Source organism: Chiloscyllium punctatum, chromosome 11 (assembly GCF_047496795.1).
Source record: "Chiloscyllium punctatum isolate Juve2018m chromosome 11, sChiPun1.3, whole genome shotgun sequence".
Lineage (NCBI taxonomy): Eukaryota > Metazoa > Chordata > Chondrichthyes > Orectolobiformes > Hemiscylliidae > Chiloscyllium > Chiloscyllium punctatum.
In genome coordinates, this window is record NC_092749.1 from 5,041,571 (window position 1) to 5,113,659 (window position 72,089).

At 41.6% G+C, this 72,089-nt stretch overlaps 1 protein-coding gene across 1 annotated transcript; it reads left to right on the top strand.

Annotated features, from left to right (window-relative positions):
• Positions 1-35,688: 35,688 nt before the first annotated feature.
• Positions 35,689-55,797, top strand: LOC140482639 (uncharacterized). Its single transcript, XM_072580147.1, has 5 exons — positions 35,689-35,737; positions 40,233-40,613; positions 47,131-47,475; positions 55,560-55,711; positions 55,783-55,797. The coding sequence occupies exons 1-5, from the start codon at positions 35,689-35,691 to the stop codon at positions 55,795-55,797; spliced, it is 942 nt and encodes a 313-aa protein (XP_072436248.1).
• Positions 55,798-72,089: the final 16,292 nt, after the last annotated feature.

The following is a 72,089-nucleotide window of genomic DNA, read 5'->3' on the forward strand; positions in this document are numbered from 1 at the left end:
TGAGCAGTTTAGTTCAGTCTTGAACTAGTGAGTTGTTCAACATGGAGCTGTGTGGAAACTCTCTCTCTCTCTTTCTGCCCTTCAACTTCTACCTGGGAGCATACGTTCCATTTATACTGGTTTTTAAAGGGATCTTACTTATTGGGACTGTTGTGCATATTCATAACAGCAAACCTAAGTCTAGTTTGGATAGACTGAGTTCAGTAGGGGTTCTTTATTCTGTTTTTTGTGTTTCATTGTGTAATTTTGTGAATAAATTTTTGTCTGTTTTAAAATCCAGTAGTCAGCTTAGCTAACTTAATCTGGGTAATTTTCACTGTACACTTACCGAAAAAAATTGTAAAGTTATGGTCTGAGCTGCCTCCTTAAGAATATTTTGAGCGACCAGGCTTAGTTCACAACAGCTTCCTGAATCAATTTCAATCCCTGATGGATGAAAGTTGGGGAAAAGAGAAATCCTCATGTGGAAAGGGTAAGGCAGATCTCAGTGAAGATCATAAGGAGAACTCACCACAGGGTAAAAATGAAACACTTGAGGGGGACAAAGAAGGTAAAAAGCTCTAGTATTTTCATTGCAATAACGTAGGACACATGAAATCACAGTGATGGTGGGCTAGGAAAAGCATAGGAAATACAGACGTGGGAAAACAGGACAAATCCAGAAGTTTCATTGGCATGGTAACAGAAAGCACAGTGGAAGCAAGATAGCTACAGATACACAAGCCGATCACAGGTTGGTTAAAGAGGAAGTGCCAGATCTGCTTAAAAATATGCCTACAAAGGTAAAGTTTATATATATAGGGCAGAGAAGCAGGTAAAGATCGTCTGTTCTTTGTTCTGGAGGACTATTGCCAGAAAAGGTACTGGTATCAGGAATTCAGTTGAAACAAAAAACACTCAGTTATGTAAAGTGAGGTTAGTGTGTACAGAAAAGAGTGGAGAATTTGTGGTAGGAGTAGTGGATAAACATTCAACTCCAGGAGTACATTTGTCCTTACAAATGTTATAGCTGATTCACTGATAGGCAAGCTGCCTACTCTAGTTTAAAAGCCAGTGGAGGTCCAGGCAACTGAAGCAATGCAGGATGCCTATCCAGGAATCTTCCCTGATTAGAGTCATAGAGTCATAGAGATGTACAGCATGGAAACAGATCCTTCAGTCCAACCTGTCCACGCCGACCAGATATCCCAACCCAATCTGCCAGCACCGGGCCCATATCCCTCCAAACCCTTCCTATTCATATACCCATCTAAATGCCTCTTCAATTTTGCAATTGTTCCAGCCTCTACCACATCCTCTGGCAGCTCATTCCATACATGTACCACCTTCTGCGTGAAAAAGTTGTCCCTTAGGTCTCTTTTATATCTTTCCCCTCTCATCCTAAACCAATGCCCTCTAGTTCTGCACTCCCCAATTCCAGGGAAAAGACTTTGTCTTTTTATCCTATCTATGCCCCTCATAATTTTGTAAACCTTTATAAGTTCACCCCTCAGCCTCTGACGCTCCAGGGAAAACAGCCCCAGCCTGTTCAGCCTCTCCCTATAGCTCAAATCCTCCAACCCTGGCAACATCCTTGTAAGTCTTTTCTGAACCCTTTCAAGTTTCACAACATCTTTCCAATAGGAAGGAGACCAGAATTGCACGCAATAATCCAACAGTGGCCTAACCAATGTCCTGTACAGCTGCAACATGACCTCCCAACTCCTGTACTCAATACTCTGACCAATAAAAGAAAGCATACCAAACGCCTTCTTCACTGTCCTATCAACTTGCGACTCCACTTTCAAGGAGCTATGAGCCTGAAATCCAAGGTCTCTTTGTTCTGCATCACTCCCAAGGACCTTACCATTAAGTGTATAAGTCTTGCTAAGATTTGCTTTCCCAAAATGCAGCATCTCGCATTTATCGGAATTAAACTCCATCTGCCACTTCTCAGCCCATTGGCCCATCTGGTCCAGATCCTATTGTAATCTGAGGTAACCCTCTTCGTTGTCCACTACACCTCCAATTTTGGTGTCATCTGCAAACTTACTAACTGTACCTCTTATGCTCGCATCCAAATCATTTATATAAATGACAGAAAGCAGAAGACCCAGCACCGACCCTTGTGGCACTCCACTGGTCACAGGCTTCCAGTCTGAAAAACAACCCTCCACCACCACCCTCTGTCTTCTACCTTTGAGCCAGTTCTGTATCCAAATGGCTAGTTCTCCCTGTATTCCATGAGATAGAACCTTGCTAATCAGTCTCCTATGGGGAACCTTGTCAAACACCCTTACTGAAGTCCAAGATCACAGAGCCACAAGCTGAAGCTAGAAAGATCAAAGAGTACAGAAATAGCATTAGCAGAGACTGTGTTCAGTTATGCAAGTGGGACAGAACAGGAGCAAATACCTAAACATGCAAGTACCTTTAGCTCTGCTGAGCTCATTGAGTTATAGCAGAAAGATGAAAATTTAAAGCAGTTGTATCAAAAGGCATACACAGTAATGAGTCTGAATTCATCACTGTGTGTTATTACCTGAAAATGTTAAAAAAACACACAACACCAGGTTATGGTCCAACAGGTTTAATTGTAAGCACACTAGCTTTCGGAGCGACGCTCCTTCATCAGGTGATTGTCACCTGATGAAGGGAGCGTTGCTCCGGAAGCTAGTGTGCTTCCAACTAAACCTGTTGGACTATAACCTGGTGTTGTGTGATTTTTAACTTTGTACACCCCAGTTCAACACTGGCATCTCCAAATCATGACTACCTGAAAAATGTTGTCTTAATGAGGAAATAGAGACCATTACATAGTTAGGCAGATGAGAAATGGCCAGAAATTTGTCAAATTGGATTGCCAATGGGGTTTAGAAAGGAGGTGTTGTGAGTGGTGCATGAGCTACCACTTAAGGTCATTTAGGAGTGAGGAAAACACAGGCTAAAGTACAAAAACATTTTTACTGGCCTGGAATGCACGAGGATGTAATTGAATTTTGCCAGACGTGTCATATATGTCAGGTAGTTGGGAAACCACAGGCACTAATAAAACCTGCACCTTTAATACCTATTCCAGCATTTGAGGAATCTTTCCCAAGAGTCTTGATTGATTGCATGGGTCCCCTACCTCAAACAAAATGTGGAAATCAGAATTTGTTAATAATAATGGATGTATTGATCAGATTTCCAGAAGCCGTTCTATGATGCAATACCACAGCTGAAACGATTGTGGAGGAATTACGCAAATGTTTAATGCAATACAGACTACCAATAGAGATACTGTCAGATCAAGTATTAAACTTCACATCTAAACTATTAAAGGAAGTTATGGACAGCTTAGGCATAAAACGATTCAAATCTACTGTGTCTCATCCAGAGTCGCAGGGAGCACTAAAAAGATGACAGCAAACACTAACGGCCATGTTGAGGGCTTATAGTCAGGATTATCCAGATGATTGAGATAATGGTATTCAGTTTGTACTTTTTGTGATATAGATGCACCAAATGAATCTGCCAAATTTGATCCATTTTAATTAGTTTTTAGACGTGAAGTGAGATGCTTTTCAGAGGGTCATAAAGCAACCAGGCTCTGAGTTGGTGCAGAAATGAAAGGTTTATTGGGGCCTTTGCTGTTTGCCCCTAACAGATGGTTCTTCTGACCAAAAGCTTAAAAGGTCTTTTGAAAAACTGGTACAGCCAAGGGGGCATGGTCATCTCTCTAGCTGTGCAGGTCAGTTCAGAACTGTAGTCAGATCAGTTGCAGCAGTGGATGTATGAGACAGGCTGCTGAATTCTTTCTTCTTCTAACTGTAAGCCTCTCTTTGATTTTACTTTTTGTGCTAAGGGACATAAGTATTGGGACTGTTTCACATATTTTTGGGACAATATCATTAAGTTGGGTTTGGATAGGATAAGTTAGGCAGTATTCTGTTTTCTGTTTTTGGTGTTTCATTCTGTAATTTTGTCAATGAATCGTGTTTGTTTAAAACCTGGCAGATGACCAAGAATTTACACCGGGAATATCCACAATACATCTCGCTAAGCAACTAACAAAGTTAAGGTCTGGGCTACTTGCTTAAAAATGTTTTGAGGGGTCTTGTCTAGTCCATAAAAGGTGGGCTACCCAGAGAGATTCAATCAGACCAAAACTCTAATTTTAATGATAGGCTCCTTAAGGATGTCATGGATAGCTTAGGCACATAGCACTTTAAATCAAGTGCATATCATCCTGAATCCCATGGACCTTCAGAAAGGTGGCATCAAACCCTGAAGACTATGTTAAACATTTGTTTTGTTTGCCATTAGTGATGCCCCAAACAAATCGACTCTGTTTATTCCCTTCGAGTTAATATTCGGCCATGAAGTGAGAGGCCCTTTGAATTTAATTAAAGAGAAATTGACAGGACCAAAGTCAGAGATCCGACATTTGGATGATGTATTGGAGGTGAAGGTAGATTAAATCGGATAGGTGAGTGCACCTGAAGTGGGCACAGCATAGAATGAAGCAGGTTTCAGATAAAAACTCTGAAATTTGGATATTTTACCCTGCTGATGAGATTAGTATTGTTGGCAGTGATAGAAGATCCCTTTAAAGCCAGATTTAGGGGTCCCTATCAAATTGAGAAAACATTGTGTCAAATAAACTATCTGGTAAAGATTCTGGATAGTTAAAAACTCTATTGTCATGTGAAGATTTTGAAACCTTGTTATAATAGAGAGAAGGAACTGGAGAAACAGATGTAAGTTACTGCCCCGCAGAGTAAGGAATCAAATCCAGATGTCATGGAGTTTGATGTGCCTCAAAATGTGCTAAACAAGGAGGACATCTTTGAGGAGCGGGGATAGGTTAGTAAGTTGTCTCAGGAGCTAAGAAAGCTGTTGAAAGGTTTCTTGCAGTAAAATGAGGGCGTATGTAAGACTCAGATGGGGAGGACTAATGCTATTGTGCAAGAGGTAGAAGTAGGAAATGCTGTTCTGATAAAACAACACCCCTACAGACTTGATCCTTTCAATGCCAGACAGGTCCAGAAAGAAGTCGATGTGATCCTCAACTATGATATCATTGAACTGAATCAGAATGAGTGGAGTTTGCTGATTGTGTTAGTTCCCAAAACTGATGGGACTCCCATGATTTTGTGTGGATTATCAGGAGGTCAACACTATACAAAAATCTGAGTCATACCCAATACCAAGATTGCAGGACTGTACAGAGAAAGTTGGATGAGCCAGATACATCACACAGTTGAATTTACTGTGTGGTTATTGACAGGGTACCTTTGTCAGAGGAACATAGAACATAGAACAACAGAGCGCAGAACAGGTCCTTCAGCCCTCGATGTTGCGCCAACCTATGATCTATTCTCAGCTTGTCCCACTTACACTATCCCAAAATCATCCATGTGCTTATCTAAGGATTGTCTAAATCTCCCTAATGTGGCTGAGTTAACTACATTGGCAGGTAGGGCATTCCACGCCCTTACCACTCTCTGCGTAAATAACCTGCCTCTGACATAGTTCTTAAATCTATGACCCCTCAATTTGTAGTTATGTACTCTCGTACAAGCTGACATCATCGTCCTAGGAAAATGTCTTTCACTGTCTACCCTATCTAATCCTCTAATCATCTTGTATGTCTCTATTAAATCACCCCTTAGCCTTCTTCTTTCCAATCAGAACAGACCCAAGTCTCTCAGCCTTTCCTCATAACACCCTCCCTCCAGACCAGGCAACATCCTGGTAAATCTCCTCTGCACCTTTTCCAATGCTTCCACATCCTTCCTGTAGTGGGGTGACCAGAACTGTACACAATATTCCAAGTGTGGCCACACCAGTGTTTTGTATAGTTGCAGCATGATATTGCGGTTCCAGAACTCAATCCTTCTTGCAATGAAACCTCACACACCGTATGCCTTCTTAACAGCACTATCCGCCTGGCTGGCAACTTTCAGAGATCTGTGCACATGGACTCCAAGGTCCCTCTGCACATCCACACTATCAAGAATCTTTCCATTGACCCAGTACTCTGCCTTCCTTTTATTCTTCCCAAAGTGCATCACTAAACTTAGATGAATGTTCTATGTATTTCATGGTAATATGGTTAAGAATTAGAAAAAAAATGAAGGCATCTTTTCATTATGATGGTTCATTTTTTTCTTAAGGGTGAAGATGTTATGAAGTTGAAGGTGTGTACTGTACCTTTAAGAGATAGTGAAAGCTGAAAGCTGGCAAGCACCTGTCTTGTGACTGACTAACAGTCACGGAATGTGTTGGAAAAAGGAAAGATGTAACATTTGAATTTAACTTAGATACTTCAGCTGTTTTTACATCAGTTTGAATTTAACCAATCAATTTAAATTATGCCCCAAGATATTAAAACTCAATCAAATTTGAATTTTAATGCTTTGACATCACCAAACTAATGAGACTTTAACGTTGAATCGGAGATCAGAAAAGAAATAAATTTGCTGTATTGTTGATTCATTACACATTTAGTATGACTCATTGTTAATTGGGGCTTGATTGCTAATACACTCCCCTCTTTTGAGTCTAAGCACTGTGATATAGGTGTGTGGTTTCTATATGTCTTTAATATCATTTAGTTTGGAATTTGGAGTTTGAATGAGTGACATGTCAGTTTTGGTCTCTCTGTGTGTGAAGGGATTCAAAGATTAAAATGTGAATTTTTCTGGAGCTGTAGTGTTCTAGAGTCTTTGAATCCTTCAGCATGGAAACAGACCCTTTAGTTAGTCCAGATCAGACATCCTAAATTGACAGTTCTTGAAGTGCAAATGGGAATTTGTTTGCATTGGGAGAGATTTTATGAGTGGACAAAATAAACATTGATCTCATTAGGATGCTTTTATGTTGTTGGAATTATTTTTTTTGTTTGGGAGAAATGCATATTGCCTGGAAACCCTAATTGTTCAGTTCAGAGGGTCCTGGTTGGAAATAGATGTGTAAAACACTTTCTCCTGATGGAAGATGATAATTTTGGACCACTAATAAACAGGAGACTTCAGTATAAACAGTTGAAGTTTTGTAATTCCAGACCAAAAGTGACTGTTCAGTCACTCAAATGGTTTATTTGAAGCTGAGAATTTCTGTATTTTTGTTGAATGCAAATCTTCAGCTTTGTGTGTTTGCTTCTCAATGAAAGACCAGCATGTTTTATGCAAAAACATCCAAACCAAGTTTCAGTGTGGAGTCAGACATGTCCAATGCTAAAATCAACTGAGAACATAATGACATGTCTTGCAGTGAGAGTCAGATCCCATTATTGGAGCTGATCACACAGTCCTGTAGTACTCTATGGAAATAGAAGCTCACAGGCAAAGAAATGGACATGCATTATCTGTGTCCCTGGACACCAATGGATGGCCATAACCACACACTAGGCATAGCTTAGATAACCTCCACTGGCCACTTTCTGCAACTGTCATTGGCTGCCTTGTCCAAGCCCAACAACCGGTGGACTGGGAGATTCTCTGTTCATGCCATCATTCTGAGATGAGAGCCAATATATCCTGGAATAGAGGGGGCTGGTGGTACTGCATGGGACAGGATCTTTGGGAGCTGATGCAAGATGCTTGTATCTAAGAAGCTGGATTCTGGCTCTCCAAGCAGCTTCAGGGCACAGGGCAACATGGGATCAATGAGTAATTAGGAGATCTCCAATGCCAGGGATACCCAGTCTCAGTGAATACTTGGAGGCACTGTGTACATGGCAGTGGGACGGTTGTGAGGAATCAGACTCAGGGAAAAGTGATCATTCCAAGGAAAGCAGTGAGCAGAATAGGCAGGGAATGAGAGAGCTTCCCACAAGATGCTGCAGTATCTGAGCAATGAGTGGGTCACCAGAGATCATCAAACATAGAACATGGAACAGTACAGAACAGGAACAGGCCATTTGGCCCACTATGATATGCCAAACATGACACTACAATGAAACTAATTCCTTCTGCCTGTACTTGATCCATATCTCTCTATTCCTTGCATGTTCATTTGCTTATCCAAAGGTCCTTCAAATGGCCCTTTATGACCTACCTCAGCTACCCTCTGGCAGTGCATTGCAGACTTCTACCACTCTTTGTGTAAAAAGCTTTCCCTTCACATCTTCTTTGAACTTTCTCCCTCTCACCTTATATACATGCACCTTGGTATTATGCATTTCAATTCTGGGAAAAGTTTCTGACTGTTAAGGCTATCTATGGATCTCATCATTTTATATTATCAAGATTTCTATCAAGGTTCCCCTCAGCCTCCCCCAGAAAAAAAACATTGTGTTTTTCTAGCCTCTCCTTATAGTTCATACCCGAAAATCCAGGCAGCATCCTGGTAAACCTCTTCTGCACCCTTGCCAAAGCGTACATGACCTTTTTGTAATGTAGCAACCAGATATGAATGCAATACTTTAAATGTGGCCTAATCAAAATTTTATAAAGTTGCAACATGACATCCTGACCCCTGTACTCAATTCTCCAACTGATAAAGGCAAGCATGTTATATGCCTTCTTCAGAAACAAAAAAAAACTGCGGATGCTGGAATCTAAAGTAAACAAGCAGGAGGCTGGAAGAACACGGAAGGCCAGGCAACACCAGGAGATAGAGAAGTCAATGTTTTGGGTGTAATCCTTCTTCAAGACCTTCCTTACTCCTTCTTTAGTGCCCTATCTACTCATGTGGCCACATTTTAGGTAGCGATGGACTTGAACCCCAAGATCCTTCTGTACATCAATGTTGTTCAGAGTCCTGCCATCAACTGTATACTTTTCCTTAACCTTTGATTTCCCAAAGTGCAGCACCTCAAACATGCCAGATTAAACTGGCCATTTCTCCACCCATATCTGCATTGCATCCTTTGAAATATTCAACACTATCCACAACTCCAACAATTTTTATATCTGCTGCAAAGTTACTAACCCACCCATCTACATTTTCATTTAAGTCATTTATTCATATCATAAACAGCAGAGTCCCAGTATGGATCCCTGTGGAACACCAATAGTTATGGAAATCCAGCCTGAAGAACACCATTCCACCACTACCCTCTGCTTTCTATGGGCAAGCCAATTCTGAATCTACGTGGCCAAGTCACCATAGTTCCCATGCGTATTAATCTGCTGGATGAGCCTAACTTGAGGGACCTTGTAAAAAGCCTTACTAAAATCCATGTGGACAATATCAACCACTCTGTCCTCATCGATCACCTTCATCATCTCCTCATAAAATTCAATCAAGTTAGCACAAAGCCATGTTGACTGCCCCTAATTAGGCCAAGCTCTTCCAAATGTGTGTAAATCCAATCCCTAAGAATTCTCTCCATAGCTTCCCAACTGCCAATGTGAGACTCATGAGTCTATAGTTTCGCAGATTATTCCTGTTTCCCTTCTTAAACAGAGGAACAATGTTAGTTATTCACCAATCATCCAGAATGTCTCCAGTTGCTAGTTAAGATACAAAGGCCTTGGTCAAGGCCCCAGCAATCTCCTCTCTTTCCTTGCTCCATATCTTGGGTTATGTACCATTGGGTGTGAGGGACTTATCGGGAAGAAAGTGAGGACTGCAGGTGCTGGAGATCAGAGCTGAGAATGTGTTGCTGGAAAAGCACAGCAGGTCAGGCAGCATCCAAGGAGCAGGAGAATTGATGTTTCCGGCATGAGCCCTTCTTCAGGAAATGAGGAACTTGTGAGGGACTTATCCACATGAATGCTCTTCAAGAGATCCAACGCCACTTCTATCTTGATCTTAAAATGTCCTAGCATATTAGCATGCCCCACACAAATCTCACTAATCCTCATATCCTTTTCCTGGGTGAATACCGATGCAAAGTACTCATTTAGGATCTCACCCACATCCTCTGCCTCTAAGCACACATTCCCTCCTTTATCCTTGAGTGGTCCAATCTTCTCCCAAGTTATTCTCCTGCTATTAATGTATCTATAGAATGCACTGGGATTCACTTTAACCTTACTTTCCAAGATTATTTCATGACCCCGTTCTTACTCTCCTCATTCCTTGCTTGATTAATTTACTGCTTTCCTCATATTCCACACAGACCTTCACAATGTCCCTTGTTATCCCTTACCTTGCTACCCTTGTCCTTCCGCCTTATTGAAACATGCTCATCCTGAACTCTCATCAGCAAGTTGTTAAACAATTCCTACATGTCAAATGTGAACTTGCCTGATAACAGTTCCTCCCAATTAACACTCCCTGGCTCCTATCTAATACTGACATAGTTTGTCTTTCCTCAATTTAGTACCTTCTACAAGGCCCTAACTTATTCTTATTCAAAGCTATCTTAAAACTCTAGGAGTTGTGATCACTGTTTCCAAAATGCTCTCCTACTGAAAGATCAGTCACCTATCCAGGCTCATGAGCCAGGATAAGGTTTGCTATGGCCCATCCTCTAGTTGGACAATCCACATACTTTTTCAAGAAACCCTCCTGGATGCACTTAAACTCTGGGCAAAAGTGAGGACTGCAGATGCTGGAGATCAGAGTCAAGATTATAGTGGTGCTGGAAATGCACAGCAGGTCAGGCTGCATCTGTGGAGCAGGAAAATTGACGTTTCGGGCAAAAGCCCTTCATTTCTGAAGCACCCTCTAATCTTGACTCTAAGCTTCTTGCTCTAAGGGAGTCCCAGTCAATTTTGGGAAGTTAACATTATCCATTATGATTATTCTGTTTTTTTTGTATCTTTCCATAAGCTGTCTACAGATTCATTCCTCAATGACTCAGTGGCTGTTGGGGGTCTTATAGTATAATCTTATCAAGCACACATACACACACACTCTTATATATTCACACACTCATGCAGGCCCTGTCTCATACACAGACTCTCTCTTAAAGACACATACACGCACCCCACACTCACCCATGTGCATACCCTCACAGGCATATACTCCAGCACACTCACACACACACTTGTGGGTAGTAACCCCATGTGTAATGGCGGTATCCATTTTGATACTCTGACACATCTTGCAATGGTTGCCATGACAGGGTCGCATGGCCAGCATTGTTTATCTCATATGCTGTAGGCAAGGATGCCCCGAGGCATGGTATATTGGCCAAACACACACACACACACACACACACACACACGCACACAAACACACACACACACAATTATATTCTCACACACTCACGCAGACCCTCTCTCATACACCCCCACAGTCACACACGCACACACACATCCTCTCACAGGCTTATACTACATCACGCTCATGCACACAAGCACACACTCTCTCTCACTTGCACTCACACTCACGCACTCACTCGCACATGCTCACATGCACACATACTCTCTGTCTCTCCCTCACATGCACAGACACAAGCACGCATGCTCACGAGCACACATACATACTCACACACATCAATCCATATAACATTTTATAAATTCCTACTTTGGAAATAGAACCAGTCTGACTCAAGATTGGGATAAGACAATCTCTAACCTCACACCTTTAAAACATTGTCTGAGCTGAGGTGTTACCTTTTTTTTATAAAACCTTAAATTATCTCAAGAATGTGACTAAGAAGAATGTCTGGGATTTATGTATTAAAGAACCAAAACCTGCAACCCATTCAAAAAGGTGAATGATTTAATAACAATCCAGGGTTGTTCAATATATCATTTTAATTGCATGACAGTGTAATCTTTTGCTATAAATTCTGTGTTTTATGTGTTATGACACAGTGGTGAACCCTTCTGTTAATTAAACCAAACACCCAGAAAAGCTCATCTCTCCTCATAAACTGTTAAAGAATGAGTGACAGAGAACTCCCAACTTCCACTATTTAAAGAAAAAAATCAATTTCTTCTTTAACTCAAAAAGGGAACATTAAACAACAACAGTTTCCAATTCCAAGTGTCCTTTCTCCGAACTGCTTGTTATCTGCCTCCAACTCTATAATAATATACTGTTCCAATAAACATCGCTATTAAAATTACAACAAATTAATTTTGAAAACCTTACTGTGGCTGTTATCATTGGTGTCTGCCTTCCTCTGGCTGAAGATCTCCCTGGGTCATCTTCGGTTTTTTGCTGCAAAGATATTTCATATGAAAAGGTATCTTTGATAGAGAGTGTTTTGCTAGCAGTTACTCTGATGATGGCATCTGGTTGCTCTCTCTCTCTCTCTCTCTCTCTCTCTCCCAAACTCTCAAAATGTCAGCTTCTTTAAACCACAAACATCAGATTGTCTCATTGGTTCGATGTTGTCAAAACAGAATATTCAAATTCAGTTGGGTTTTTGTCTGTTAGGGCATAATTTAAACAGATTTGTTAAATTCAATCTTGTGAAAACAGCACAATGCTACATATTTTCAATTTTCCAGTCCACTCTGAGACTGCTGGTTAGTCATATGACAGGTGCTTGTAAGCTCTCAGTGCAAGACAGTATTCACTCTCTCTTAATGGTTCAGTAAAATGCCTTCAACGTCATAACAACTGTAAAGTGTGGGGAGATATCAGTGGGAATATAATACAGTTGTAACGAGTAACTCCTGTTTACCTTACAATAATCTGGAACAGTAACCACTGCCAAATAGATTTACTGAAGAGGAGAATGTGTTAAATTCCTCTGGTGAAAAGAAAGCAGAGAGCTCAATATGATAATAGAACAGTTACCATCTTTTGTTTTATTCACAGATAGAATAAACTATTTCTCCTCATAGACCAGTTCCTCAATCTCAAACTCTTAATCATCTCTCTGTCTTATTGTTTCTCCATCAGGTTTGTTCTCGCTGTTATAATTAATATTCTCCTGTTTCTATCTGGTTTTGATTCATTCATTCTTGGGCCTTGGCCATCACTGAAGCTGCTTCCTGCATTCACACAGTGCTGAATGAACCCTTCAGCAAAAATCTCCAAAAGAACAGCTTCAGTATAATTCTTCTCTGACCTGCAATTAGATTTGACTGCACTACAAGTCCCATGTTGATTGTAAAACTATCTGTATTAAGTATTAAACAATTAACAAAACTTTTTTTTTATTGTGACCTGTTTATAACATGAGAAATATTGAAAAATATGCTGAAGAATGACAATTTCTACAACAGCCTGTAAGGTCTCTCAGAAGGTTTCTGCAGTATCTGTCAATGTGTTACAATCTCTCACAACCTCCTGGATTATACTCAAGATTTATATAATTGGTTGAGGGAGTACAGAATCCATTTGCATGGGTTGTTAGACAAGGGGAAGAGGAAGCAAGATTCCTTACAATTTTCCCTCACTTAGTTCCAGTTCATTAAAGAGACCTCTATTCTAAGTGTGTGTCTGTTTTACTTTCCTGTAAATAACCTCAGTAACCGCTGACTATGTCTTAGGGTTTTATGATCATCAGTGAGATTCACATGATTTTGATTGAGCCCTCGGTAACATTCAGGATTCCTTTTAAAAATGTGTTTCTGCTATGCTGTGGTCACAAATGGCCTTGATATGTACTTTGGTGTTTAACTGATTTCATACACCATCAAACGTAACCATTAAGAGGTGAATATTGAACAAACTCTCTCTGACCGATGTTATAGATTAGGCCACATACCTCAAAACATTTTTAAGCAGTAGCCTAGACCTTAATTTTGCTATTAGTTTAGCTAGGTGTTGAGTATATACTCCTGGTGTAAACTAGCTGGGTCGTCTGCCTGGTTTTAAACAAGCAAGATTTATTTACAAAATTACGGAATGAAACACAACAGAAAACATAATACAGCTGAACTTATCCAATCCAAACCTGACTTAATTATGCTGTTCTGAAAATATGTGCAACAGTCTCAATAAACAAACCCCTTAAACACAGAGTAAAAATGAAACAGAGACCTACAGGTCGAAGTTAGAAGGGCAGAAGGAGAGGGTGAAATTCTAGTCTCAACTGTGACTGAATCAGCCGCCTTTCTTCACTTGCACAAAGGCGGAACTGAACCAAAAACCTCAACTGCCAGAATTGGCCACTCCCTTTTCAGTATACAAGCTATTTCTAAAACATGGGAGCCTTTGGCCTGAGGTGTCATTTGTTTGGGGATAAACAACAAGGGCCATCTCTGCACCAACTCAGCTGTTTTGGAGCCTGTGTTATGACTCCTCTGAAAAACATCAAGGGCATAGTAATCTTGTAACAGACCCAGTATTGTGACATCTCCTCCCTTAAAATAATGAGCCTTCAATATCGAAAGGAGGCTTCACTTTCAAAACCACTTGAAAAAAATTGGTTAGTATTCTAAAACACACATATACATTACACTGACTATACTCTTGCAAACATGCACAATTACATTTGGATTAAGTCTGTGGTACTCCCACCATTGAAAGTCTCTGTATATCATTCAAGTCTTGACAATGCATCGGCAATCTTGTTTTCTTGAATTGCCACATGCACAATTGTCAAATTGAATGGATGCAATAACAAGATCCATCTAAACAGTGTGGCATTTTTGCCCTTAAATTTTCACACAAATTTCAATGGATTATGATCAGTGTATATGAAATATAAACACTGAAATGTTGTAGTAGCAACCACAAGCTTAAAGTCTTTGCTGAACCATTGAATAAATCTCCTGATAAACATTCAGTTTCTTATGTCTTTCAGTCTTCTCATTGTCTTCCTGCAGGAGCACAGCACCAACACCCATATTGCTGTGCTATGAAGATGTGGGTGTACCTTTAAGAGAGTGAAGGACTTGGCAAGTACATGGAGTGCTGGAGAATTTACAAAGCAACATTGTGATTAAGAAGAAATAGCACTCACTGAGTTGCTATGAGACAAAACAAAAATTCGAATTTGGCCAATCAGTTTAAATTATACCCTGAAAATTATCGAATGCCAATCCAATTTGAATTGAGTACATTGGCAATCTTAAAAGCCAATGACACAATCCGATGCTCTGGCGTATAAGACCAGGGGAAATTGAACAGTTGAGAGGAGAACTGCCAAATCTTAGCATGTAACTGACTGATTGAAAAAAAAATCTCTATCAGCTTAATCCTCTCAAAGCCAGGCAGGCTCAGATGGTGGTGGAGGCCATGCTCAACAAGAACATCATCAAACCAAGCCAGAGTGAGTGGAGTTCGCTGATTATCTTAGTTCCCAAACCGGACAGGACTCAAAGATTCTGCATGGATTATCGGAAGGTCAAAATCAGATTCATATGTAATTCATAGATTGGAGGACTGTATCGAGAAAGTCAGACAAGCCAATTACACCATCAAGTTAGACTTAATGTGTGGCTACTGGCAGGTACCTTTATTAGAGATGGTGAAAGAAATTTCTCTGTTTTAGCCCCATTTGGGCTATATCAGTTTAAAGTGATGCCCTTTGGAATGAAGAACATGCCTGCCACAGCTCAAAGACTCATGAACAGAGTCATGGCTGGGTTAACAAACTGTGCAGATTATTTGTAGATGTAGTGATTAGATTAGATTAAATTCCCTACAGCGTGGAAACAGTCCCTTCGGTCCAACTAGTCCACACCGACCCTCCGAAGAGTAATCCACCCAGACCCATTTCCCCTCTGAATAATGTAGCTAGTACCTCACACTATGGGCAATTTAGCATGACCAATTCACCTGACCTGCACATCATTGGACTGTGGGAGGAGACCAGAGCACCTGGAGGAAACCCATGCAGACATGGGGAGAATGTGCAAACTCCACACAGACAGTCACTTGAGGCTGGAATCAAAGCTGGGACCCTGGTGCTGTGAGGCAGCAGTCATAATCACTGAGCCACCGTGCCGCCCGTGATCTTTAGTAAGTCCTGGAAAGATCATATGGTACTGTTGTCAGAGCTCTTTGAACGATATGAGAAGCAAAACTTGTGATAAATGGAAATAAAACAGAATTCACGAAAGCAGAGGTGACGTTCTTGAGAAATAACATCGGTCATGGAAGGTAGGCCCCACAGAATGAAAAAAAAAGGCTATCGAGGAATTTCCATGACCAACCTTGAAGAAAGAGTTGCTTCAATTCTATCGGAATTTTGTTCTAAACTTGAGCAGTGTAGTGGCACCGTTAACCAATTTGCTGAAGAAGAACAAAAGGTTTTGGTGGACAATCCCAGGAGGCTTTCGACCATTTGGAAGCAATAATAACCACTGAACCAGCTTTAGCTACATCAAACTTTTCAAAGCCTTTTAAAGTTGCCATTGATGATAGTAACAGTGGAGTTGGAGCTGTACTCCTCCAGGAAAATGAGGATGGGGTTAGACTGCCAGTTAATTATTTTTTGAGGAAGATCAACATCGACCAGAGGAAATGCTTCTCAATTGAAAAGGAACTATTGAGTTTGGTACTGGCCTTACAATATTTTAATGTGTATGTCATGAATAATGTGTCAGAGATGATTGTGTCCACTGACCACAATCCGCTTACATTCTTAGAATGTTTTAAAGATAAGAATATGATACTATTTGTTGGAGTCTTATGTTATAAATTTTAATTTAAAAATCATACATGTTGAATGTCGGAAGAATGTAATTGCAGATGCGTTGTTGCAGATTTACCTGACAGCGTTTAGATGAGATTTGTACTTAGTTAATGTTATACATATACAGGCATATGGGAGAAAGTCAAGGTGCACTTGTATGTTTGGGTAATGTGTTTTAAAAAGTAGAAAAAAAATGAAGCCACCTTTTCATTATGATGGTTCATTCTTTCTTAAGGGGGAGGTGCTATGAAGCTGTTTTGTGTACCTTTAATAGAGTGAAGGAGTTGACAAGTACACCGAGTGCTGGAGAATTTACAAAAACAAACAGCAATCGTCAAGTTGTTATGAGACAAAAACACACAAAAATCATCTCACTTCCTAACTTTCTGTTCCTCTACGTGAATTCTTACCATCTCGGGAAGTGAGTTTTTAAACTCCTCCAGTTGAATAATCTCTCTGAGAGCCCCAAAAGTGCTACTTATTTTCCAAGCATGTACACATCGATCTAAATGACTATGTTTAATTCTTTTGAACTCAACGTAAGTCTGACCTGGTTCCTTCTTTGTGTTTCTAAACTGCTGTCTATATGCTTCTGGTATCAATTCATAAGCAGTTAAAATAGCCTGTTTGACCTCTTCATAATCTCTTGACCCCTCATTTGACAGTGCGGCAAATATCTCACTAGCTCTGCCTACCAGTTTAGCCTAACTAGCATTACCCATGAATCCTTGGACCACTCCATCTGCCTAGCCAGTTTTTCAAATGAAATCAACGAAGGCTTCAACATCTTTCTCAATCAAAATGTGTCAGAGCTTTGACATATTTATATATATCATTATCTTTTATTTTAATCTCCATCCTGTTAACTTGACTTTGCTGACTAAGTTACCACTTCTCAAGTTCAAATTCTTTCTTACTAGATTACTTACAGTATGGAAACAGGCCCTTCGGCCCAACAAGTCCACACCAACCCACACAGACCCATCACCCTATATTTATCCCTTCACATAATACTATAGGCAATTTAGTATGGCCAATTTACCTAACCTGCACATTTTTGGATTGTGGGAGGAAAACGGAGCACGCAGAGACACGGGGAGAATTTGCAAACTCCACACAGAGAGTTGCCTGAGGTGGGAACTGAACCCAGGTCTCTGGCACTGTGAGGCAGCAATGCTATCCACTGTGCCACCGTGCCACCCACACGCACCCTTTCTTCTCTCTTTCTTTGCTCAGCCAAGAACCTTCTCTTTCTCTCTTTTTCCTCTCTCACTCTTAACTCTCTCTTTCTCTTTCTCTATCCCTTTGTTTATCTTCTAACTCCATTTTCCGCAATTGTAATTTAAGTTTATCTACCTCGACTGCACTCGTCTGTTTCTCTGACACACCGAAGTGTTTGAGCAACTCCCTTACAATTTCAGCTTTACCTTTATCCTTGGTTAATCCCAAATCTAACTTCATTGCTAATTCTAAAAATATGGCCCTTTTCTTTTCTTCTAAACTTTCTTAGCAAATTTGAGAATCATCTTCAAATCCCAGAACCTCTTCAACAATTTTAAGAGCCATTTCTCTCACTTTTAATTTAGTCAACCGCAAGTCACCAAAATTAAACAAATTGTCTCACCTGTATTTTGTTTAAAGGCCTAGGACACTAACCTGCAAATGTTTAAATCTGCTGGGAGTTTACGTACCGCAAATCTATTCAAATCTATCTAAACCAGTTCAAATCATGGACGCAAGCCCCCAAACTGTTACGACATTGGGTTACCTTTCCTGCTTAATTTAAAACCAGCAACACAGAAAGGATTTATCCCATCCAGTAATCTGTTTAAAAAAATCGAGTGGCCAAGAACTATGCTAAGTAAAAATAAACAACTTTATTTCTTAAAGTATAACAGAATAATTTACAAACACGATTTACAATTTCTTTCTCTAACCTATCTTTTGCTTTCCCTTCTATAATAGTAGTCTGATAAGACTCCCAATTAAGAGTACAAAACAATTTTTCTTATCTCAAAACCAGGCAGCTGTAGGTTTTGTCTTCAGATCTTCCTGCGTCTTCTTTTCTCCTTGTTATGAATTTCTGTGTTACAGGTTACTGATTGAAAAGGGACTTGTAAAAGAGATTTTTTTTCAAGAAGTCTGTTACAAGCTAGGAATGGGCAATTCTCCTCTGAACTGTTCAATTCTGCCCCCCCCCCCCACCCTGTTTTTATACCCTAGAGCATCAGATTGTGTCATTGGCTTTTAAGATTGTCAATATACTCAATTCAAATTTGATTGCAGTTTGATATTTTTCAGGGTATAATTTAAATTGATTTGTGGAATTTGAATCTGTGTTTTTGTCTCATCACAACTCAGAGAGTGCTGTTTGTTCCTAATCAAAATGTTACTTTGTAAATTCTCCACATTTTGTGTACCGACCAAGTCCTTCACTCTCTTAAAGGTACACCCACAGCTTTATGAGACCTGGCATCAATTACCACTTTGAAAGGCATTTTGTACCCAGGTATGGCTAATACTAGGGCAGTAGTTAACACAGTCTTCAGATGTCAAACGCCTTGTGACTGCCCGCTGCCAACTAAAACTTCTTGTCTTTCTTTAGCAATTCAGTTGTTGGAGCAGGCACGCTGCTAAAATTGGGCACAAACGTTCAATAAAATCCACCCAATCCAAGGTACAGCTCTTTTTGTCGATGGTATGGAACACTCCCCAATTACATCCGTCTTTGCATCCCGTGGGGCCATGTGCCCACACCCAATACCATGGCCCAGGAAGGTGACTTGGGCTTTGGCAAATTAACTTTTAGCTAGATTTACCACCAAGCCTGCCTTTCATAGTCGATAGATGTTGTAAATATTCCTTCCATGAGTGATTAAAAATCATCAGGTCATCAATGTACATCACACATTTGGGTAATCTGGCAACAACCTTATTGGTTAGTCTCTGAAATGCCAGGGCATTTTTCATTTCGAATGACATGACTTTAAACTAATGCAGTCCACTTAGCATTATGAAAGCCGAAATTGCCTTTGCTCTCTCTGACAGAGGTACCTGCCTGTATCCTCTGAGCAAGTCCAACTTAGAAATGTAAGTTGCTTGTCCCACCTTTTCAACACAGTCTTCCAAACGCGGACCCAGATATGCATCAATCTTTGTAACAGCATTGAGTTTGCGACAGTCCACAGGTTGAGCACTATCTGTCTTTGGCACCATGACAATGGGTGAGTTCCAGTCACTGTAATTCATTTTGACTCTGCCATCTTGGAGCATGTGTTCTCTCTCTTTCTGATCCTGTGCCAACCTTAGAGGGTTATGCCCATAAGGATGTTGCTTAACCAGAAGAGCATTTCCTCTATTGATGTCATGCACAATTAGGTTAGTACTTCCCTGTTTATTTCTGCATATCTTCTCATGTGATAGCGTTAACTCTTTCAGGTCATTTCAATTTTTCTCAGGAAGGTAACCCAATAATTTATCCCAATTTTTGACAACTTCCTTATTGTCAAATTTGATTTGAGGAATGTCCAGTTCAGAATCCTCTGAACTTGGTTCTTCTTTCTGTGCTGTAATCATTAACACCTTCTCCTCTTGCTATCATTCTCTATCAAAATACCTTTTGAGCATATTCAAGTGAAACACTCTGTGCGATTTCTTCCTGTCTGGAGTCCATATTAAGTAGTTCACCTCACTCAATTTCCTTTCAATTTGATAAGATCCACTAAACCTTGCTTTTCAAGTCTCACCTGTTCCTGGAAGTAACACTAATACCTTACCCAAACAGCAAAATTATGAATTTGTGGTTTCTTATCTGCTTTTGTTTCATTGCATTCTGCAATGCTTTTAAATGCTGTCCAGCCAACTCTCCAGCTTGATTTAATCACTCCCTAAAAATTGACACAATCCAAATGTGTGGTCTCTGAATCCTCTGTCACTAATTTCTCTTTAATCAATTTTAATGGTCCTCTCACTTCATGCCCAAAAACTAATTCAAATGGACAGAATTCGGTCGAGTCATTTGGTGCATCACTGATCTTAAAAAGCACAAATGGAACTCCGTTATCCCAATCATCTGGACAATCCTGACTATAACCCTTCAATATGGCCTTACATGTGTGATGCCATCTTTCTAATGCTCCCTGCAATTCTGGATAGTACGCAGTAGAGTTGAATTTTCTTACACCTAAACTGTCCATAACTTCCTTGAATAGCCTGGATGTGAAGTTTGACCCTTGCTCTGACTGGATCTCTATTGGTAGTCTGTATCACATTAAAAATTGCATAATTCCTCTACATTCTTTTTAGCTGTGATGTCATGAAATGGAACAGCCTCTGGAAATCTCATTGATACATCCATTATTGTTAACAAATACTGATTCCCACTTTTTGTTTGAGGTAGGGGACCTACGTAATCAATTAAGACTCTTGTAAAAGGCTCCTCAAATGCAGAAATAGGTATTAAAGGTGCAGGTTTTTTATTGCCTGTGGTTTTCCAATTACCTGACATGTATGACACGGTTGGCAAAATTCACCTACATTCTTGTGCACTCCAGGCCAGTAAATATGTTTTTTTTATTTTACCCTGTGTTTTCCTCACTCCTAAATGACCTCCAAATGGTAGCTCATGAGCCACTCGTAACACCTCCTTTCAATGCATCACTGGCAATACAAAGTGATGAATTTCTGGCCATTTCTCATCTGCTTGAATATGTGATGGTCTCCATTTCCTCATTATGACAGCATTGTTCAGGTAGTAGCACACAGGGATGCATTCGGACTCTTTCTCTGTATATGCCTTTTGATATAACTGCTTTAAATTCTCATCTTCCTGTTGCATGTTTGCACGTTTACCTATTTGCTTCTGTTCTGTCCCACTTAACTGATCAAACACAGTCTCTGCTAATGCTACTTCAGCTTCCTTATCTGTAACCTTTGATCTCTTCTCCTTCAAGTTGAGTCTGTGATGTTGTTATTCCACAGTCAGCGAAGATTCCTGGATAAGCATCCTGCATTACTTCAGTTGCTTGAGTCTCCACTGGCTTTTCAACAGAGTAGGCAGCATATCTATCAGTGAATCAACTATATCATTCTCAAGGACAAATTGTATTGCTGGAGCTGAGAGTTTGTCCAGTATTCCTACCACAAATTCTCCACTCGTCACTGGACTCTCTTGCTTCACTTTACATAATTGAGCCCTTTTTGTCTCACCATAAATTCCTGTTACTAGTACCTTTTCTGGCAATAGTCCTCCAAGAGTACATAGCTCCACATCCTTCAGCATTACAGACTGAGAGGATCCTGTATCCTTAATATTGTAACATCATTACCTGCTACTCCTGACCTATTTGAATAAACTTTACCATTGCATGTCTTTTTTTTAGCAGATCTGGCCCTTCCTCCTGTGAGAAACAAAGCTCACTGTTCAATAATTTCAGTCTGAGTCAAATTCTGAAGCAGTCTTTATTCATATGGCCTTGCAAGCCATGTGACCACAAAGTAGGCACCCCAATCAGGCGGTTACATTACAATTTATACAGTTCAGTTGAGTCTCTCGGTACTCCCCTTTTACTTCATATCTGATAGTTGTATTGCTCTGTGCAGCTGCTAATCCAATCAGCTTACTACATCTGTGTGTGGTCTGTTGTTGGCGTGCAACCCCCACCCCCCCTGCCCCCCCCCCCCCCCACCTTTGATAGCTGGGTCTTATTACTTTTGCTGACACAACACTGGGTCTTATTTGGTTATCTTGTTCACACTAATTCCTTATATACGTGACAATTGCAACTGTCATGTCAATATATTTGTTTCTACCAGTTGACCACCTCCCTTTTTGGTTAGTCATTTCTTGGTATATACCCTCATGATTCCGCCTTGCGATTTTTGCAGAAGTAAGATACAGCTACTTGTAACTGTTTGTGCAAACATTTCTAGCTTAACATACACCACCCAACCCCCCCATGACTCAGCCTTGTGATTTTTGCAGAAACAACAACCTTCACAAGGGCCTCTCACAATCCCCCTTTCCTTTTTTCAATAATTGTTGTTTTCTGCATTTCTCTCATATGTTGCCCCCAAATTTGCAAGCATCATCCCCGAGACTTCATTCATCTTGGCCTCAAGGTCACCCATCCCCTCATTGTTTAAGAGGTAGTGTTCCTCTGCCTGATTACTTGGGTTAGTCTCCGTACATAAGGTGTGATACAACAGCCAATTGCTACCAGTACTCCTGCTACCACTATCAGGGAGGTCAGGATGGAGACTACCACACCCTTCCATTTCCCAAACCATGATTCCAGCCATCCCATGAGTGATGTGTCCACACCTGAATTCTCGGCCAGTTCTTCAGCCGAGGTGGTCATTCCTCACAAGGCACGAGTGATTGACCCGTCAGGTGCTGTATTATTTGCAATAAAAGTACAACTGCTCCCTCCTATCATCATGCACACACCCCCTTTTTCAGCTAAGATCATATCTAAGGCCACTCTATTTTCTCAGGCCATTCTACTGGTAGCATCACGCTGTTCTGTTATGCATTTGACTGCATCCCTCGTGTAATTGATGAATCTTTAATGATTATAGAAAATATAGTTTATCCAGTTCGCATTCTTGGTGACCGTTACCCACCAGAATAGAGCCAATTCAAAACCTGCTGCAATCTGGTTATGAGCCTTGTACTCATCTGGTAACCCTTTAGGAACTCCTATAGAGTCTAGATAAATCCTATCATCAAAAGAGGTGTCTAAAGATGATTTTTTACTCCTCCCCCTTTTTGTTGCTATCTTCTCCTTTTCAAATGCCAAGGTGAATGGGATTGCCAATTGTACAATTGCACATTTCCCTCTCCAATCTGGAGGTAGGGTGGGTCTCAATAATTTACCTCCACAGTACCACCACTGATCCACTCGGGGAACCTTCAGTGCTGAGTAGTTCCCTCCCTTGTCTGTTTCGGTGACATTCTCAATTTCTATACACAATTTCAGCTCCCCCAAGTCTCTGGACTGATTTGTACTTTGTCTACGTACACACGATGTGTGATTTCCGACTGCGGCTGAAAATGTAGGGGGGCCTTTTAAGTCTTTCTTCTCCAAGGGAGGGAACATTAGAGATAGGGAGGTACAGTTCCTATCATTCCATGCAGGAATGATACAGGGCTATCCTGATACAGGGCTATCATACATTTCATGTCCTTTGTGCCTCACTTCCACCCGAGCGGAAAGGGAACCACCTGGGCCACTGGTCTATCGGAGGCACATGCATAGCAATTGCTCTTGTTCAGACTTTTTACAGTATACTTTACCTATTCAATGCAGGGATTTGCATCCCTGTATCCAGTTTCTATTTTGATGGTCTGTTTCAAGTCCTTCACCTCCATAGTTTTTACCACTTGGGCCATCGGGAGGGGTGAAAGGTTATATCTTATCATCCAGTTGTTCTGCCCATTTTCCCCTTCCTACACTAATTCGGAAACAACAGCCCGAGAAATCATTCCCGCTGGTTTTCATATCTATCCCAAATGTTTCATTTAATTGTACCTGATAGGTGCTCCCCCCTAGAATCGCTTTCTGCCATGTGGTTTTCATTGGGTTACATTGGGTTACACTTTTTATCAGGATAATCAAGAGCTGGTGGAAGTGGGCTCGGTATACTGTGACAAGACCATTATACCAAGTACCATCCCAAAGGTCATCCCCGTAGGACTTAAGATGTATCGTTGAGCTGCATTATCTACATCCCCACAATTTACTAAGCTGCGTGCATCGGCGTCTATTACTTGTAGATTATCAGACTCAGGGACTGTTAATAACAAGTATGAAGATGATGTTTGACAAAATCCCAATGCGAAGAGAGCTAATATTATAACCCTAAGCATCTTCAGCATTCTCCAATAGTATTGAAGCACCGAGAGACTTTACATGTAATCTATAAAAAACTTTCCAGCGCTCGCGTCGCCACGCTATAATCAATCACTCAAAGTCTTTTTAGCCTGAGTTTCAGTGGTTCTTGCTGTCCAGACTTTTTTCTCAACTGGGGATTCCACTGGTCCCTTAATCCTGGTGTAGTGAGTCCAGCCTTTCTCCGGCATTCTTATTGCCATTTCAGTAGTTGAAAGAGCCTGGTATAGTCCCTCCCAATCCGGTTGCAATTTAGTTTCTGTCCATGACTTAACTAGGACCCAATCTCCCGGCTAGATGGGATGAATGGTGAATTCAAGGGGCAGAGTCTGTGCCAATAAACCCTATTTCCTGAGGAAAGACAAAGAGGAGGACAAGCCCAGTATATGCTTCTTTAAGAACATATCTCTAGTTTCTGGGATTGGCAGTTCCCTTTTGTTCCCAAGTCGGGCAGGCCAAACAATATCTCATAAGGAGACAGCCCCAAATTTTTCCTTCAGGCTGTCTGCACTCACAAGAGAGCTATAGGTGAACAATGAGTCCAAGGGAATCTGGTTTCTATTATTAATTTAGATAACTGCCTCTTGAGTGTCTGGTTCATTATCTCAACTTTTCCTGATGACGGTGGGTGCCAAGGGGTGTGGAACTCCCAGGAGATTCCTAACCCCTTCATCCTTTCCTGGAGTACCTTGGAAGTAAAGTGAGTTCCCTGATTTGAATCTATGCACTCCACTATCCCGTATCTGCGAACTATGTGTTCAAGTATTATCTTGGACACCTCACTTGCGGTGGCAGTGGCCAGAGGATACGCCTCCACCCATCCAGATAAATGATCAACTATTACCAACACATAGCTCAGTCTTCCCACTTGGGGTGATTCAGTATGATCTACCTGGATGCTCTGGAATGGTCTTAGCCCAGGTTCTCTCCCTCCTGGGACTTGTTTCCTTAGCCTCCTCTTAATAACCTTCCTGCATGTTATACATCCCTCACATTTATGTTTGGCTATCATACATATCCCTTTGCATCCATATTTCCTTAAGACTAAATCACACGTTGCTTGCACTCCCCAATGTAGGAGAGACATAATGTCTCGCATCATTTTATTTAACATCTCCCTCCCATTGGGTAACATCCAGCGCCCATCCGCTGTCTTTGCAGCCCCTAAGTCTTTTAGTTTCTTCTCCTCCTTTGCAGTAAATAACGGGGTACCCTGAGGATCCGGAATTACAGGTATTAGGAAGTATATTGTGGCTCCTTGTGGATTCAGGGCCACGTCTTTAGCTACCTCATCGGCCAGTCTATTTCCCTTTCTTCCAGATCATTCCCATTTTGATGTCCATTTATAGGAACTATCGCTGTTTTCCTCGGGAGTAACAGGGATTCTAGCACTCGTTCTATCAATTCCACATGTGCCACTTCTTTTCCTCAACTATTTATTAGTCCTCTTATTAGTATACTGTTTTTCCTTGTTATGGGGGATTTTAACATGCAGGTAGACTGGGAGAATCAGGATGGCATTGGACCTCAAGAAAGAGACTTTGTGGAGTGCCTCCAAGATGGATTCTTAGAACAACTGGTGCTGGAGCCTACCAGGGAGAAGGTAATTCTGGATCTGGTATTGTGCAACAAACCAGAATTGATCAGGAACCTCGAAGTGAAGGAGCCATTGGGAAGTAGTGACCATAATACAATAAGCTTCAATCTGCAATTTGAGAGGGAGAGGGTACAAACGGAAGTGACAATATTTCTGTTGATTAAAGGGAACTATGAAGCTATGAGGGAGGAGCTGGCCAAAGTTCAATGGTGCAATACCTTAGCAGGGATGACAGTGGAGGAACAATGGTGGATATTTCTGTGTATAATGCAGAAGATGCAGGATCAGTTCATTCCAAAAAGGAAGAAAGATCCTAGGAGGAGGCATGGGTGGCCGTGGCTGATGGGGGAAGTTAAGACACAAATAAAGTTAAAACAGAAAAAGTATAACATAGCAAAGATAAGTGGGAAAATGGAGGACTGGGAAGCTTTTAAAGAACAACAGAGGATTACTAAGAAGGAAATACGCAGAGAAAAAATGAGGTACGAAGATAAACTGGCCACAAATATAAAGGAGGATAGTAAAAGCTTTTTTAGGATGTGAAAGGCAAAAAAATGGTTAAGACTAAAATTGGGCCTTCAGGACAGAAACAGGGGAATATATTATGGGGAATAAAGAAATGGCAGAAGAATTGAATTGGTAGTTCAGATCTGTGTTCACTGGGGAAGACACAAGAAATCTCCCTGAGGTAACAGTGCCTGAAGGACCTGAACTGAAGGGAATTTATATTTGCCAGGAATTAGTGTTGGAGAGACTGTTAGGTGTGAAGGTTGATAAGTCCCCGGGGCCTGATGGTCTACATCCCAGGGTAAAGAAGGAGATGGCTCGAGAAATCGTGGATGCGTTGGTGATTATTTTCCAGAGTTCGATAGATTCGAGATCAGTTCCTGTGGATTGGAGGGTGGCTAATGTTGTACCACTTTTTAAGAAAGGTGGGAGAGAGAAAGCAGGAAATTATAGAACAGTTAGTCTGACCTCAGTGGTGGGAAAGATGCTGGAGTCTATTATAAAGAATGAAATTACGACACATCTGAATAGTAGGAACAGGATAGGTCAGAGTCAGCGTGGATTTATGAAGGGGAAATCATGCTTGACTAATCTTCTGGAATTTTTTGAGGATGTAACTCTGAAGATGGATGAAGGAGATCCAGTAGATGTAGTGTACCTGGACTTTCAGAAAGCTTTTGATAAAGTCCCACATAGGAGGCTAGTGAGCAAAATTAGGGCGCATGGGTATTGGGGGCAAAGTACTAACTTGGATTGAAAGTTGGTTGGCTGATAGGAAACAGAGTAGTGATAAACGGCTCCATTTCAGAATGGCAGGCAGTGACCAGTGGTGTACCGCAGGGATCAGTGCTGGGACCGCAGCTTTTTACAATATATGCTAATGATATGGAAGATGGTATTAATAATAACATTTGCAAATTTGCTGATGATACTAAGCTGGGTGACAGGGTGAAGTGTGAGGAGGATGTTAGGAGATTACAGGGTGACCTGGATAGGTTAGGTGAGTGGTCAGATGCATGGCACATGCAGTTTAATGTGGATAAATGTATGGTTATCCACTTTGGTGGCAAGAACAGGAAGGCAGATTACTACCTAAATGGAATCAATTTAGGTAAAGGGACAGTACAAAGAGATCTGGGTTTTCTTGAACACCAGTCAATGAACGTAAGCATGCAGGTTCAGCAGGTATTGAAGAAGGCTAATAGCATGCTGGCCTTCATAACAAGAAATATAGAAGCAAAGAGGTTCTTCTGCAGCTGTACAGGGTCCTGGTGAGACCACACCTGGAGTACTGTGTGCAGTTCTGGTCTCCAAATTTGAGGAAAGACATTCTGGCTATTGAGGGAGTGCAGCGTAGGTTCACGAGGTCAGTTCCTGGAATGGCGGGACTACCTTACGCTGAAAGACTGAAGCGACTGGGCTTGTATACCCTTGAGTTCAGAAGACTGAGAGGGGATCTGATTGAGACATATAAGATTATTAAAGGATTGGACACTCTGGAGGCAGGAAACATGTTTCAGCTGATGGATGAGTGCCGAACCAGAGGACACAGCTTAAAAATACGGGGTAGACCATTTAGGACAGAGATGAGGAGAAACTTCTTCACCCAGAGTGGTGGCTGTGTGGAATGCTCTGTCCCAGAGGGCAGTGGAGGTCCAGTCTCTGAATTCAGTTAAGAAAGAGTTGGATCGAGCTCTCAAGGATAGTGGAATCAAGGGATATGGGGATAAGGCCGGAACAGGATACTGATTAAGGATGATCAGCCATGATCATATTGAATGGTGGTGCAGACTTGAAGGGCAGAATGGGCTATTCCTGCACCTATTGTCTATTGTCTATTGTCCTCTAAGGCTCTGAGAGCTCTCTCTTGGGCATAGAGTTCACAAGTTTATGCTGACCAGCTGTTAGGCACTCTTTCAGCCTTAATAACGCTTCCCTCTATCCCGTCTACTACAGCATATCCATTATGTCTCTTGCCCTCAATCATCCTGGAGGACCCATCGATAAACAACCAAACTCCTGCATACAGCAGGATGCCCCTTAAGTCCATCTGCACTTTCGTCTGATATTCAATAACATCAAGGCAGTCCGGTTCTGGATTATCAGGGGCCTCCCCTCTCCCCTCCACAGGAATGTGTCCGGATTTAAGCAACTCTCTGTGACTAACATGAGGTCATCCTTCTCTTTTAAAATTGCCTCATATTTCAAAATCCATGAGTCTGTGAGCCACCGTCCTGCTTTCTGGTATAGCAGAAAGCACCGTCCGTACCGGTGTGGGGTGCTGACTATTAAGGCTCCCCCGAAAGTAAGTTTCCAACTTTCTTCTACCAATAAGGCTGTTGCTGCCACTGCCTGTATGCACTCTGGCCAGATTTGTAGCTTTCTATTCTTTAATTAACAATGAATTAATGCTGCCATGTTTTAAATTAGTTATGAATCAATATGGTCACTGAGAATGTGTGAAGGAATCCTGCCAATTAATATTGATTCAGGCTAATACAATTGATTTATTATAAATATTAATGATTAATTATATATGTTATAAGAATAAAATAATCATTATCTGTAATTCAGGGTGGAAATGCAACAAGTGACTAAAACATTTTAAAAACTGTACTCTTCTGCTTTATCCTTCTTATTGCATCATTCTCTTCCCTTCAGTAGTTGAGATCCTTGTCTTTAATTCCATTTTAACCTCATTTAACCAATTTATCAATTTATGCTTGTCTAACTTTAAAGCCTGTTTCTAACTATACATTTTGGAATCTTACTTGTAAATATATTTATAAATTATTAATTCAGTTATTCAGTGTTTAATATTTAAAATGCAAAATGCATACAGTTCCTAACTTCGAAATTCACTATAATTAGCCGGTTTTAGTCCTTTAGTTTAAATCCAAAATTAGTTTCCTTAAGTAGTCCTGACCAGTCATTGCTCAATTGCAATGCTATCGGTCGTGAAATAACTGGAGCTGCCTTGAAAGGATTTGTCTATTCAAGTTAAAAATAAACTTCTAATGCATGAATAATAGCCGAATCCAAGGTCGCAGATATTAACCAAAGGATTGTTTTTAGACTTAACTGAAACTTCAACTGTCATTGAGGGAGGGGACTTTCTGAATAAAGCTACGGCTGGCACATCATAATTATCAATGAAACACATCAATCTTAAAATTAAGTGGAACAAATGAGTCTAAAATACAAAAAAAAAGTTTATGATGTTGTTTTCCTCTGTATTAAGCTGATTTGAAATCGAATAAGGTTGGTTTTTATGTAAGGATAAAAGAGATTAGTTAGAAACTGACAGTAAGGCAGTCATGACCTGTAAAAAGAACAGGAGTTAACATTTTAATTCAAAATCACTGTAAAATCCTTAACCTTCAAAGAAATCATGTTAAATTTCTATAATAGAAATCAGATTGAAAACAGTCCCGGATCTCCAGCTCCAGGGAACAAAGCATAAACATTCAATCACCTACAAACATTTTCTGAGCTTCCAACAACAACTCCTCTAGCGGCATCTCGCTCCACCCCTCTATCTTTTGAATATTTTTTCTGGATGTCTGGCCATGATTTAGTTACGAAGTGTACCCTCAGTAGCCCTTCAGCTACTAGCCCTTCCGACACGAAGCATAATCTGATTCCTCCTGACTCAAAGGCTGTTGTCCGTTGACATATAAATTCAAATATTTACAAACACAGTCTTCGTCCGACCCGTACTTTGGCCAGATGACGGTGGGATGAAGAATGGATTCCTTAGTCCGTACAAAGCAACAATATTTAATAATCTTTTTCCTATCTTTTTTTCCCTTGTACAAGTATTATTTTTCCAATTCCACAACATCCTGCCCAACGGACTTTCTGGAGGTATGTCGTCAGGGACCCTGCCTCCATTTCCATTCCTTTTTTCTAGGAGGCTTTTTCTTAATCCTTGGCACAGCCCATATTAAGTTCCTTCATTAGTCCCTTATTAACTACTAGAACTCAATCCCAGCACCAAAGCAGTACTTAAAAGTCAATTTTCTTACCTTGGTCTGTGCACAGAGTTACCTGGCTCAACGTGTCCCTGTGCCTACCATTCAAATATTACCACTTAATGCTTTCCTGATTCAGAATGATTCCCTGAGGATTCTGGTCAGTCTACCAGGAGAGGCACCCAGCATTGAAAAAAAAAGGACCGTTCTAAAAGGGAACGGGATGTGTCTTCCCAGCCGTCGACGGTGCCTACTCCGCCGTTGATGACAGGATCCCGGACGAGCCCCAAATTGTGAGAAACGAATAATTTTAGTCCAAGTCAAATCCTGAAGCAGTCTTTATTCATACGGTCTTGCAAGCCAGGTGACCACAAAGTAGGCACCCCGATTAGGAGGTTACATTACAATTTATATAGTTCAGTTGAGTCTCTCGATATTCCCCTTTTGCTTCATATCTGATAGTTGCATTGCTCTGTACAGCTGCTCATCTAATCAGCTTACCACATCTGTCTGTGGCCTGTTGTTGGTGTGCAACCACCCCCCCCCCTCCTTTAATAGCTGGGTCTTATTACTTTTGCTGACGCAACACTGGGTCTTATTTGATTATCTTGTTCACACTAACTCCTTATATACATGACAATTGCAATTGTCATGTCAATATATTTGTTTCTACCAGTTTACCACCTCCCTTTTTGGTTGGTTATTTCTTGGTATATACCCTCATGATTCTGCCTTGCGATTTTTGCAGAAGCAAGATACAGCTACTTGTAACTGTTTGTGCAAGCATATCTAGCTCAACATATACCCATCCCCCCTCCCCCACCCCATGACTCGGCCTTGTGATTTTTGCAGAAACAACAATCTTTGCAAGGGCCTGTCACACTCCTTAACCAACTTCTGATCAGCTTGTGCACTCTGCAGCTTTCTAGCTTCTGCTGTGCTTTCTGTTACTATGCCAACAAAATTTACAGCTTATCCTGCTTTCCCACACCTGGCTTCCTTGTGCTTTTCCTAGCCCACCAACACTGTGATTTCATGTGGCCTATGTTATTACAATGAAAACATCGGAGCTTTTTGTCCCTTAACGTGTTTCCATTTTACCCTGTTGTATGATCCCTTTGATCTTCACTGAGATCTCTCTTTCCATTTCCACATGAGGATTTCTCTTTTCTCCAACTTCTATCCTCACAGAGTGAAATTGATTCAGGAAGCCAAGCCCTGGTTTATGGACCAACTCATAGTCAGCAGCCACATCAGTTGCTAACCTTGCTGATTTAACACTCTGCTCTTCCACATTAAGCTTACCTTCAGCCTTCATCTCCATCTTTTTATGCTGAATTCCTTTTTTTGGTGTCAATTTGTGAAAGTCAAACTCTCTCTCTTTTTCTTTCTCTTCTGCTAAACCCTTTTTTTCTCTGTCTTTCTCTTCTGCTAGAGCCCTTCATTCTCTTTCCTTCTCTTCCGATTTTAATTGTAACTGTTTCATTTCTGCTGCCCTTTCCTTCTCTCTCACCTCTAACTCAAGCTCTTCATTTACAATTGAATTCTTGCCATCTCAACAGATCCTGCTGATGTTTCCAGCAACTTTAAAAGCTGAGCCACTGCTGAAGTCATTACATCTTTCTTCACATTAGGAGGTAAATTCAACCCTAGCTTGTCTATTACTTCCCGCAGCTTGGTCTTATTTGCTTTTGGTAAAACCCCAAAAGTCACTTCTTCCACTTCCAGGTACCCCTTGGTGATTGAAACAGCCATTGCTATCTTAGCTATGTTTAAACCAACCAAATCAACACCTGAAATAAAAGACACTAACACATACCACTCGCCGTTGAAATCCCAGAAAGGGCCTCCAATCTGCTATGGATTAGGTGAAATGCCTCAAGACATTTTTGAGCAGGTAGCCCAGACTGTAACTTTGCTATTTGTTTAGCTAGGCGTATTGTGGATATTTCCAGTGTAAATTAGCTGGGCCATCTGCCAGATTTGAAACAAACAAGATTTATTTACAAAATTATGGAATGAAACATAAAGAACAGAAAATAGAATACCGCCTAACATTCTATTCAAACCTAACTTAATTATGCTGTTCCCAAAATGGTTTTAGATTAGATTACAGTGTGGAAACAGGCCCTTCGGCCCATCAAGTCCACACCGACCCCTACATTTACCCCTTACCTAACACTACGGGCAATTTAGCATGGCCAATTCACCTAACCTGCACATTTTTGGACTGTGGGAGGAAACCGGAGCACCCGGAGGAAACCCACGCAGACACGGGGAGAACGTGCAAACTCCACACAGTCAGTCGCCTGAGGCGGGAATTGAACCCAGGTCTCTGGTGCTGTGAGGCAGCAGTGCTAACCACTGTGCCACCGTGCCGCCCAAAATACATGCAATAGTCCTAATAAACAAATTCCTTAAACACAGAGTGAAAATGAAACATCGGCCTACAGGTCAAAGTTAGAATGGCAGAAGGAGAGAGCAAAGTTCGAGTCTCAACTGTTACTGACTCCAACAACCTTTCTTCACACGCACAACTGCTGAACTGAACCAAGAACCTCAGCTGCCAGGACTGGCCACTCCCCTTTCAGTATACAAACAATTTCTAAAACATGAAAGCCTTTGGTCTGAGGTGTCATCTGTTTAGGGATAAACAACAAGGGCCTCAATAAACCATTCAACTCTGCACCAACCCATTCGTTTCAGAGCCTGAGCTGTTGTATGACTCCTCTGAAAAAAAATCAAGGGCATAGTAATCTTGTAACAGAACCAGTATTGTGACACTAAAAGAATTAAAGTTGAAACCTTTGGGTTTTTAACTGGCCAGTTGACACTGCAAATTATTTGATCAATATTTATCAATTGCCAGCAACTTTATACCTGATCCTTTTAAGAGCTTGAAGTCTTAACAGGGTCAACAATGACTTTCCAAATATCATTTTCTCATTGCCACCAGAATGCACACAGTAACATAGCCCTAAAGGAAAACTGAGGGATGTCCTGATTTCCAATGCACTCCTGCCCAGCATTTTATTCTCATTGTCATTTCACTGATGGGAAATTAGTGAGCAATTTAATTCTCATATTTTCTATCCTGTTCCTGGAAAGATTCAAATTTACTCCAATCAAATTTCAACCACCACACTTGAGAAAAAAAGAGTCACATCCAGAGATCAGGTGGGAGCTGAACACATCGGACATTTCCCACAGTGGCAGCGGCATGGAGCCATGGAGCAACGGCAGCAGGAAATGCATGGACCAGGCTGAGATCCAGAACGACAGCCAGACTGAGTCCCAGAGCAATGGTTGACCGAGACCCAGATGAAAGCCAGGCCGAATCCTGGAGAGACGACCAGACCCAGATGAATGAATATCTCCGTTCAATGAACAGACAACATTCCTTGATGCTGCTGAGTATTGGAGTCAGGACAATTGGTGGAATTGGACCTGGTTCCACATGCAGAGCTGCTGCTGTTTCTTTACTGGACTGCAATATCAATCCTCTTCATAATATTGTACTCCCTCATTTTTATTCATTCTATGTAATGTTTCTGCTTCCCTTCAAATTCTCTCTGTGTAGTAACAGTTTTTCTTACTCTGTAAGATCTGTGCTGAGGTGCTTGTACCTAAGATGGCACCAGTAAAAGGCAGCAATTGCAAAATCTTTTCACTGCACTCCTGTACTTCTGTATTCATGATTTGGATGTGCCAGTGTGCAAAGTTAAAAATCACACAACACCAGGTTATAGTCCAACAGGTTTAATTGGAAGCACACTAGCTTTCGGAGCGACGCTCCTTCATCAGGTGATAGTGATGAAGGAGCGACACTCTGAAAGCTAGTGTGCTTCCAATTAAACCTGTTGGACTATAGCCTGGTGTTGTGTGATTTTTAATGTTGTACTTCTGTACTGGAGTGCATGTGACAATAAAGTATATTCTATTTTACTTCCTCTAGCAGGTCATTCGACGCATGAACCACACTGTGTAAAAAAAGTTGCCCCATATGTCCTTTTTAAATCTTTCTCCTCTCACCTTAATAAACAGTCCTCCTAATTTCGAACAGCCCATCCTTGGGAAAACATCTGTACTATTCACCTTATCTATGACCCTCATGATTTTAAAAACCTTTATCATCACCCTTCAACTTCCAGTGCTGTAGTGGAAAAAGTTTCAACCTATTTTTATGGGTCAAAATCCCCCATTCCTTCCAAGATCCTGAAAATGGTTTCAGAATCCTTGCAAATTTAATAACATCCTTCCGAGAGCAGGGTGACTATAACTACACAATACTCCAGAAGAGGCCCAGTTTGTGGATTGGAACGGGATTGAGCTGTTTATTGTAGACAGAGTGGCAGCATGGGGATTGTAGGAGATGCAACATGTCGATGACTGATCTTGGAGTAGTGACCAGTTTTCAGTGACAAAGACTTTCTGCCTGCCAACAGCTATGTCATTTCTATCACTACACCTGATGAAGGAGCAGCGCTCCAAAAACTTGGGATTTCAAATAAACTTATTGGAGTATAGTCTAGTGTGGTGTGACTTCTGACTATGTCCACCTCAGTCCAACACCGGCATTTCCACATCATTGCTGGATAAACAGCTTGTGAGTTTGAACGATTATAGTCAGAAGCCATCGATCTCTGGAAATTGAGGTGATGTCCTTCTCTCTACAATAAAAGCTAACTAATGCCCAAAGAAAGCCAGTTTATTTTCCCTTCCCAGCTGCTGCAAGCTGTTGATTTGAATCAGAATTTGTATCCAGTCATTCTGTGTTTCCTACAAGGAAGTGGAAAACATCTGAAGAGAAAGAGGGATATTAACAAACAGCTTATCCTGATCAACAAAATGATCATCTCAATGAATCCTCGAGAGAGGGACCATTCAACTGATTTGCACAAATTCCTTAATTTTAAAGTTATAACATAGAAAGCTGTAGGTCACCTTGAGTTTCTTTTCTTTATCAAATGTAAAAATGCCATTTTTAAAACTGCTATTACATCCTTGACACTGTTACATCAATTCCACACTGTGCCCTCCCAGTCTCTTCTCTCCATTAAGTCCGTTGTTTTCTCTCAAATATTACCGTTTTCTCAAAAACATTAATCTTGAACATCATAAGCTAACATGCAGAATAACATAACTTACAATGCAAGGAACATTCAGTTCATCAAGCTTGCATTGTTATGCAATAATTAGCCTACAGTAAAATCTCTGAAGGAGTATTACAAGGTACAGTTGAGTAAAGTGTATATCCAGCCAGTTAACTGAAAGTATAATGGCCTGTAAAATAAATCACCATTAACAATGATAGGAAATGATTCTGGATCAGAATCTCATGGAATGAAGCTCACAGGTAAAGGAAACATTTTGGATTCATTACAACACATTGCTTCTTCATGTTCCATTACAGGAATTCTTATCCACAGGAAGCAATTGGGACCAAAACATTGAATTTCATATTTCCTTTAAAACACTAAAAGAATCTCTTTGGAATCACCCTAACCTTCTCAGCCAAGGCTATCTCATGCCCCCTTTGCACCCTCCTGATTTCCTTCTTCAGTAAACTCTTGTATTCCTGATATACCACCAGGGATTCCCTCGAGCCCAGCTGCCTATACCTGAGCCATGCGTCCTTCTTTTTCTGGTCAAAGCCTCAACATCTCTTGTCATCCATGGTTCCCTATTCCTGCAAACCTTGCTTTCACCTCACAGGAACATATAGACCTTTATCTCTAGCTGTCTCACTTATCCCAAAGTGCTCTCCCACTCTTACCTTAGTCACCTGCCCTTCTCTATTTCCCAAGAGTATGTTGAATTTTGCTCCCTCCTGAGTTGGACTCTTGAAATACTTCTTGAGGATAATTTCCTGAATGCATTTAACAAATTCCACCCCATCCAGTGGTGATACAGTGGCTCAGTGTTTAGCACTTCTGCCTAATAGTGTTAGGAACCAGGGTTTGATTCTACCCTTTGAGTGTCTGTCTGTGTGGAGTTTGCACTTTCTCCCCATTTCCTCTGGGTGCTCCAGTTTTCTCCTGCATTCCAAAGATGTGTAGGTTAGGTGAATTGGCCATGATAAATTGCCCATAGCATTCAGGAATGTGCATGTTAGGTGCATTAGTCAGGGGTAAATGTAGAGTAATAGTGTAGACAATGGGTCTAGGTGGGTTACCCTTTGGCGGATTTGTGTGAACTTATTGGGCTGCAAGGCCTGTTCCACACTGTCAGGATTCTAATCATTAATGCTATGGCAGTCCCAGTCTATGTTAGGAAGTTTGAAATTCCCTACTATGACAACCCTATTGCTCCTGGAAGTCTCCCCAGTCTCTCGCCTATTTGTTCCTCTAATTCCTGTTACAACATCACCATCCCCTTCTTATTTCTTAACTCCACCTACAAATCCTCCCTGGATGATGCTTCAGTTGTTTCATCTCTGAATACTACAGTGATACTCGCCTTAATCATAAATGCAACTCCCCTCCCCTCTTTCTACCACCTCTGTTCCACCTAAACCACTTGTAACTTGGCGCATTAAGCTGTCAATCCTGTCCCTCCTTTAGCCATGTTTCTGTTATGGCTGTAATATCCCAGTCCCACATACCTATCCACGCTCTGAGTTCATCAGCTGTCAGCTCTCTTGCATTGAAATAGATGCAATTTAATCCAACAGGCATTCCTTGCTCCTTTTCATGTTCCAGTTTAACCAGTCTCTTCACTTTCCTATTTCTAATTGCTGTATCTCCTTCCAGCCTCACACCTTTCTCCCTACAGTTGAGGATCCCAACCCACTGCCAATCTTGTTTAAACCCTCCCCTGTAGCACTAGCAAACCTGGGTGCCAAATATTGGCCCCCCTCCACTTCAGGTGCAGCTTGTCCCTCTTGAACAGGTCACCTCTGCCCCAGAATACATTCCAATGATCTAAAAATGTGAATCCCTGTGCCTCCTGCACCAATTCTTTAGCCACACATTCATCTGCCATATTCTTCTGTTCCTACCCCCACCAGCACGAGGTACTTGAAGTAATCCAAAGATTACCACCTTGCACAGTGGCAGTAAGACCTCTCTATCCTTATACTCTAACCCCTTTGAAATAAGCGCTGACCTTTCAGTAGCATTCCTGAATACCTGATGCCCTTGTATATTTGCCTTCTGTGTTCCATTCACTTGCTCCCCTCACCCCAAGTCCCTTTTTCTTGCAGATTTCTGCAGTTTCTCTCCATTAAAATAATATTCTGTTCTTTTGTTCTTTTCAAAATGAACAGCTTTGCACTTTTGCACATTATACTCCATTTGCCAGCTTTTTGCCTGCCCACGCAACCTACCAATATCTCTCTGAAAAGTTTGTATCCCCTATGCAACCTGCTTTTCCATCTCTTTTCGTGTCACCTGTAAATGTGACTACAGTGCATTCATTTCCTTCCTCCAAGTCACTGACATATACATATATATAATATATATATATATATACTTTAAACAGTTATAGTCGAAGCACTGATTCCTGTGGAACTCCACTGGTCATGGTTTGCATCCTGAAAAGAATCTCTTTGAACCTCTCGCTGTTTCCTACCCTTGAGCCAATTCTCTGCATTCCATACCATGCCCCCACACAGAGAGCACTTATCTTTTGACTTAACCATTTGAAAGGTAGCTTGTCAAACACCTTCTGGAAGTCTAAAAATGACATATCTATTATACAGCTACACACCCCTCTATGCACTCTGGTTGAGACTTCCTTGAAAAACTCTCCTTAAATTAGTCAGATACTATTTCCCTTTCATGAAGCCATGTTGACTTTGCTTGATTACATGATGATTTTCCAAGTTACTTCTTTAATAATTGATTCAAACCCTTTTTCCAACAATAGGAATTAGCCTTTACTTACTCTTGTTTTGCCTCCTTCTTTTTCAATTAGGTGTGTCACATTGGCAGCTTTCCAATCCTCTGGTACTTCTCCAGAATCCAAGGATTCTTGGAAAATTACAACCAATGAATCCACTGTCTTTGTAGCTCCCTCTTTTAGGATCCAAGAATGCAAGCCATCAGGGCCAGGGGACTGATCTACCTTTAGCCCCATTACTTTGTCTGACACGATTGCTTCAGTGACAGTGATGGACTTACTCCCTGCCCAATATTTTTTAGTTTTATTGAAATGTTCAAAGTATCTTGCACCGTAAATACTGAACCAGTATATTTCCATAAATGTCTTGACCAATCAACAAGGTTGCAGCAAAAGTGTGAATTCTCAATGTTTAAGTGACTGAGTGTGAGGAACTTGCACTGAATAAGTATTTAGTGTCACTGCTGAAGTAAAACTTGCTGAATCACATTCAGAAAATCTCGCCAGTAATATCCTCCATCAGAAGAGGGCAACCATTGGTTTATTGTCCTGTTTCCCCTTTACTGACACTTTAACTTCTTTACCTCCTGAGAGAAGAGACGTTAAAGAAGCTGCAGTTGGCTGGGACACTTTGCGTTTCGATGAATTAACTGGACGTACAATAAACTGTGTGGATAACAACGTTGCTGGTCTGTTGAGATGATCAGTGGAACTCTATTTGCTGTGACCCTGTCCCTCTGTGTTGCTTTTGGTAAGTATTTGCTTTCAAGAAGTTTAACTTGTTGTAAAAAATGTTTCCATAGTTTGTACTGCTATGGTGTTTGTGAGAATTCTAAAAGTTTGAACATTGAGAACTGGAGGGGTGTATCACAAGGAGAATTTACCATTCTCTGGGGATTATTTGGTGCAGCTGACACAGAGCTCCATAAGCTGGGGTCACAGATCAGAGTGTTTTCTGGATATATTGTAAATAATAATGGTCCCACCACTGATCCCTGTGACACTCCCATAGCCATCCTGACAAGGACACCTTTCCCCAACACTTTTACTGAATAGTTAATTTGTTAACAATGCTATTATTCTGTCTCCCATGTCATGGGATCTGATCTTCTTATGTAGCTTAATGTATGGGTCCTTATCAAGTATGTTATTTGTGAGCTCCTTTGTGAATACAGAACCAAGGCTTGTATTTAGTGGGTAAGTCAGTTCTTTGTTCTCTATTATGAATTCCTCTTTTCTGACTGTAAGGGAACAATACTTACCTTCACCATCAACCTGCAGGAACAGTTTCCATCATTGCTGATGTTCCTCTCAAAATTATTTCCTTAATCAATCACTCCTTAACTCTGTTGGTTAATCGGCCAATTTGTTTGCCTCTTCCTTGGATCTAACACTATCTCTAATTTCCCATGTAAGGCATGTTATGCCCACCTTTCCCTTTTGTATCCAGAAACATTAGCTGTGGTAAAGATCCTGTATGCAAGGAATGGAGGGAGAGACTCACCATTTCCCCCTAATCTGACCCCCAGGACCCTTACCTGTGGAGAGTCCTCAGTTTGCTGAGGCTGGAGAGGCTGTATCTCTGTTGGTCTTTGGGGAAATCCTGCCCCTTTAAATGCTGCCCGGCTGCCTTTTCTAATGCAGTAGACCCTTCCTAGTTCCAATCCTCACACCTGCCGTGGATTGTCAGGAAGCCTCTCCCACTATGAATCATCCAGAGAAAAGGATTGCAGTGTGTGGCAATTAGCTTGTATTAGACAGCGGTTCGACAGTGTGAGCGCAACATGTCACTGTTATAGCAACATCTGTATTGCTGTTCTCAGCACATAGTGACTGATAGTCGGGATATCAGTCAGGAACAAACCATCACAACTGGTTCAGTCTGACAACTTGCTCCCCCTCCTTAATGTAGGACTCAGACTGCTGGGAGGGTCCCTTTAAATCCTAGCGGGAGTTTAGAACAGAGTTCAGACTGCTGTTTGTTTATTAATTTTTTTTATATTTTGAAGGAGCAAATCCCCCAGTTCTTCTCCAGTCTCCGATCCTGGAACATGTCACCGAGGGTCACACTGCCCGGTTACTGTGCACCGTGAGGAACACCGCAGTGACACACACTGATGTTCACTGGTACCGGGAACAACCAGGAAGAAGGAGGGAGTGGATTTTGGTCCATTACTCATGGAATAATGTCCAATGGTACTCAGGTTACTACACATGGAATTACATGCAATGGTATTCAGGTTTCAAAAAGCGTTTCCAGTCTTCCAGAAACTCCTCCAGTAACAGCTTCATTCTGACTATTAAAAACGTGCAGCCCAGTGACACTGGGGTCTATTATTGCTCAGTCTGGCGAAGCATCACTGGTGAAGGAAGCCGACTCATTGTAAACAGTAAGTAGAGGTTACATGACAATCTCCTCCAGTAATAACCTCTGGTCTGTGAATACATTGGAGATCAAGAAATTTGAGGAGGTGATGAATGCTTGTCTTTTTAAAATCTTTCTCCTCCACTTAATGTGCCTTGAAATCCCTCAGCCTTTGGAAAACTCACATGCCATTCACCTTATATATAGCTCTCATAATTTTATAAACCTCAAAAAAGGTCACCCCCACCACTCCTACACTCCAGTGAAAAAAGCCTCAGCCTATCCAACCTCTCCCCATAATTCAAACCCTCCATTCCCAGCAATGGTCTGGTAATTCTCTTCCAAATGCCCTCCAACTTAATAATATTGTCCCTGGAACAGATCCACCAGAACTGGACACAATACTCCCGAAGAGGCCAAACCAACACCCGATACAACTTCAGCATGATGTCCCAACTTCTGTATTCAAAAGCCTGAGCAATAAAGTGAGCACGCTAAATGCTTTCTTAACCATCTTATTGACATGTGATTTAAACTTCAAAGAATTTTGTACCTGAATTCCTTCATCTTTTTGATCTACAACACTGCCCAAGACCCTACTTTTAATTACATAAGTCCTAGCTTTATTAGCATGACCTATTTATCCAAATTAAACTCCATCTGCCACTCCTTAACCCATTGACCTCATTGATCAAGATCTCTTTGTAATCTTGGATGTCCTTTTTCATTGTCCAACATACCACAATCTTGGTGTAATCCACAAATGTATGGATCTTGCCTTCTATATTCTCATCTAACTAATTTCGACAAATGACAGAAAAACACGGACACAGCACCGATCTTTGTGGCACACTGCTGGTAACAGGCCTCCATTCTAAGAAACAATGCTCCACCATCACTCTCTGCCATTAAGCCAATTTTGTATCCAACTGGCAAGTTCACCTGGAATCCCATGTGGTATAACTTTATTTATTAGTCTACCATGCAAAACCCTATCAAAGGCTTTACTAAAGTCCACGTAAACAATGTCTGCACCTCTGCCCTCATCAATCTTCCTGGTTGCTTCCTCAAAAACATCAGTCAAGTGTGAAATATGGTTTCCCTTTTAAGTAAATGCAGTCCATGGATGGAATATTGGCTTCCCTGGTGGTCTGAACTATGCATACAACCTACTGTAGTTTCTATGGTCCTGGGCAGAGCAGCTGCTGTAACAAGATGTTATGCACCTGGACAATATGCTTTTTCTGGTTCACCAGTAAACGTTAGTGACAGTGCTTATGGTTAGGCCAAATTTCCTGAGCCACCTGAGGAAGAAGAGGCATTGAGTCTTCTTGACCATTACAGTCTAAGACTCACTGTTGGTTATTGTCACTCTTAGGAACTTGACACTCTCCACCCTCTCAACCTCAGTTCCATTGATATAGATGGGGACATGTTTTCCTTCCTCCTTTCTGAAATCAGTGATCAGTTCTTTAGGTTTGCCAACTTTGAGAGAGAAATTGTTTTCTTTGTACCACATCACCTAGACCTCTATCTCCTTCCTGTATTCTGACTCTTCATTGTTAGATATCCATCCATTAGATGTGATGGGTTGAAGTGTATCTATTTTAATGCAAGAAGTGCCAGGAATAAGAGTGATGAACTTAGAGCATGGATTTGGAGCTACAATGTTGTGGCTATTATGGAGATTTGGATATCACAAGTGTAGGAATGGTTGTTGGGTGTTCTGGGGTTTAGAACTTTCATATGGAATAGGGAGGGAGGTAAAAGAGGTGGTGGAGCGGCATAACTAATCAGGGATAGTATCACAGCTGCAGAAAGGGAGGTCATCGAGGAGGGTTTCTCTACTGAGTCATTATGGGTGGAAGTCAGAAACAGGAAAGGAGCAGTCACTGTATTGGGAGTTTTCTATAGACCCCCCAGTAGCAACAGAGACATGGAGGAGAAGATTGGGAGGCAGTTTTTGGAATGGTGCCAAAATAACAGAGTTGTTGTCATTGGTGACTTCAACTTCCCTAATATTGATTGGAATCTCCTTAGTGCAAATAGATTGGTTAGATTAGATTCCCTAGAGTGTGGAAACAGGCCCTATCAGTCCACACTGCCCCTCCAAAGAGCAACCCACCCAGACCCGTTTCCCCTCTGACTAATGCACTTAATACTACAGGTAAGTTAGCATGGCCAATTCACCTGCGCTGCACATCTTTGGATTGTGGGACGAAACCAGAGCAAACCCATGTAGACACGGGGAGAATGTACAAACTCCACACAGACAGTTACCCAAGGCTGGGATTGAACCTGGGACCCTGATGCTGTGAGGCAGCAGTGCTAACCACTGAGCCACCGTGCCACCCTAAATAGATGCAGCAGAATTTGTCAGGTGTCTCTAGGAAGGATTCTTGACTCAATATATAGATAGGCCAACTAAAGAAGAGGCCATATTGGATTTGGTGCTTGGCAACAAGCCAGGTCAGGTATCAGATCTCTCAATGGGAGACCATTTCGATGATGTGATCACAACTCCCTGACCTTTCCTATGGTCGTGGAGAGGAATAGGAGAAGATGGTATGGGTAAGTATTTGATTGGGGAAGGGGAAATTATAATGCTATTAGGCAGGAACTGTGGGGCATAAATTGGGAACAGATATTCTCAGGGAAATTCACGACAGAACTATGGAGGTTGTTTAGGGTGCACTTGCTACGAGTGCTGGACAGGATTGTCCCACTGAGGCAAGGAAGACTGAAGGAACCTTGGATGACAAGAGATGTGGAACATCTAATCAAGAGGAAGAAGGAAGCTGACTTAAATAAGTCGAGAGTGTGGTGCTAGAAAAGCACAGCAGGTCAGGTCGCATCTGAGGAGCAGGAAAATCGACATTCCAGGCATAGCCCTTCATCAGGAAGCAAGGATCAGATAGGGCTCTAGAAGGTTACAAAGTAGCCAGGTAAGAACTGAATAATGGACTTAGAAGAGGGAGAAGGAGGCATGAAACAGCCTTGGCAGGTAGGATTAAGGAAAATCCCAACATGTTCTACGTTTATGTGAGGAACAAGAGGATGGCTAGAACAAGAGTGAGGCCGATCAAAGATAACAGAGGGAACTTGTGCCTGGAGTCAGATGAGGTAGGGGAGCTTCTTAATGAATAGTTTCCTTCAGTATTGACTAGTGAGAGGGACCTTGTCATTTGTGATGACAGCGTGAAACAGGCTGATATGCTTGAACAGGTTGATGTTAGGAAGGAGGATGTGCTGCAAATTTTGAAAAACATAAGCATAGGTAAGTCCTCTGGGCAAGTGGGATATTCCCCAGATTACTATGGGCAGTGAGGGAAGAAATTGCTGTGCCTTTGGAAATAATCTTTGCATCCTCACTGTCTACTGGAGTTGTACTAGATGATTGGAGGGTGGCAAATGTTATTTTGCTGTTTAAGAAAGGGAATAGGACAACCCTGGGAATTACAGATCAGTCAATCTTATGTCAGTGATGGGAAAATTATTGGAGAAAATTCTGAGAGATAGGATTTATGACTATTTAGGAAAGCATAGCTTGATTAGAGATAGTCAACATGCTTTATCAGGGGCAGGTCATGCCTCACAAGCCTTGCTGAATTCTTTAAGGTTGTGACAAAATATATTCATGAAGGTAGAGCATTGGATGTGGGTGTACATGGATTTTAGCACGGCATTTGAGAAGGTTCTCCGGTGTAGGCTCATTCAGAAATTAAGGAGATGTGGGAGGCAGGGAAACTTGGCTGTCTAGATACAGAATTTGGTTAGCGCTTAGAAGACAAAGGGTGGTAATAGATGGAAAGTATTCAGCCAGGAACTTGGTGACCAGTGGTGTTCCACAGGGATCTGTTCTGGGACCACTGGTCTTTGTGATTTTTTTATAAATGACTTTGTTGAGGAAGTAGAAGGGTGGGTTCATATGTTTGCCAGTGACACGCAGGTCGGTGGAGTCTTGGACAGTGTGGAGGGCTGTTGTAGGTTGCAACAGGACATTGACAGGATGCAGAACTGGGTTAGTAAGTGACAGATGGAGTTCAACCTGGAAAAGTGTGAAGTGATTCATTTTGGAAGGTTGAATTTGTACACAGATTACAAGGTTAAAGGTAGGATTCTTGGCAGTATGGATGAACAGTAGGATCTTGGAGTCCATGTCCATACATCCCTCAAAATTGCCACCCAAGGTGATAGGGTTGTTAAGAAGGCATATGGTATGTTGGCTTTCATTAGCAGGAGGATTGAGTTTAAGAGGCATAAGGTTATACTGCAGCTCTATAAAGCCCTGGTTAGAACATACTTGGAAGATTATGTTAAGTTCTGGCTGCCTCTTTGTAGGAAGGATGTGGAAGCTTTCGAGAGGGTGCAGAGGAGATTTACCAGGATGCCGCCTGGAGTGTCCAACATAATTAGCTCGAACCTCTTCTTGACTACTGCTGACAGCCTGGCTTCAGTCTCCATCCTGGCTCAGGTAGTTCCTGGGGCTTTCTCATCCACTTGTCCCATTGTGTAGAGTGGGCAGCCAATAACAGATCAGATGTAATGCAGACAGATGTGAGGATACTCAGATTGGATGGAGAAATAAGAGCAGTGGTGACAATTTTATTTAAAAGTGCAATTCTAACAGTTGTGCAGGAGCAGTTGGAGCTGGGAGTCTACTCTTTAGTTGAGAGATGTAATTAAATTCAGCAGGTAATATCAGAACTACCCTTTAAAGTTCTGTCACAAAAAGCAAAGACAGAAACCTTAATTAGGATTACATAAAAATGCAGAGACTGTAAGAAACTGGAATATGGAATTGTTTGGTCATTCCTTGATTGAAAAGGGTTTACCACATGATCACTTGGATCTGAAAGATCAAAAATTTGTTTCAGTTTGCCAAATTAAAATTAATTTCAAATCAGTCAAGGATTAGGATTAATTGCTAAATTGCTAAACTAATTGATTTTGAATGCAGCCTAGCAACAGTTTCTGGGCTCAAGTTGCTGTGTGTATTCACAGACCAAATCCAGAGCAGCTCAATCAAAATATTCAAGCTGACCAAAAGCAGCAAAAAATACCCTTATCTTCTGATAAAATGGGAAGAAATATCCAAGTGGGATGAGCTGATCAGTTTCTCCCTCTCAGTCAGAGAAAGACAAGGGAAAAGCTGACAAAGTCCCTTTATGAAGGAATGGTAAAAATAACATTTCCAACATCAAGGTTTCAAACTATTTCCCATCAGGATCTGAAATGCGGTCAGAAGATCTTCCATCAATGTATAACTTTCAGGAATCATTGAGGGAATTCTGAGAGGTCAAAACATTCTACTTCCCGATGGGATTTCCTTGTCCCATGAAGATGGTCTTTATTTAAGCCTTTTTGTTTAAAATCAGCCCAAAATTATTTCTGCAGAGTTGCCTTGCTTGTAAACAAATGTTTGTTTGAGATTAATGGGATATGGTTTAATCCCAAACAGATAAATGCTGACCACATTTTCTGCTGTTTCAAAATTAGTCTTGCTGATAATAAATAAGTTATTTTTGAGGTCATTTATCAACTTACTAGATTTTAGTTTAACTTTGGACAGGAGGATAAACGAGAGACAAATTGGCTGAATTGTTGATTCCGTAACACATTTAGTACAGCTCATGGTTAGTTGGGACATGATTACTAGTGCACTTCCCCTATTAGAGTTTAAACACTATGATGTGAGTTATGAGGCTTCTATACATTTTTAATATCATTTTGTTTGGAATTTGGATTTTGAATGAGAAACCTGTTGGTTTTGGTCTCTTTGTGTTTGAGGAGATTTAAGATTTTAACTGTCAATATTTCTGCAGTTATAACTTCTTTAAAACAATAATCTGACAGAAACAGTTCTTAGCGAGATAATAGGAATTTGTGTGCAAAGGGAGAGATTTTATAAACAGACAAAATAAACTTTGAAATTGTTAGGCTGTTTTCAGGTTGATGGCATGTCTTGTTTTTGTGTGGGGGCTTGGATCAGTTAGTAATTAGGAGATTCCCATGCCAGGTGATACCTAGTACCAGTGAATACTCAGGGGCACTGTGTAATGACAGTGAGAGAATTGTGAGGAGTCAGGCTCAGAGAAAGGTGATTATTCTCAGGAAAGAGTGAACAGGATGGGGAGGGAAGGAGGGACCTTTCCAGAAGATGCTGCAGTATCTGTCACCAGTCAGGGCTAGGTCAGGGACAAGGGAATATGAGACACGAGGAGCTCGGACCCTCCAGTGGGGACACAGAGTGGGGACAGGGAGTGTGGACAGTCTGAGGCTGGAAGCTGTAATCAGGACCTGCTCATTATTCAGGTAATGTCACTCTACTTTCTGACCCTGCTGTTTCTCCTTAAATATTTGCACTAATTATTATTGAAGTTATTTAAATACGATATGCTCCAACTCCACTAGTTCAATATTAAACCAGTTCCCTATTTAATACAGAAATTGTTTCACCTGAACTATCTCTTTGCACAGCTGCCAGCACATTGTAACCTGGAGAATTGATTTTTAAATTCTGGATGTTTTTTCTCTGAAAGGTACATCTGGTCCAGTCCTTCTCCAGTCTCCGATGGTGGAATGTGTCACTGAGGGTCACACTGCCCAGTTACAGTGCATCATGAGGAACGGCACAGTGGCACAGACCATTGTTCACTGGTACAGACAAGAACCTGGGAGTCATATGAAGCTGTTTTTAACACATGACAGAAATGGTTATGTAAGATGGAGCCAAGGTTCCACTGATCGATTCCAACTTTCCAGAGAGCCCTCCAGTAACAGCTTCATTCTGACTATCACAAAGGTGCAGCCCAGTGACAGTGGAGTCTATTACTGCTCAGTCTGGGGAAGTGTCCCTGGTGGAGGAAGCCAGCTCATTGTAAATAGTAAGTAGCGTTTCCTCTACTAACAATCACCTCCACTAATAACCTCTTGACCAGTGAATGAATTTGAGATCAGTTTGTAATCAAGAAGATTGAAGAGGTGACAGAGAATGATCTCAGGGATGGATTCACTGTGGGGAGGAAGCTGAGCTCAGAGTTGGCTCTCTTTGGGTTTGGCCTCAGTGGGTTAGTACAATGTGGCTGTTTGCTGAGCTGAAGAGAATATTTCATCTTCACTGTGTCCTCATGTTGGACAGACATTTAGAGAGAGTGGAAACAGCCTTGGGATGATTGGAGGAGGTGGAGGGACAATGCAGTGCCGGGGGAGAAGGAAATGTTGGGCAGGTTTCTGAGGGTGAAATGATGATGGCGAGGCACATAGGAATGGGGCCCTGGGGACAGTGCAGAGATGATCAGTGTCTGGAGGAGAAACCACTGATGCTGGGAGGAAGCTGATGATGGGAACAATCAGTGAGTGACCTTGATAGAGCAGTGTCAGGGGCTGCAATGTATGGAGTAATTCAGCCTTGTTAAAGTGTGTCAATGGCTGGAGGTGGCGGGAGGAGAGAGGCAACATTCTACTCTTGTGAACATGGTATATGGAATGGTAAAGCATGGGAGCAACACATGAGTTATCCTCACTGGAATGTTGATCCAGACCCAGGTTTGAATCCCACCATGACAGATGGTGGAATTTGGATTTAGCAAAAACTATCTGTCACTAAGAGTCTAATGATGACCATGAACCCATTGTCAATTATCAGGAAAACCCATCTGGTTCAGTAATGTCCTTTCGGGAAGGAAACTGCCATCCTTACCTGGTCTGAGTTACATGTGACTCCAGACCCAAAGTAATGTGGTTGTCTATGAACTGCTGGCCTAACCAGCAAAGCCCTCATCCACTGCATTGAATTTAAAAAAAGGGCCTTTGACTCACCGTGTCTGTGCCAGCCATGATGTCATTCTAAACTCATCCCATCATCCTGCACATGGTCTATATTCCCCTATTCTTAGCCTGTTCATGCCTCTTAAGCCTTCCAGTCTTATCTCTTCTACAAACTCCCCTGGCAGCACATTCCTTTGTGTAAAACTGATGACATCTCCTTTAAGCATTTCTTCTCTTACCTTAAACCTTTGCCCCTAGTCTTTGATATTTCCACAATGTGAAAAAAACATACCGACTATCCATGCCACTCACAATTTTATAAACTTCTATTAGGTCATGCCTCAGCCTCCGAAGCTCTCATGGAAACAATCCAAGTGTGTCCAGCCTCTTCTTATAGACTAATACACACCAATTCAGCCAACATTCTGGTAAACTTCTCTTGCACACTCTCCAAAGCATCCGTACCCTTCCGATAGTGTGACGATGAGAACTGCACACAGTATTCCAAATGTGGTGAAAGTAAAGCTTTACCCAGATGAAGTCTGACTTGCCAACTTTTATATTCAGTGCCCCGACTGATGAAAGCAAGCTTGCTGTATGTTTTCTTTACCACCTTAACTACTTGTGTTATCCCCTTGTCATCCTCCTGAAGGAGCACCGCACCAACACCCACATCACTGGCATCGATAGCCACCTTGAAAGGCTTCATGTAATCCGGTGTGGCTAATACTGGGGCAGTGGTTAACACAGTTTTTAGGCTGTCAAATGCCCTTTGATAGTCTGCTGTCTACTGAAACTTCTTGCCCTTTTTTAACAATTTGGTGAGTGGAGCAGCCACACTGCTAAAGTTCGGAATCATCATTCGGTAAAATCCACTCAATCCCAGGAACTGTTGTACTACTTCTTGTGTTAACGGTGTGAGAAGTTCCCCAATTACTTTCATTTTAGCATCCCATGGGACCTTTTGTCCATGTCCAGTGACATGGCCCAGGAAGGTGACTTGGGCTTTGGCAAATTCACTTTTAGCTCAGTTTACCACCAAGCCTGCCTTCCGAAGTCAATCAAGCAAGTCGAATACATGCTGTAATGTTTCTTCTGTGGGTGAACAAAAATCACCAGGTCATCAATATACACCACACAGAAGGTTAATCTGGCAAAGACCTTATGAGTTAATCTCTGACATATGCCTGGAACATTTTTTACACCAAATGGCACAACCTTGAATGGCTGTAGTCCATTTGGTGTTACTTTTGCTCTCTGTGACAGAGCTACTTGCCAGTCGAGTCTGAGCAAGGCCAACTTAAGTTGCTTGCCCCACTTTTTCGACACAGTCCTCCAATCACTGAATTGGATATGCATCAGCCTTTGTAATAGCGCTTTGTGATAGTCCACACATAACCACTGTGTACCATTTGGCTTTGGCACCATTACTATGGGTGAGCTCCATTCACTGTAACTCACTTCAATTATGCCATCTTGGACAATGCGCTCTATGTCCTTCTGGACCTGTGCCAACTTTAGAGGATAATGACAATAAGGATGTTGCTTAATCGGAACAGCATCTCCTATATCTACATCATGCACAATTAGATCAGTACTAATCTCCCCATGTGATAACAATAACTCAGGTCATTTTGATTTTCTTGGGGAAGGTATCTCAATAATTTATCCAATTTTTTGACAACTTCCTCATTGTCCAATTTGATTTGAGGAATGTCCAATTCAGAATCCTCTGAACTTGGTTCTGTGCTGTAATCATGAACACTTTCTCTTCTTGCTTTCCTTCCCTATCAAAATACCTTCTGAGTATATTCAGGTGACACATTCTATGGATTTCTTCCTGTCTGGAGTCTCTCAAATAGTTCACCTCACTCAATTTCTTCTCCATTTGATATGATCCACTAAACCTTGCTTTTCAAGGCTCACCTGTTACTGGACGTATTCCCAATTGCAAAACTGTGAATTTGTGATTTCTTATCAGCTTCCTGTTTCATTGTATGCTGGGATACTTTTAAATCTGCGAGCCAAATCACCAGCTCTAAAATTTGACACAAAGACCAAATGAGTGGTCTCTGAATTCTGACTGATTAATCTCTTCTTAATCAATTTTAAAGCTCCTTTTACTTCATGCTCAATAATTAATTCAAATGGACTGAATTCGGTCAGTTCAGTCGGTGCATCTCTGATCGCAAAAAGTACAAATGGAACTCGTTTATCCCAATCATCTGGATAATCTGACCATAAGCCCTTAACATGGTCTGTAGTGTTTAGGCCATCTTCAAGCGCTCCCTGCAATTCTGGATTGTATGCAGTAGGTTTCAATTGCTATATTCCCAAGTTATCCTTAAATAGTTTGGATGTTAAGTTTGATCCTTGATCTGACTGGATCTCCATTGGTAATTGGGGTCTAGTAAAAAAAATTAAATAATTCTTCTTCAACCCTGTTAGCTGTGATGTAGCATGATGGGATTAGCCCTGGAAATCCAGTCAACACATTCATTATTGTTAATAAATACTTGTTCCCACTTTTTGTTTGAGGTAGGGGACCTATGCAATCAACTAGGACATTTGTGAAAAGTTCCTAAAATGCTGGAATAGGTATTAAAGGAACAGGTTTTATTAGTGCCTATGGTTTTACGGTTAGCTGACATGTATGACACTTCTCGCAAAATTCAACAACATCCTTGTGTTGTCCAGGCCAGTAAAAATGTCTATATATTTTAGCTTGTGTTTTCCTTACTCTTAAATGACCTCCAAGTGGTAGCTCATGTGCCACTCGCAGCACATCCTTTCTATACCCTACTGACAAAATAGTTTGATGAATTTCTGCCTATTTCTCATCTGCTTGAATGTGTGATGATCTCCAGTTCCTTATTAAGACATCATTTGTTAAGTAATAACACATAGGGATGCATTCACTCTCCTTCTCTGTATTTGCATTTTGATTAAACTATTTTAACTTCTCATCTTTCTGCTTTTACTCAATCAGCTTAGCAGAGTTAAAGATACTTGCAAATTTACCTAGTTGCTCCTGCCCTGTCCCACTCATCTGATCAAAAAACGTCTCGGATAAAGCTATGTCAGTTTCCTTATCTGTGCCTTTTCATCTCTCCTGCTTCAACTTGTGCTTCTGTGATCTTATGAGTTTACAATCTGGGAAAATTCTTGCATAAACGTCCTTCTTTTCTTGAGTTGCCTCCACTGGTGTTTCAGCTAGAGTAGGCAGTACACCTACAGGTGAATCAGCTATATCATTAGCAAGGACAAATTGTATTCTTGGCACTGAGAGTTTGTCCAGTACTTCTACACCAAACTCTCCACTCTTCTTTGGACTCTCTAGCCTCACTTCACATAATTGAGTACTTTTTGTCTCACTATGAATTCCTGTTACCAGTACCTTTTCTGGCAATAGTGCCTCAGGAGTAAATATCTTCTCATCCTTCAGCATTACAGACTGAGAAGATCCTATGTCCCTTAATATTATAACCTGCTATTCCTAGCCTATGAGAATAAACTTTACCCTTGCATGTCTATTTTTTAAGAAGATTTGGCACTTCCTTCTTAATAAACCTCTGATCATCTCGTATACTCTGAGGCATTTGTCTAACTTCCCTTGTGTGATTTTTTACTAGTCCAACAAAACTCCCACGCTTGTCTGGTTTTCATACATGTGGCTTTCTCCTTTAGCCCACCAACACTGTGATTTTCTGAGACCTACTTTATTACAATGGAAACACCAGAGCTTTTTAACTTTGTCCCCTTCAAGTGTTTCTTTTTTACCCTGTAGTAAGTTATCTTTATGATCTTCACTGAGATCTACCTTTCCCTTTTCACGTGTGAATCTCTCTTTGCCCCAATTTCTATCCTTCATGGACTGAAATTGATTCTGGAAGCCAAAGCAAGTTTTATGGACCAGCTCATAATTATCAGCCACTTCAGCTGCTAACCTCAAGAAAAAATGCTGGAAAATCTCAGCAGTTCTGGCAGCATCTGTAAGGAGAGAAAAGAGCTGCTAACCTTACTGTTTTAACTCTCTGCTCTTCCACATGAGATTGCACTATATCATGCAGTGAATTTTTGAATTCCTCCAAAATAAATACCTCTCTAAGGGCATCATATATTTGCTTGATTTTTAAAGGTCTTATCCACCTATCAAAATTATTCTGTTTGATCCTTTCAAACTCATTATAAGTTTTGACCAGGGTCCCTCCTTAGATTTCTGCACCATTGTCTATGTTCTTCTGGTACAAGCTCATATGCACATAAAATGGCTTTTTTCACCTCCTCATTCTCCCCAGATACCTCCTCTGATGTGATTCAAATTCCTCACTAGCCCTACCTACAAGTTTTGTTTGGATCAACAAAACCCACATTGCCATTGGTCACTGCATTTGTTTAGCCACCTTTTCAAATGAGATGAAAAAGGCTTCCACATTCTTCTCATCAAAGTTAGGCAATGCTTGAACATAGTTAACCAGTTTCTCACTGGGCTTCTGACTCTCAGGGGCTTGCTCATCCTTACTCTCTTCCTCACTAAGCCTACCTTCAGCTTTTATCTTCAGCCTTTTAAGGTGACTTTCCTTTTTAAGTGTCAGCCTTTGAAGTCCAAATGCTCTCTCTTTTTCTTTCTCTTCTGCTACTCTCTCTTTTTCCCTCTCTTCTGTTTTCAATCATAACTCAAACTGTTTCATTTATGCTGCCTTTTCCTTATCTCTTACCTCTCACTCAAGCTGCTTCACTTGCATCTCTATCGACTCTGATGGCTTCTCCAGCAAGTTTATATATTGAGATATTGTGCTGTAATTATCTCTCCTTTCCTCACAGAAGCAGACAGGTCCAATTCCAGCTTCTCTGCTAATTCCTGCAGCTTACTCTTATTCATCTTTCGCAAAATTTCCAAAGTCACCGCACACACTTCCAGAAACATTTGGTGATTGAAAGAGCCTTTACTATTCCAAGCTTTGTCTATCCAACCAAACCAACACCCAAATTAAAGACACTAGTACCTACAATTCACTATTTGAAATCCCGCAAAGAGCCCCCAATCTGTTATGAACTAAGCCAGAGCACTCAAAACATCCTAAAGCAGGCAGCCCAAACCATAACTTTGCAGTTTGTTTTGGTAAGTGTACAGTGAAAATTACCTGAAGTAAGTTCGCTGGGTTGACTACCAGGTTTTAAAACAGACAAAAAATTATTCACAAAATTGCACAGTGAAACTCAAAGAACAGAATAAAGAACACCCTCAGAACTCACTCTATCCAATCTCGACTTAATTATGCTGTTCCAAATATACACAACAGTCCCAATAAGCAAACGCCCTTAAAAACAGTAAAAATGGAATATATGCTCACAGGTTGAAGTTAAAAGGGCAGATAGAGAGAGAGAGTTTTGAAGCCTGTTCCCACATTGCTGAAATCCCAATTAGTTCTGGACTGAACTGCTCAGCTAGAGAGCTGACCATTTCCTTTCATTATACAGGTCACTTCTAAAACATGACCAAAGTTTCATCTGTTTACATAAACAAAAAGGCCTCTCAATAACCTTTAATCTCTGTACTAAACCAGTCATATCAGAACTGGGAGCTGTTTATGACCCCTCTGAAAAAAAACTAAGGACACAGTATCCTTGAGAAATGGAACAGCTTTTAGATAAAAAAGACAAGCGTTGTCACACTGAGAACCTTAAGCAGTCTGAATTTATGAAAACATTTTTTCAATGATTTTATATTGCTTTATTTCTCTGAATAGATGCTAAGGAAGGGTATGCTGGCATTGGAGGGGGTCCCGAGGATGTTCACATGAATGATCACAGTGATAAAGGGTTTGTCATATGAGGAGTGGTTGAGGACTCTGAGCCTGAGCCCGATGGAGTTTCGAAGGATGAAGGGGGATCTTATAAAAACTTACAGAATACTGGGAGGCCTGTATGGAGTGGAAGTGGAGAAGATTTTTCCACCAGTAGAGTGGCTATGGCCTGACAGCACATGGGTCAATGGGCTGAGAAGTGGTAGATGGAGATTGTTGCAGCTGTACAGGACGTTGGTTAGGCCACTGTTGGAATATTGCGTGCAATTCTGGTCTCCTTCATATCAGAAAGATGTTGTGAAACTTGAAAGGGTTCAGAAAAGATTTACAATGATGTTGCCAGAGTTGGAGGACTTGAGCTATAGGGAGAGGCTGAACAGGCTGGGGCTGTTTTCCTTGGAGTGTCAGAGGCTGAGGGGTGACCTTAAAGAGGTTTACAAAATTATGAGGGGCATGAATAGGGTAAATAGGCAAAGTCTTTTCCCTGGAGTGGGGGAGTCCAGAACTAGAGGGCATAGGTTTAGGGTGAGAGGGGAAAGATATAAAAGAGACCCAAAGGGCAACTTTTTCATGCAGAGGGTAGTACATGTATGGAATGAGCTGCCAGAGGAAGTGTTGGGGGCTGGTACAATTGCAACATTTAAGAGGCATTTGGATGGGTTTATGAATAGGAAGGGTTTGGAGGGATATGGGCTGGGTGCTGGCAGATGGGACTAGATTGGGTTGAGATTTCTGGTCGGCATGGACAGGTTGGACCGAAGGGTCTGTTTCCATGCTGTATATCTCTATGACTCTATGGTGAATCTGTGGAACTCATAGACACAGAGGACTGTGAAGGTCAAGTCATTGAGTGTGTTGAAGACAATGATAGGTTCTTGATCAGTAAGGGGATCAAGTATTACAGGAAAAAGGCAGGAGAATGGGAGTGAGAAACATATCAACCCTGATTGAATGGGAAAGCAGATTTAACAGATTATATAACATAGAACACAGAAATGCACAGCACAGAACAGGCCCTTTGGCCCATGATGTTGTGCCGAGGTGTTATCCTAATGTAAAATATAATAACTTAACCTACGCACCCTTCAACTCACTGCTATCCATGTGCATGTCCAGCAGTTGCTTAAATGTCCCTAATGACACTGCTTCCATCACCACCACTGGCAACGCATTTCATGGTAAGTAAATGGCTTAATTCTGCTCCTTTATCTGATGATCTGATGGTCTGATGGTCTAAAATCTTTTGTTTATTTTAAATATTGTCTATTGTCTATTGTCTAAATAATTAATCCATTGATTCACCCTTCCAATCTGTCCTTTCTCATTAACTCTAAATTGGAGTTCTTCAGAAAGTTCAGACTAGTTTTAATTTATTCAAACTTTTTACCCTAAAGGTGCAAATGTCCCAGTCCTTCTCCAGTCTCCGATCCTGGAACATATCACCGAGGGTCAAACTGCCCAGTTACAGTGCGCCATGAGGAATGCTGCAGTGACACTCGCTGATGTTCACTGGCACCGGGAACAGCCAGGGAACAGCACTGAGTGGGTTTTAACACATGACATGAAGAACATCACACAATGGAGCCCAGGATTCACTGAGCGCTTCCAATCTTCCAGAAGCCTCTCCAATAACAGTTACATTTTGACCATCACAAACACACAGCCCAGTGACACTGGGTTCTATTACTGTAAAGTGTGGGGAGATATCAGTGGGAATGGAACCCAGCTGATTGTAAGAGGTAAGTCCTGTTTACCAACAATAGTTTGATACAGTAACCACTTCCACATGGATTTATTGGAGAGAGGAATGTGTTCAATTCCTCTGCTGATAAGAAGGCATACGGTGTGTTAGGTTTCATTTGTAGAGGGATTGAGCTCTGGAACCACAATATCATGCTGCAACTATACAAAATGCTGGTGCAGCCGCACTTGGAATATTATGTTCAGGAAGGATGTGGAAGCATTGGAACAGATGCAGAGGAGAATTACCAGGATGTTGCTGGTCTGGAGGGAAGGTTTTATGAGGGAAGGCTGAGAGACTTGGTTCTCATTGGAAAGAAGAAGGCTAAGGGGGAATTTGATAGAGACATACAAGATGATCAGAGGATTAGATAGGGTAGACAGTGAAAGACTTTTTCCTAGGATGAGGACATCAGCTTGTACGAGAGGGCATAACTACAAATTGAGGGTTTGATCAATTTAAGACAGATGTTAGAGGCAGGTTCTTTACACAGAGAGTGTTAAGGGTGTGGAATGCCCTACCTGCTAATGTAGTCAACTCAGCCACAGTAGGGAGATTTAGACGATCCTTAGATAAGCACATGGACGATTTTGGGATAGTGTAGGGGGATGAGCTGAGAATAGTTCCCAGGTCGGCGCGACATCGAGGGCCGAAGGGCCTGTTCTGCGCTGTATTGTTCTATGTTCTATGTTCTAAAGAGAAAGCAGAGAGCTCGATATAAACATAGAAGAGGCACATTCTCTTGTTTTACTCACAGATAGAATAAACTGTTTCTCAACTTGGACATGTTCCTCAATCTCAAACTCTTTCTTTTCTCTCTGTCTTTCTGCTTCTGCATCTCATTTCTTCTCAATCCTTTCAGGTAGTAGAGGTTGTGGCTCCAGAAGCTACTGTTGGAGGAGCCTTGCTGAGTAATTGCAGGGCATCTTGTAGTTGGTACATCCAAGCATCAGTGTTAAAGGGAGGAAATAGTACCATGTTATGGGAGTGCCAATCAAGCAGGATGATTTATCTTGGAAAGTGAGAAGCCTTTTGAATCTTGGAGCTAAACTCATCTAGGCAAGTGTTTCCAACATCCTCCCGAATTCTGCTTTGTTAATAGATGGTCAGCAGGCTGTGGGAGTCAGAATGTGAGTTTCTCACCTAGAACTGCTTTTGAAGCCTCAGTATTTATTACGCTGCTATTTTGAACCAGTCAACACCCTCTCAAAATATATTAAGAAGATGGCTATATCCTATTATTTCCTTTTATAAAGGCAAGTGCCAGATGATGCATTCCAGGTGCAATTTGATTGGTCAAACTTCCACATTTGAAGTAAAACACACTTATTCATACAGAATAGTTACAATACAGAAGAAAAGAAGAAATTGGGATAGTTTAAGCCCATTGGAAAATATAACAAAATAATAAATTGTTTAACTACTAAACAGTATTTTTCCAAAACAGTAACATGCTATAAACACAGCCTTGGCAAAGACAAATTCAGGAAAACAGCTTGTCTCACATGCGATTCTGCAGTCTGGGGAGGTTGGGGGGGTTGGGGGAACGGGGAACATAGTAAGAATAGGAAGGAGTGATGTAAAGCATCTTCCACACCCAGATTCAAGACCCAGTTGCAAGTGCTACTGAAAAACTACAACTAAAATTCCTGATTAGGTGGGAGCTTGGCCCCATCCATTCAGGATATTTCTGTTGTTGCAACTTGAAAAAAAAACAAGGCCTCACAAGCTGTTTACTTTATTGAATTCAAACAAAAAGCTCAGCAACTTTTGAGTTAAAACCACACCGTCAAGAAAAAGGACAAAATAGACCTCTGAAAGCCATGGTATCATTAGTCTGTTCAAGTTGATTGACTGGTCAAAAGTGACTGGTGGGATGTAGACAATAGACAATAGACAATAGATGCAGGAGTAGGCCATTCAGCCCTTCGAGCCTGCACCACCATTCAATATGATCATGGCTGATCATTCCCAATCAGTATCCTGTTCCAGCCTTATCTCCATAACCCTTGACTCCACTATCTTTAAGAGCTCTATCCAATTCTTTCTTAAATGAATCCAGAGACTGGGCCTCCACTGCCCTCTGGGGCAGAGCATTCCACACAGCCACCACTCTCTGGGTGAAGTAGTTTCTCCTCATCTCTGTCCTAAATGGTCTACCCCGTATTTTTAAGTTGTGTCCTCTGGTTCGGCACTCCCCCATCAGCGGAAATATGTTTCCTCCTGCCAGAGTGTCCAATCCTTTCATAATCCTATACGTTTCAATCAGATCCCCTCTCAGTCTTCTAAACTCAAGGGTATACAAGCCCAGTCGCTTCAGTCTTTCCGTGTAAGGCAATCCTGCCATTCCAGAAATTGACCTCGTGAACCTATGCTGCACTCCCTCAATAGCCAGAATGTCTTTCCTCAAATTTGGAGACCAGAACTGTACACAGTACTCCATGTGTGGTCTCACCAGGGCCCTGTACAGCTGCAGAAGAACCTCTTTGCTTCTATACTCAATTCCTCTTGTTATGAAGGCCAGCATGCTATTAGCCTTCTTCACGACCTGCTGTACCTGCATGCTTGCCTTCATTGACTGGTGGACAAGAACACCCAGATCTCTCTGAACAGCCCCTTTACCTAATTTGATACCATTGAGGTAGTAATCTGCCTTCCTGTTCTTGCCACCAAAGTGGATAACCAGACATTTATCCATATTAAACTGCATCTGCCATGCATCTGCCCACTCACCTAACTTGTCCAGGTCACCCTGTAATCTCCTAACATCCTCATCACATTTCACCCTACCACCCAGCTTTGTATCATCAGCAAATTTGCTAATGTTATTGCTTATACCATCTTCTATATCATTTACATATATTGTAAAAAGCTGCGGTCCCAGCACGGATCCCTGCGGTACCCCACTGGTCACTGCCTGCCATTCCGAAATGGAGCCCCGTTAATCACTACCCTTTGTTTCCTATTAGCCAACCAATTCTCTATCCAATCTAGTACTTTGCCCCTAATACCGTGCGCCCTAATTTTATTCACTAACCTCTTGTGTGGGACTTTATCAAAAGCTTTCTGAAAGTCCAGGTACACTACATCCACTGGATCTCCCTCGTCCATCTTCCGAGTTACATCCTCAAAAAATTCAAGAAGATTAGTCAAGCATGATTTCCCCTTCATAAATCCATGCTGACTCTGTCCTATCCTGTTACTATTATCCAGATGTGCCGTAATTTCATCCTTTATAATAGACTCCAGCATCTTTCCCACCACTGAGGTCAGACTAACTGGTCTATAATTTCCTGCTTTCTCCCGCCCACCCTTCTTAAAAAGTGGCACAACATTAGCTGCCCTCCAATCCTCAGGAACCGACCCCGATTCTATGTAGGCATCACCAGCAAGGCCATTTGGTCTTTATCCCTAATTGCCCTCAAACTGCATCATTTGTCTGTTCAATTCAGAGAGCAATAACAACAAACCATGTTCCACTGGGTCTGAAATCACATGTAGGCCATACCATGTAAGGACGGCAGATTTCCTTCCCTGAAGGACATTAGTGAACCAGATGGACTTTTGTAACAATTGGTAGGAACATTGGGAATTAAAGCAACATGTTTAAAGCTCTCAGTTAACTTGGAGTTCTTGTGCATGATTGTGTAAAACTCATTTGTAACTAAATTCAATAAACAGGAAAATAGTTAGTGAGAAGTCTGGGTGGTATAAGGGATAATTATCTAATGCAGTGTCCACATAGTGAAGGATTTAGTGAAAAGGTTGCACACTGGGTAATGTTGAGAAGACATTACTCTATTTGCCTGTATTTATCTTTAATAATAGAGATTTGAGAGTTTAACAGAATGGGATCTAGAGTGAACATGTCTGGAATGTTTGCAGCATGAGGAAGTTCAGTTTTGAGTTGAGGAGCTGGAGTCTGAGCTGCAGACATTGTGTCACATCAAAGAAGGGGAAAGTCCCCTGGAAACCTTTCTCCAGTGGGTGCTTCTATGCCATGGATTAGGGAATTGGAGATTAGTCATGGATCAGGGACAGGAGACTGTATCTGCAGATGAGGACGGTATGGGTCATACACTGCAAATCATCATTTAAATAGGAAGAGATTTTATAACATGTTACATTATTTCTTCTCTTCAATATGAACAGATCCATTGGCTGATCCAGTCCTCATTCAGGATCCAGTGGTCAGCAAGGTAGCAGAGGGCGAAACCGTCGAGTTTCAGTGTGCCATGTACAATGCCAGTGTGATTGACACGGATGTCCACTGGCACTACCAGCAACCTGGCAGCAACAGGGAGTGGGTGATAAGCCACTTTGTGAATGGCACCCTCACCAAGGCCCAGGGTTTCCATGATCGTGTTCTGCTTTCCAGGAATGTCAGCAGGAACAGTTACATTCTGAGCCTTGTAAATGTGACTCTTAATGATACTGCTGTGTACAGCTGCAGTGTGTGGAGCTACATCTATGGAGCAGGGAGCCAGCTCGTTGTAACTGGTAAGTCAATGGGAGGTAACACTGGTGTTAACAGGGAAGGGAGGCATCTGACTGCTGTGCTTCATCAGTGGAAGGGCAGAATGGTCATTAGGAGCAGGTATTCCCAAGACTGGATGGGGAGTGGCTCGGAGGGAAACTGGCAGAGGGTGGTGTTCCCATGTATCTGCTGCCCTTGTCCTTTTAGATGGATGAGGCTGTGGATTTGGAAGAATCTGTGTGTCCTGTCTGAGGATCATTGGTGAATTTCTGCAGTGTATCTTGTAGATGGGACACACTGTTGCGACTGAGTGTTGGTGCTAGAGGGAGTGACTTTTTGTAGCTGTGGTGCCAGTCAAATGGCTACTTTCTCCTGGGTGATGTTAAACTTCGTGAGTGTTGTTGGAGCTGCACTTAGACAGGGAAGTGGGGAATATTCCATCACACTCGTGATTTGTCTCTTGTAGATTGTGGCCAGGCTTTGGAGAGTCAGGAAGGGAGTTACTATCCTGAGGAAATCAAAATTAATGTTGTTGACAATCTTGGACATTGCTCAGACTGAAGTGACTGTGTATGTAACATTCTGATATTTTACAGAAGAGTCTTCTCATGGTATTCCCCAGACTTCAGATTCCATTTCAATCATTGGCACCATTCTGGGCTTTGCTGTCTTGATCTGTATTGTCCTGTTCACATTTTGCCTTTGGAAACAAAAGCTCTGTTCATCAGTAAAGGACTCCACACAAGGGTAAATCTCATTTCATCTTGAGTTTGATTCTGTCACTGCACTGTTATTGTTTTTTGACATTGAGGTGATTGTTTTTAGTGAGTGCTGATATTCCCACTGTAGCACACAGATCCATTGTAAATGGTGGGTCAGTGGCTGTCGAGACCATCCCACATGTCCAGATGCCCAATCACTGCCAGTTTGTTCCATCTCTGGTATTGCATGTCCTCCAGTGCCAGGCCACAGCTACCTGCTGGTCACATTCAGAAAGCTTCAAATGGGTCAAGCATTAGACATCACCTGCAAGATCCCCAGTAGGTACTGGATCATTACCCACAGAGCCCAGTGTCAGGGTCTGCCTTAGCGTTGAGGGCTTATTGGCAGCACAGTGCCTCCTGCTGGGATGACCGAGGGAGCACCAAACAACTCGATCCAACAGCTTGTGCTGCCCTTTCACTTCCACATTTCCCTGCCCTGTTCCCCTACATATTCAACCCTCTTTATCCTCACAGCCCTCTCCAATCAAATACTGAATATTGACATTGATCCTCCACCTGCCATTAATCTGGAGTGATTCCCAGAGGCTCCCCATCCTCTCGATGAAGAGATTTCCCGAATGTCTCGACACAATATCTTTCTGTTGCATTTTGTAGACTTGATCCCTTATTCTTCATCCTTTTGATACTCTTTTCGCTACTCATTTATTGCCTCTTTAAAAAGTTTTAAATACTTTGATCATAGCCCTGCAGTCTGGACTCGTCTAATGATATAAGAACATTCTGAAGTCTTCTGTGGTGTTCATACTTGCTAATACTGAGCATCATACCAATGAGTCGGTGCAGTTCTCACTCTCAATATCTTCTTGACCTTAATCAGCTGAAAGTGCAGCAAGTTTCTTGAAGAAATTGCTCCCTTTCATAGTTAGAAACAGCAACAACTTGACAAAGTTTCCTAGCATGCTTTCTGGTTTTGGTCATTATTTTTTTGTGCGTTGTTCACACAAATTCTGTTTTTTTCAGCAAATGGTCCAAGTCTCTAGATTATCCTTTTTGTCTTTAAGCTGATGTCAAAAAATCTATGGTGAAAAGTGTAAAATCCATCAGCAGCGAGAGTTTGAAGATTAATGTGTTATTCTTTGGTATATGTGCAATGAATCTAATGAGTGGAGTTTATTTAGGAGCTCTTTTGAATATGCAACAGTAAATGTATAGCAAACCAGTTCATTCATTATCTCAATATTTGGCAGGAATTACACCCTGTTCCAAATACCTATTTTACATGTTTAGATTCTTGATTTGATTAATAAGCTGATAGTTAGTGCAGATCATTTATTTTATTAACACAATATACCATCATTGTCAGTCATATTCACAAAGTGAACTTAAGTTTATTCCACCAAAGTGAGAGGAAGAAACAAACCACGTTGTGCTCATATTTATTTCATTGAGAAGACCTTTCACACATGAGTTAGAACATTTTTTCATCCACTATACATTACAGAATCATGTCTCTAGAGAAATTATACTTCAATTGCAACTCTATTTTTCCATTGAACAAACTCATGCTTTTTTCTGTTTTGGGCTTGCAAAACAAATTCTTTTTTTTTCTCTGAATCCAACTGCATGAGCTATCACTGTTCTAATGACTCAACATTTTACATTGGAACAACCTAAAACTTTCTGTCCCAAATTCTCTGTTTGGAAAAAGTCACAAATTGTAAAAAAACAGTATTGCTGTGGTGATTGGTTTCACTGCCACTGAATACTCCAGCTGGGAGAGAAACTCAAACTTCATTCTGAATTAAACTCTTTGTTCTTTTCAATTTCATATTGAGATATTTTTCAACTGAACCCAAAACAATATTAAAAGTGTCATGTATTTACACAGTTTACCAGAAACCAGAAGTAAATGCAACTTATTTCTATAATGCTCCAGAGGTGCTCCCAACTCCCTGATGGGAGTCACATGCCTTCTTGGAAATACTGCATTGACTCACTGTTCTAGAATGACTTTCTGACTATTTAAAATAATCTCAACAGCCCATGTTTATATGTCACCCTTCTTAAATCATTGCAAATTTCAAAAATGATGCATTTACACATCATTCATCACAAAAACAAATGGTAAAGTGGAGATGAGGAGAAATGTTTTCACTGGAGAGAGTTCCTGAGATCTGAAACACACCCCCTCAAAAGCTGTTAAGAGGTTCATTCCACACAAATGTGAAGAGGGGTTTGGACAGTTATTCGAAGGTGTGGAATGTAAAGGGTCACTGATAAAGGCAGGGCTGTTGGATTAAGCACAATAATTCTTTAAAAGATCTAATGTGAGTGTGATTGGTGGATGGTGCTCTCTCTGTGCTGAGTTTGTCTGATTGACATGATGAACGTTATAACGGAGAGCAGTGTCCAGGATTCCCATCAGCTACCTTCCTCTAAAACTGCCCAAAGTCACACTGGCATTTTCCCCTCACCATCTTTCCCAGCTTAAAGAGCTCGATTGTGACTTGGCTCCATTCTGAAGAGGTTTTATTCTGTTTTCTTTCAGATCGAACACGGAGCAGTGAGCTAGCAGCAGTTCCTCCTGTTGTGGTAAGGAAATGGGACACCGCTGTTGGTTTTTACTGCATTTTGAGAAACAGAAGCCACATCCTGGAGGAACTTCAGTATCACCAGAACAATTGCAAAGCATAACTTGTAACACACAGAAAGTATCTGTTGCACAACAGGCTCTGACTGAAAGCAATCAAAGAGAAATCAATCATTTCTATCTTTTTAATCCAGACCATTTCGAACCCTGAGCTTACTGGGCACTTAGACCCTCCCAGACCCTGAGATTACTGGGCACTCAGACCCTTCCAAACCCTGGGATTACTGGGCACATAGACCCTCCCAGACCCCGAGACTACTGGGCACTCAGACAGTGCAGCAGCTCAGCATGGGGGTGGAAGGTGCAGGAGGCAGTGCAGTCTCTCACTGAAATTATTTGGAACACACTGCCCTCTGCTGCTCCCTCTAGCATTGTGCAGAACAACAGCAGGGACATTGTGCGAACAGTTTGAATTGCAAGTTCCTTCCTCGGCACTGGCTCTGGTTATTGGAATTCCCCAGTTAAGAGCCAGCACTGGGTCAATGGACAGCCCCAGGCAGAGCTGAGCTTGACCAGGATGAGGCAAGTCATGCCTTAAACTGGAGACATTCATCACATTATTGGGAAGAATAATGCTTGACAGTTTGATCATTAAAGTTGGAACATCCCCAGAATGTTGCCTGAGTCTCGAGTTTAATCGTCACGTGATAATCCCACTCAGACATTGACTGCCCCTCAGTGTGATTGGCTTTGTTCCTGTTTTCATTATGTTTTAATCTTGCCTAGTCGTGCAGTTTGGGTTGGTTTTATTTTGCCAGCCTTTTTCAAATTGTTGCCCTCATTTTTGCCACACAGGAATAACGGAGTAGGAGTGGACCATTCCTTCTTCTCTCCCTCTTATCCCTGCTATCCCATCTTTGGTCTTTCTATTCCTTACACTCCATGTTTCCTCTCCTCTCTTTCCCTTCACTTTGTGTACTCCTTCCCTTCACTTGATCTCCTCCCTCTCTAAGCATTTCCCCAAACTTCTGTCTCTCTGTACCCCTCACCCTCTCATTATTTCCTGCCCTTTCTATGGTGGCTATTCCCCTCCCCCCAACCATAGCCCTCAATGTTTTCCTCAGAAGCTCTGTCTTGCTGGGGCTTTAATAGCTGACCATCCCATTGGTCTAAATGGCTGGGAGACAATCTCATTTCAGACCCTCACAGTGTATTCCCCTTGCCCTGGCGCCTCCCCCTCTCTTCACCATACAGCTCCCTCTTTAACATTACTTTTCCAGAAGTTTCAATAACCAGGCCAAAAACGAGGACCACATGCTGAACCTGATTGATGAAGCCCCAAGATCACCTGGGATCAATCCTTGGGATCTGATTGTGATCCAGTCAATGCAGGAGAAAGAGGAGAACCGGATTGGGTCAGGACACAGGCTTCACTGTGAGCCTCAGGAATGTTGGAGCTGACGGCGAGATTAGGGAGTTCAAGGGTCAATGGTTCCTCTGTCCCTGACCCTGCTTTACCAACCTTCCCACTTCTGATCCTATTGCCCATAGCCCAGAATGTTCCAGGCCTATGGTGGTGTAAATGGATGGGATGTGTTCTTGAGTAGCAGAGGCCTGGAGTGGGTCTCGAGGCTGTGACTCAGGGACTGGAGCTGGAACATGGAGCTCTCTGCTCCTGCACATTCACATTAAACCTGAACCCAGCAGCCACTTCACTCCAGAACAATGCAAACATGGAGAGGGGGGGGGAGGTAAACTGCAGGCAGCTGGCTCAGACGAAGTGTACAAGTCAATGATGAGGTGAATTGGAGCCTGTGATCACAGACTATTTGAGAGCTCACCACAAGAGCACTGCCGTGACTGTGGCTGCAGTTCCCTCTCCACAACTGCTGTGTAACACTTAGCCCCATAACCACTTTCAGGAACAACTCTCTGACACTGAGCTGATGGTGAGCACTCGATGCAGATCAGTAAACCATCAGTTGCATGCCTGCTCCTGAGGATACAGCTGCCTCCTAACCAGAGAACTGCCTGACAATCCTTTATATCCTTTACATGCTGCAAAAGTGTCATTTCCTAAGAACATCAGTCTGTTTCTGAATTGCTAATGGCTGTTTTAACATCAGGATCTCTCAGGTCAATCCTCCCAGGGATTGGTGCCGATAAAACTAGCTTTCTGGAATTTGCCCAAAATCACTCACAACTGCCCCTCGGATTGGTCCATGCACTAACGTTCGTTTGGCAAACTCTGAGTCAGGCTGTGACCCCACACAGTCAGATCTGGCAAGCAGCTCAAACTGAGTCCCATCACCAGTGAGTCTGCTTCTATCCTCCCAAGCATGCACCCAGGGTGTGACAGTAGATAAAACAGGGGAATTAAAGAGAGCTCAGAATGATGAAAGATCGCTCAGGGGAATGAAAACAGAAACTATCAATATTGCGATTGGGGTCACTTTGAGCAACGTTGTGCAGTGAATGAAACTGAGAGTCTTTTTTGGTTTCACTCAAATCCACATCAACACCCAGTACACCTTAAAAGAGAAACACATTCTGAAATGTCTGTGTGGGTGCCATGGTGGGTTTCAAATCATCAAACTAGGTTTGTGTTAGTGTTTCCCTCTCCAGGATAATGGGAGATGGGAATGGGTGAGAGCCACCTGTTGGATGGAGCTGCAGTTCATCTTGCAGCTGGATAGAACTTTAGATCAGTCACATTTGGAATACTGTGTAGAGTTATGGTCGCTACACTACCAAAGGATGTGGAGGCATTGGTGAGAGTTTGTAGGTGCAGGACCTTAATTTCAGCTTCAGAAACACAGAGAGTATTGAAACTGATTGGATTGGGTTCAGAGGTCTGTACTTTTATTATCTCACTCTGTAGATAAACGTAACACTGAGTAAAGGTCCACTGCAGTTTCTTCTTTGACCAACGGAGGGGATGAGGGGAAAGGGGGCATGTTTCTGAAATTGACCAGTGGGGCTTACTGGATATTTCGATTGAGGAACCAGTATATCATAATAGGCCAAATGGCCTCCTCCTGCTGCTGTATTATTTGATGGTTAAACTTGTTGTTTCTTTCTGTCTAGGACAGCTTCTTGCCTCATTCTCACTTCTCTTAATTTTATCATTTGAGTTCTCAGCCCCAGGGAGGGAAACCATGGGGCACGGGCTTGACCCAGAACCCAAGCATTTTAGTCAAACTGGGATTGGAGCCCCAGCTGGCCTGAGGTAGGGAATGTGGAGGGCAAGGAGAAGAGAGTCTGTGGGAGGTGGGACAAAAGTGAAAGTATAATCAGTGGGGCATGTGCCATTGGGCACAGGAGACTCCCAAAGCAGGTCACCCACAACCCATCCTCCATTAGGATCTAGGAGAGAGGGCAATGGGTAGAACATCCAATGTATTTACTGTGTCCCACCCAACTTTAATTACAACAGAATGGCAGGGTGTTGTCCAACCCACCCCTCAGAAAATAGGCACATTTGAAATAATTAGATGTGTTACGACATGTGCTAAACCCTTCTGCTAATTTAAATTAACAACACTGAAAAGATTCACCCCGTGCTGTAATCTGCTAAAATTTGACAGGCAAAGAATTTTCCAAAAAGTCATTATTTAATGTAAAAATTAACAACTTTATTCTTTAAGTCTAACAGAGAATATTAAAACCAACATCTATTGACAACTCCTGTCTCTGAAGCTGATCTTTTACATCCCACTCTACAATACCAGTCCGCTAAAAAAATCTCAATTACGATTTGCAAAAAAGTAATCATGTTTCAAAGCCAAGTCAGCTTTGCCGAATCTCCTTTGTAGATTCCCTCCAGGTCAGTTGTGATGTTCTGCTGCGCAGACTTCTTCTACAGACAGGTACCTCTAAGAGAGCTCTTAAACTAGCAGTCGATATCTGTTGGTCTTTTCGTAGTTCTCTCTCAACTGTTCAAAAATGTCTGGTTTTATACCCCAAAACATCAGACCATTTCATTGTTTCAATATTACCAAAATACTAAGTTCAAACTTAATTGCATTTTGGTATCTTGGGACATGATTTAAACTGATTGGCTGAATTTGTATTTGTTTTTGTCTCATGGCAACCCATCTGCTGCTGTTTGTGTTGAACAAATGTTACATTGCTACGTTTTTCAGAACACTTTGTATTGTGTCAGTCAGGTCTTGCTACCTTTTCAACTCCCTTAAAGGTACAGTACCTCTACACCCTCATAACAAATGGTTTAAAGGTTTAATGTAAGCAGAGGAAGTTCCAGATTGACTCAGAAAACCTGTGGCGGACATGTAAATTCGAGGGATCACTGACATTGTTCCCTCAAAGTCAGACCAAGAACACCTTTAGCTCAGTGTTCAGTCAGAGGATGGGCTGGTTCAGAGTCACTGAGTGACCTTCCCTTTGACCTGCGTTTTTTAAATCTGTCCTTGAGAGTGTTGATGTTGCTCTGATTAAACCTGCCTCATTGTAGTTAAATAAATTACTCACAGATTTTGGAGATGGTTTAAAATAAAGTCAATCCAAGATATTCATTGTGTGGAAAAGAGAGAGATTCATATACCATGTGAACATTGATAATTAAGAAAAAATACAATTGTTATTTTCAGTGAAAAATACAAACAAGATGCTGGGTGTTATATAGTTACAGACACAGAACAATGTACAGAGACGATAACACTGTCCACTTGCAGAGATTGTGAGGAACTGTCACCCATTGCAGTGTGGACCATGTGATCTACGACACAACAGTTCCTTAAACATCCCAACAACACTCAAGTTGCTTCACACCAACCAGAACAAAGCAGTTGCTTGATTGGAACCACATTCACTCCCTACACCTCTGACCCTCAGTAACAGTAGGATGTACCTTCCATAAGATGCACTGCAGAAATTCACCAAAGGTCCTTAGAGAGTACCTACAATTTGACGAATATTTCTGTCTCGATGGACAAGGGCAGCAAGTGCGTGGGAACACCATCCCCCGCAAGGTCCCCTCCAAGCCATTAAGAAAACAATAATAACAGTTAGCCCGAGCTTGTCAGGGAGAAAACATACCTTTCAACTCACTAAATAGAGTGAGTTTCCCTCTCCATTGCTGAAATGCCTAACAGGAAAAAGAAAAATGTTAAAACCTGTGATCTATAATGTGGACACAATGGCTTATTTAGAATTATTTTACATTCTCACAATATTTACTGCTTATAGACAAAAGGGATTCTCTCCCTGGAACCAGATCCATGTTAGCAGCCACCTTTGTTCATTAGTGTTGACTCAGTGGAATAACATTTGTTTTTGAGACTGGAGATTTTGGATTGAAAACTGAGTCTTGAGACGTGATCGTACCATCCAAGCTGCTCCCTCAGTGTAGTACAGGAGCAGGGCAGCACTGTCAGCAGGACATGGACTCTGAAATCTCTCATCTATGTGACCAAGACTCTTACCATTAGCCTTATACTCTTTATTCCTGCTGCTCCTTCCACAGTGAATCACCTCTCTTTTCAATGAGATGTCAAACTGAATCCCTGTCTTCTCGTGCAGGCGGACAGATGATGTTTTTGGAAGAAATTTCTTTCCACAAAGGGTTGTTAATCTGTGGCATTCTCTCTGCAAAAGATTTGATAATGTTCCATCAATGAGAACATTTCACGTAGAAATGGACGGACCCCTTGTCACTCTGAGAAATTCCGGGATATGATGAAAAGCTGGGAAAGTGGAATTGGGACAGCTTATCCATGAGGATTGTATTGAACAGTGGAGCAGCTTGGAGAAGCTGTCGGCTTTACACTTGCTCCTGCTTCTTGTGTTTCTATATTAGAAAGCAACATTGTTCTCCCAGTGACTGTGCTGTATTTAAATCAGTTCCCCTCTTTCTGATCAGAGCGACTGCACTTCAAAAGCACTTCACTCATTAGAACATAGAACATAAAACATTACAGTGCTGTTTAGGCCCTTCGGCCCTTGATGTTGTCCAGACCTGTGAAACTAATCTGAAGCCCATCTAACCTACATTATTCCATTTTCAACCATATGTTTATCCAATGACCATTTAAATGCTCTTAAAGTTGGCGAGTCTACTACTGTGGCAGGCAGGGCATTCCATGTGCTTATTAGTCTCTGAGTAAAGAAACTACCTCTGACATTTGTCCTATATCTATCACCCCTCAATTTAAAGCTATACCGCCTCATGCTACCCATCACCATCTGACGAAAAGGCACTCTCTGTCACATTAGCTAACCCTCTGATTATTGTGTATGTCTCAATTAAGTCAGCTCTCAAGCTTCTCTCGAACAAAAACAGCCTCAAGTCTCTCAGGCTTTCCTTATAAGACCTTCCCTCCATACCAGACAACATCCTAGTAAATCTCTTCTGCACCCTTTCCAAAGCTTTCACATCCTTCCTATAATGAGGTGACCAGAACTGTACACAATACTCCAAGTGCGGCTGCACCAGAGTTTTGTACAGCTGCAGCATGACCTCATGGCTTGGAAACTCAATCCCTCTACCAATAAAAGCTGACACACCTTAACAGCCTATCAACCTGGGTAGCAATTTTCAGGGATCGATGTACATGGACACTGAGATCTTTCATCTACACGACCAAGAATCTTACCATTAGCCCAGTACTCTTTATCCCTGTTGCTCCTTTCAAAGTGAATCATCTCACATTTTCCCACATTAAACTCCATTTGCCACCTCTCAACCCAGCTCTGCAGCTCATCTATGTCCCTCTGTAACCTACAACATCCTTCGACACTATCCACAACTCTACCGACCTCAGTGACACCTGCAAATTTATTAACCCATCCTTCTATACCCTCTTCCAGGTCATTTGTAAAAATGACAAACAGCAGTGATACCAAAACAGATCCTTGCGGTACAACACAACCAACTGAAATCCAGGATGAACATTTCCCATCAACCACCACCTTCTGTCTTGTTTCTGATTGAAATCACTAAATCATCCTTAATACCATGCCTCCATATTTTGTGCAACAGTGTAAAAATGGGGATCCTTATCAAACGCCTTACTGAAATCCATATACACCACAGCCGAATAGAGAGAAGAAAGGTTGAATAAACAAATTGTTGACTGAGGTAAAGACAAGTTCCTCCACATCACAGTTTTAAAGGGCTGCCTGACCATTCTGAAGCTGTGTCCTCGGGTCTGAGTCTCTCCTACCAGTGTAATCATCTTCTCCATGTCCATTCTATCAAGACCACTGAGTATCCTGTAAATTTCAATCGAATTCTGCATGCCCTCCCATATCATTTCAAAGTCTATCAAATACAAACCCGGAGTTCTCAACCATTCCTCATATGACAAGCTCTTCGTCCTTGGGATTATTGTTGTAAACGTCTGGACCCACCTCCAAGGCCAGCACATATTTCCTTAGAGTCACCTCACAGAAATAAACAACCAAAAAATCAATGGAAAAGAAAAACTTTATTCATATTTGAAACACTTGTGGTTCTGAGAATTTATTCTCAACAGGGAAGGTATTTCTCTGAGCTTCAAATCAACAAGCCAAGATGTTAGATTTTAACCAGACAGGTTGGTGGTTTAAAAATATATCCAGGAATGGCAACCAATGGGTTACTGCAGTGGTTCAAGAAGGCAGCTCAGCACCACCTTCTCAAGGGCAATTAAGGATGGGCAATAAATGCTGGCCCAGCCAGTGACACCCACATCTCACAAAACAATTAAATAAATTGCTGCACCTGAACTCAGCTTCCTCCTCACTGTGAATCCATCTCCGAGATCACTCTCCATCACCTCCCCAATCTACTTGATGACAAACTGATCTCTAATTCATTCACAGGTGAGAGGTTATTGCTGGAGCACAGTGTCATGGAAACTCTACTTTCTGTTTACAATGATAAGGCTTCCTCTCCCGTAGATTCTACAGTAATAGACCCCAGTGTCATTGGGCTGCATGTTTGAGATGGTCAGAATGAAGCTGTTACAGGAGCTGTCTCTGAAAGGCTGGAATCGCTCAGTAAGTCCTGGGCTCCATTGTGTAATGTTCCTCACGTTATACTTTAAAATCCATTCTGTGTTATTCCCTGGTCTGCCCCGGTGTGGTGTTCCTCATGGTGCACTGTAACTGGGCAGTGTGATCCTCAGTGACATGTTCCAAGATCGGACACTGAAGAAGGATTGGACTGGTGATACCTTTAAAGAAAAAAGATAACAATATGTTTATTTACACAAGACTAGATTGTCAATGCTGCTGAATTGAAAGGACCTAAAGGGGTGGTAGGAGTTTTGAACTAAACAGAAAGAACAGGTTGTTACACTAAACCATTAAGCTGCATCTGTGACTGATTCAGATCAAAGAAAGTGCATCGACAGAAATAGAAATAATTAAATAAACAGTGCATAAAAC

Excerpts from the sequence above, each read along its gene's own strand:
- LOC140482639 (XM_072580147.1), top strand. The coding sequence starts at position 35,689 with ATGATAGGAAATGATTCTGGATCAGAATCTCATGGAATGAAGCTCACA. Across the intron at positions 35,738-40,232 it reads TCATGGAATGAAGCTCACAG|GAGCAAATCCCCCAGTTCTT; the intron begins GTAAAGGAAACA and ends TATATTTTGAAG. Across the intron at positions 47,476-55,559 it reads AAGCCAGCTCATTGTAAATA|GTGCAAATGTCCCAGTCCTT; the intron begins GTAAGTAGCGTT and ends TTTACCCTAAAG.